The sequence below is a fragment of the Drosophila takahashii genome, chromosome 2L (assembly GCF_030179915.1).
Source record: "Drosophila takahashii strain IR98-3 E-12201 chromosome 2L, DtakHiC1v2, whole genome shotgun sequence".
NCBI classification, from domain to species: Eukaryota; Metazoa; Arthropoda; class Insecta; order Diptera; family Drosophilidae; genus Drosophila; species Drosophila takahashii.
The window spans coordinates 18,931,343-18,983,403 of NC_091678.1; the positions used below are offsets into that span (position 1 = coordinate 18,931,343).

General features: G+C 39.3%; 5 protein-coding genes and 2 long non-coding RNA genes across 14 annotated transcripts; 4 read left to right on the forward strand and 3 right to left on the reverse strand.

The window, feature by feature from the left end:
* Positions 1 to 11,890: 11,890 nt before the first annotated feature.
* Positions 11,891 to 16,663, reverse strand: LOC108067436 (uncharacterized). 2 transcript variants are annotated; one of them, XM_017156447.3, is made up of 7 exons: positions 15,274 to 16,659; positions 14,465 to 14,910; positions 14,076 to 14,407; positions 13,145 to 13,670; positions 12,824 to 13,090; positions 12,617 to 12,766; positions 11,891 to 12,561 (listed from the first exon to the last, which is right to left on the reverse strand). In XM_017156447.3, exons 1-7 carry the CDS (start codon positions 16,589 to 16,591, stop codon positions 12,427 to 12,429), a joined length of 3,174 nt encoding a protein of 1,057 aa, XP_017011936.2. In that variant the 5' UTR covers positions 16,592 to 16,659; the 3' UTR covers positions 11,891 to 12,426. The 2 variants fall into 2 exon arrangements, with proteins under 2 accessions (XP_017011936.2, XP_070075040.1); XM_070218939.1 differs by lacking the exons at positions 11,891 to 12,561; positions 12,617 to 12,766; positions 12,824 to 13,090 and having other exon boundaries at positions 13,494 to 13,675; positions 15,274 to 16,663.
* Positions 16,664 to 19,482: 2,819 nt separating this feature from the next.
* LOC108067442 (uncharacterized) lies at positions 19,483 to 20,200 on the reverse strand. Its single transcript, XM_017156454.3, has one exon. The coding sequence runs from the start codon at positions 20,105 to 20,107 to the stop codon at positions 19,565 to 19,567; it is 543 nt and encodes a 180-aa protein (XP_017011943.2). The 5' UTR covers positions 20,108 to 20,200; the 3' UTR covers positions 19,483 to 19,564.
* A 370-nt stretch (positions 20,201 to 20,570) lies between these two features.
* LOC108067431 (uncharacterized) lies at positions 20,571 to 21,997 on the forward strand. Its single transcript, XM_017156439.3, has 2 exons — positions 20,571 to 20,729; positions 20,780 to 21,997. Exon 2 carries the CDS (start codon positions 20,805 to 20,807, stop codon positions 21,885 to 21,887), a length of 1,083 nt encoding a protein of 360 aa, XP_017011928.2. The 5' UTR covers positions 20,571 to 20,729; positions 20,780 to 20,804; the 3' UTR covers positions 21,888 to 21,997.
* Positions 21,998 to 26,455: 4,458 nt separating this feature from the next.
* LOC108067449 (uncharacterized) lies at positions 26,456 to 27,089 on the forward strand. Its single transcript, XM_017156459.3, has one exon. The coding sequence runs from the start codon at positions 26,526 to 26,528 to the stop codon at positions 26,910 to 26,912; it is 387 nt and encodes a 128-aa protein (XP_017011948.2). The 5' UTR covers positions 26,456 to 26,525; the 3' UTR covers positions 26,913 to 27,089.
* A 2,239-nt stretch (positions 27,090 to 29,328) lies between these two features.
* On the reverse strand, positions 29,329 to 31,876 carry LOC138913323 (uncharacterized). Of its 7 annotated transcripts, none has more exons than XR_011418985.1 (4): positions 31,069 to 31,876; positions 30,507 to 30,965; positions 30,225 to 30,435; positions 29,329 to 29,848 (listed from the first exon to the last, which is right to left on the reverse strand). It is a non-coding gene; the product is annotated as an uncharacterized lncRNA (long non-coding RNA). The 7 variants fall into 7 exon arrangements; XR_011418989.1 differs by lacking the exon at positions 31,069 to 31,876 and having other exon boundaries at positions 29,329 to 29,581; positions 29,653 to 29,848; positions 30,507 to 30,761; XR_011418988.1 differs by lacking the exon at positions 31,069 to 31,876 and having other exon boundaries at positions 29,329 to 29,601; positions 29,653 to 29,848; positions 30,507 to 30,761.
* LOC138913325 (uncharacterized) lies at positions 30,576 to 31,055 on the forward strand. Its single transcript, XR_011418992.1, has 2 exons — positions 30,576 to 30,687; positions 30,760 to 31,055. It is a non-coding gene; the product is annotated as an uncharacterized lncRNA (long non-coding RNA).
* Positions 31,877 to 47,587: 15,711 nt separating the features above from the next.
* LOC138914831 (uncharacterized) lies at positions 47,588 to 50,457 on the forward strand. Its single transcript, XM_070219521.1, has 4 exons — positions 47,588 to 47,893; positions 48,002 to 48,173; positions 48,228 to 50,333; positions 50,422 to 50,457. Exons 3-4 carry the CDS (start codon positions 48,558 to 48,560, stop codon positions 50,455 to 50,457), a joined length of 1,812 nt encoding a protein of 603 aa, XP_070075622.1. The 5' UTR covers positions 47,588 to 47,893; positions 48,002 to 48,173; positions 48,228 to 48,557.
* Positions 50,458 to 52,061: the final 1,604 nt, after the last annotated feature.

Consider the following 52,061-nt stretch of genomic DNA (forward strand, 5'->3'; position numbering starts at 1 on the left):
GGTGGATTCAGGAGTTGTTTGGCTAGGCCACCGAATTAAAGTTAGATAAACCCACTATTTGCATATCATTTAGGAAAATAACGAGTATGACGCAGATCAAAAAATTCTCTTTCTGATTTTCGACACAGTTAACATTTACTGGCTAATATTTAAATTACACTAGAATAAAATTATATTTTAATTTTACAATTGCTTGTTTTAAAGCTTCTCTGTCGTAAAACCGAAAAAAAACTTATAAGAAAGATAAGTAATTGTCCTAATTTTTTGTACACACAAAAAAATAAACACGCCTGGATCAAATCGATATGCGCATGGTAAATTTGTGATATTTAGACGATTTTCGTTTTCATCATGCCATACTGGTAAAATTGATATTAAATAATATTTTTTTATTAAATTCTCTCTCTCTCGGAGAGAAACTAAGATTTAATCTAAATCCCCATGGCTGGCAGTTTTTGGACTTTAGTATCCCCCCTCGCATTGACTTCCGTTGGTGTTTCTGTGAGGCGGACATTAGGCCCGTCCGTTGCTGTTGTGGCGGTGGCAGTGGGTTTCGGGCGACGCCAGTTTCCAGTTGCCAACTCTGCACTCACTTGTTTGGCAATTAATTTGCCGGCGTCTGTTATTTCTTTTCGCCGGCATGAGTGTTTGCAATCTAAACACGGTTATTCGCTAATTAGCAAAACACAAGCACACAGATACAATTCCGGGGAGCGAGCGGGATGGCAACATTTCCCTGTGGTTCAGGTCCTGTGTTTGTTTTCGGAGGTGCTTGGCCTCGTTGCCATTTATTGGCGCTTCCCCAACCGCCGGGCTCCTTTTTTCGCACTCTCGCATAAAATTAGGTCGCCTTGTAATTAGCTGCTGTTGCTTTAATTTTAGCACTTCACGGTTTGTTTTGCCTTTTTATGTTTGCTTTAAATGACGTCGCAAAACGCGCTGCAATTGCAGGGAAGGCCGGTCGTATAAAATTCTAAATTAAGCTTGAAAAGAAGAGCTAATGCGAATGTCTTAATTAGTGTGAATATACGCTCCACTGACTAATTTCCTGACATTTTATTTTAGAAAAAAAAATCAAAAAACCTTTTCCCCCTCTAGAGACTCTAAAGCAATTTAAATATATTTTGTCGACGCTTCTGCAGGTTTAATTCCATTACGCATACGCCACATGGTACAAAACGTTTATAAACGAATATTTAAAACACTTGAAAACGCTTAGGTAGGTACTGGAAAACATATTAGAATAGTTGCCGGTGGCTTCTAGTTGTTTATTAAAATGCCAGAAATAATTTCTACTCGAAATTTCCTCAGACTTTCGGTAGTTGTCGCTTTGAGTTTTCAGCTGAGGTGTGGCCTTAGCCGAGAGTTTTCCTCCGCACACACGGATAATAAATATTTGCTTTGGTATTTTGATATGAACTTTTATGCAGTCGGGGATTTGAGGGTTTTGCAAAGTCAGCACACAAACATTCGGGGCTGGGGAGGCAAGATATCTAAACAAAGCGAATAGTTCATAAGTTGATGCCGGGCTGTGCCGGAAAAGCTGGTAGTTTTTCGCATGGCCGGGGTAAAATGCCAGAAATGCTTGAACTCCTGCCGGATGCCAGAAAAATAGATCAATTCGGCATGCATGTATAATTTATGCATACACAATTTATGCTGCCATTTTTAGCAACATTTCAAACGAGCAACGGGCAACGAGTCGCTTTTCAATTTGCTCGAATTGACTTTATCGCACATGACCATAAATCGCAAGGAGCAAAACGAACGTGGAAATCAATTTAATTATGTGCTGCCTGCCGAGCAGAGACCCTAAACTTAATGTATTCTTTATGGCAGTGAAATCTATTGAACTGCACTTTGAATATCTCGAGCGGTGGGTAAAACTTTCCATCCGTCGAGAGTCAATATCATGAATAACGATGTAATAAAATACGTGATATGAATCCGAAATTCCGTTGGCACACATGATGAACTGCGAGGTCTGTTGCTCTGTTTCTGTCTGCGGATAAGCCTGAGCCAGCACATAATTCTTGAGTATTTTCTGTGAATTAGCTGGCATTCTTCAGCCATAAACAGGCTCGCATCCAGCTCGACCTCTCGCCTTCCCAATGGCTATTTGCCTGGTCCGGTTCTGCTTTCTGTTCCTGGGGATCCCCACGAGCAGCAGCAGCAGGAAATTCTAGCAATTTTGCAGGCACTAACGCAGCGCAGAAATATGATGAGATAATGCCAGAAAATAATAGCTGTGACTACTCCAACGTCCAGTAGCAGCCGCAGCAGAGCCCGCTTCCCATAGGCACAACCTCAGCCGGTTCCGACTGAAAAACACCCAGGACCAAGTTCCAAAAGCCATTCCTCTGCTGTCCCCGACAATAACTGGGAAAAATAATGTGTTTAACACTTCTGATTTTGCTCGTATATAATAACATAAAAAGTTTTCAAAGATTAGTGGTTGTTAGAAGGTAAAATATATGTTAATAAATTTATTTATTTCTTCTATTAAACAAAGAAAATTACAGAATCATTTTATCCCTTTTTTATGAAATACAAATAAAAATTTCTGTTTTTTCTTAAATTGAGTGAAGTTAAACCCAATGAAATTTATAATTTCTTCACAAAAATAACCTTATATAACCTCTCTTTATAAATGGCTAAAGATACAAACAAATGTTTCAGTGCACGAATTCTCGCAACCCATATACCCCCGCAAAGACCACTGAAAAGTCCGAAGCTGGCTACAAATTCTGTGACAGGCAGCAGTTGAGAACGGACTTGGTCCTGGTATCCGAATCCCCATTCCCCGGGGGTCACTCAAGTCCAAAGCGTCTGTGTTTCTGCATATGCAAAATGCAAAATTTTCGCTTTGCTTGTATTTTTTGCCTTGGTTTTAGACTTGCAGATTTGCTTGCCATAAGGGTATTTGGTAAGATTCAGTGGGAACACAAACTAAATTGTTATTCTTGTCATAATAACTTTGCAATTGTCATTTAAAGTTAGGCAATGAGAAAGGAATAGGGATATGTGATTTATTTTAAAATAAATGTAATATCAAAAATAATTATCTTATTTACATATTTTAAAAATTATTCTATAAATTAGTGAATTAATTTAAAGGAGATTCTAGTGACAGTTTTATTAGGAGTTTGATAGTTCATGTATATTTTTTTCAGCTTAACAAATTTTAAAAGAAATTATTTACTTAGAGATTTTATTCTTTGCCCTATTTAGAGCATTAAATAGTCGTTTGCTCCTGACGTCGTAACTCTTATTTTGTTTTCTGTTTACGTTGCTATTTTCGTTTTCATGCAACGTCGCATTAGGCAAAATGCAAACCACTTTTCCCAGTTTTCCCAGTTAGCGAGGAAAAAATGAGGGGAATAAATGCGAAAAAAATAAAACAATCAGCTTTCAGGTTTATGGCAAGGAAAATGCTGCATAAATTCGTTGCAGGGCCTGCACGTTAAATGCGAACGCTGTCAACCTGGCTAATTTGTTTCGTTTGAGCGGCCGCTCTTAAGTTGCGGCGACGGTCGAACAAAAGTCTCCTTTAAACGCCATTAAATTGGCCTGGCCGTGACAGCTTGACACAAGGCCTCGATAATGCTGATACAAACACAATCGGATGTGTATGTATGCGAATCAATAAAGTGTAAATTGTAACATTAAATAGTCATTAGTGTCTAGAGCCATTTGACCGGAAATTAATCAAGCAATAACCGCACGGTTTGAACGCTTTATATTTGACCAGTCGGCTGGCCGTTGTTTTCCGCACTCTCGCGCCCCCGAAAAGGGTTAATGTTTGGCCGGCCTTTGTACATATCATTAAGCACACAAATACAAACACGAGTATGTAATCAGATTGCGCCTTGTAGATATGTCAAACAAGTGACGGAAACTGTTTATTATTGCCCCATTGCGGGACGCAAACGGAAAAGGATAAAGGATATGAAATGAAAGGGCGGTGCGGGTCGTGTTGGCCCAATAAATTCAAGTCCCGGGGCCGACAATTTAAATGCATACCTCTGGCTCGGGCCAGATGAACCCGAATTCCAGAACATCTCCCGATTCGCAGACTAAAATGGAAAATTGTCAACAATTTTCAAACTCTGTCTGGGCAACATAAAATAAATACCATAATGGCTTTTGCTGCCTCAAAGCCGGAACTGCTAACAACACCAAAATCCAGAGTCCAGGCACAAAGACAAGTCGGCAGGACGTTTGTCTTTTGCATTGTGATTGCCCCCGCCCACTCATCCCCCTTCACACTCACACATCCACACGGACAAGAGCCATTGTGCTCAAGGACCGACCACACACATATATATCCACATCCGGTGGCCAACTTCCGTGTGTCAAGAAGCGCTCAAGCATTCATTTATGAATTTTTATTATTTTTTATCTTTGCCACCATTCGCTCTCCACCATCCGAAATTCCCGCATCCCCCCTGGCCATGTAGTTTATATTGTTTTTGGGGGCAACTGACAGCTATTGCTGGGGAGTGTCTCTTCGGGGCCGGGGAACTCTAGATCAAAGACACAGGTTGAACGGCTTGCACACAATGTAAACAAAGTTTGCAGCCACACGCAATTAAATTTCCGGAAATCGTCTATGCTGAATCCGATTTTAATTAAAATCGTTTTGTGCAGGAAGGAAGGAAGCCCGATTTTCGGGGCAAGCAGGTAAATGGTAACCGCAGTCACCAAACGAGTCGCTCGCAAAGGCACTCTGAAAATAAACTCGTGGGTTATTTATGATTATTTATGCACATTAGTTATTCTCTTAACTTTTTTGTGGCTTTAATGCTTATATTTTTTGTGACCATTACTAAATAATCGATCGAATAAAGGTCAAGGTTGGCCATCATATTTAAATAGCACAAAATTTTATTAGCTTTGCCTCGAATGGTAAAAGTAATTAATATTTATTATTTATATACAAATCAAATGACGCATGAACTATATATGTACTATTTTCATGATTTATTTAGGTTTTTTGTATACCTACTAAAGAAACTCGGAAAAGAAAAAACAAAAATCTGTAAAATTCAATAAACTAGCTTTTTTTGTTAGAAGTTTTTCAGTGCTTACTTATGTAATATGTATTTAATTTAATTCTTACCTGAAAATAAATTAATATTAAATGTTCTCTTAACCGAACTTTTATTCCCATTTAAACTAGTTTTTTTCTTTCTGTGAAGATACGAAGCCCACGGAAAGCTTAGCCGCAGGACTCCTCTAGCCATAAAACCGCCGAAATCGCAGCGCTGGCTTTTAGCACCAGAAGTTAAACGCTGGCCGCTGATATTCATATATATGGGCCGTTCTTTTACAAACCGAACAGATTTGGCAAAAAAAAAAATTTCACATTTTTGATTTGCCTGAAACTTTTTTTACACGTACTATTCGGAAAATAAGTAAACACGTGTATCAGGATTTGACCGAAAAAAAATTATTTTCCTAGTTAGAATTTTTTTAAGTGTGCCAAAAATTGTCAAATTTGAAAAAGTACCCTCTCATTGAAAATCTGTATCTCCGGTTATATGAATTTAATTGACTTCATGTCTTTTGCATTAATTCCTCTAAAACCTCTCCTTTCAAAATAAAATTTCTTAAAAAATTTTTTTTTTTAATTTCTTAAAAATAAAAACAAATTAAGATTAAAAAAAATTTTTTAACTATTGCCCCCACAAAAAAAAAAAATTTTTTTTTATTTTAATACTTGCGTCATATTGTTAGTTACAATCGGTTTTTGTAAAAAGTTGGAGCCACTTTTAGTTTTTAAAATATCGAATTTGTTTTAGCAAGGCCTCGGCTTTTTTCTATGAAAAAACGTCGCAGCAAGTAGATCTACTCTCTCACTCTTATCGGATCCTAATGGAATTTATGTTTTCTCATTGTTTACTAGTCCTTTAACAATTGTTAATGATTAAAAGTTAAGTTTTAAGTTTTTTGACAATTTCTGAATGACAAAAAGTAAAAAGTCATTTTTTAATCAATTAAAAACTTACAACTATTTATTTAACCGTCTATTTAATAAACAATAATTTTAAATTTATTTTATTTATTATTTTTTTATATTATGTAATTTATTAAACATTTTTAAATATTTATTTTTAAATTTAAGAAAAAAATTAATTAAATTTTATAATTTTTTATTTTTATTAAATAAATTTTTTTAAAAACTTAAAAAAAAATATTTAAAAATGTTTAATAAATTACATAATATAAAAAAATAATAAATAAAATAAATTTAAAATTATTGTTTATTAAATAGACGGTTAAATAAATAGTTGTAAGTTTTTAATTGATTAAAAAATGACTTTTTACTTTTTGTCATTCAGAAATTGTCAAAAAACTTAAAACTTAACTTTTAATCATTAACAATTGTTAAAGGACTAATAAACAATGAGAAAACATAAATTCCATTAGGATCCGATAAGAGTGAGAGAGTAGATCTACTTGCTGCGACGTTTTTTCATAGAAAAAAGCCGAGGCCTTGCTGAAACAAATTCGATATTTTAAAAACTAAAAGTGGCTCCAACTTTTTACAAAAACCGATTGTAACTAACAATATGGCGCAAGTATTAAAATAAAAAAAAATTTTTTTTTTTTGTGGGGGCAATAGTTAAAAAATTTTTTTAAATCTTAATTTGTTTTTATTTTTAAGAAATTAAAAAAAAAATTTTTTTAATAAATTTTATTTTGAAAGGAGAGGTTTTAGAGGAATTAATGCAAAAGACATGAAGTCAATTGGATTCATATAACCGGAGATACAGATTTTCAATGAGAGGGTACTTTTTCAAATTTTACAATTTTTGGCACACTTAAAAAAATTCTAACTAGGAAAATAATTTTTTTTCGGTCAAATCCTGATACACGTGTTTACTTATTTTCCGAATAGTACGTGTAAAAAAAGTTTCAGGCAAATCAAAAATGTGAGCCAATAAAAGGTGTTCGGTTTGTAAAAGAACCGCCCATATGTGTGTAAACAGCAACCAGCTGAGTAGCGCTAAGCAAACACAAACACTCGAGCAAATATCGCACACCCACAGGACCGCACACACACACACTCGCATGCGCGTTGATTTCTCGAAACCAAAGTCATCCAGCCATGAGACCAACAACTAGCAACAAGCCAGGACCTAGGAGCACCAGGACATGGGCGGCAGAGGACGGGCGGAGGCGGTAGGCGGCAGTGGCTACAGTTTGTGGCAGGCGACGCATGGCCTTGTCAACGGAGCGGCGAAGGAGGGACAAGGGGGCAGGGGACGAGCCACAGATAGACAACCATAAATATGAATGCATGTCCTCAATGGGGAAGGGGGCTTGGGAAATTCGGGGGCGGAAGGAAGTGGGCGGGCGGGGTTGCTGCTGGTCCGGCTTGTTATTTACAGCCGGTTTTCAGATCTTGTGGCATAATTTAAGCACCTTGTTTAGCCACTGTTTATGGTCCCTCATGTCACTGGTCCATCTGCCTGTGCGTGCACAGGGGAAAATGCTCCTTCTCATTAATAATTTGCTTGCAATTTTCTTTTGAAAGTTTATAAAAATATAAATATAAAAATTGGGTTTTCCTTTTACTTTTTATTATAACTTTCTGGTTTATGGATCAAAAATCAAGTTTTTTATTAGCCTTGCCATTAAGGATTTATTATAAAGTATTACATATAACAATTCGAATGAAATAAAATTTTCGTTAATATCAATATTTTAAAAAGTTAAATCATTTTGTAATATTACTCCATACAATTATTACATTCTTACATGTTCATATAAATAAATAAATAATAAATATATTAAACACCATATTTTTATAGATTTTGTATCCTAATGAGGCTAATTCTTCTCGGTGTGCTTGGAAGTGCCTCGCGTTTCAATATGCAGTTGCTTTTGGGGTCACGGGGTCAATGATGGTCAGCGCACACATTCATCAAGCCAAGCTAAGCTGGCGCTTTGCCACTTTAAATAATTTATAAATGCGACAAATGTAAAAGCAACTTGGCCATAAAGATGCTCGAAAAGGATTTAGGGCCAGGCGACGCCCCTCAAACGTTACTTACGCAAATCAACAAACAAATCAACGGCACAAAAGTGGAAATCCTTTGCCGGAGCTCCTCGAACGATTTCTTGCTCCGACTTCTGTCAGCGGAAAATTCTTATTCGGCTATCAAATTGTAAAATGAAAACCGCTGACTTATTTTTCTCCACTGCCATATGTGTACGCGTGTGGGTGGGTGGATGGGTGTTGACTGCCTGGCATTATGCAAACAAGACAGATCCTGGGCAAAGCCCGAAAAACCCTTTACCCCTTCTCCATTTCGCATTTGCGTGCTGTGCGCACTCAACGTGTTTCGTTTTCGCGTTTTTTTTTTTTGAAAGTTGAGAATTTGCAAACATCGGAGGATAAGGGGCCAAAGGAAGGGGTTACCAAATGGAATCGCACCTCAGATGTTTGAGGAGTACGAAAAGGGGGCACCACGAACAGATGCCACTCCGTTTTGGCAGTTATGATTTTTAAGTGACGCCAACGATTTCATTTTGAGATTTTGAAGATTTTATCAAGAGTTATCGGTTAAGGTTAAAGTGTGTAAAAATCGAAATGTAAATGTACTTAGGGTTACACAAAATCTTTTGAGTATACTTTTAATGTATTCTATAGTAAGCAGTATATTAAAAATATTTGTGTTTAATTTTTTTTTAGAATTGAAAAATCTTAACGATCGGAATAGGAAAATGTTTTTTTTGGGAGTATTTTTAGAACTTACTAGCATTTTTTTCATTATAATTATGACCAGATATTTTTACCTTAATAGGCATAAATTCTGTAAATAAATAATGTAAATGAAATTTACTAGACTGCAACATTTATAAATTCCCCTTTCATCTCTAAACAATTTCGCAAACTAAATCCTTTAGCCGCCTTAAATTGCATTAATCGGCGACGCGAAATGCGAGGGGTCGCGTTCGCCCCACCACATATCATATTGATCGCAAGCCCATTAAATATGCATTTGCTGATATCGCCTAAATCCGCAACGAAAACAGCTTATGCGGCATTCGCCGTGTGGGCCACACTCACACTCACACACTCCGTGGCTTCGGGACGTCCGTGTGCGTGGGGTTGCGTGTGTGGTTGACAGTCGTAAAGAAATACATAGAAATCCGGAGATCCAAGGACAAAAAGAAAAAAGCTAACAAAACAATAGAATTTAAATGATTTTAATGCGACCATTGAATTTTATTGAAGCCGACGGATGTCGAGGCATTTTGGGCGCTTGGTTATGAGCTACACGGGTGTCATATGAATACCAACCACGCCCCCCTCCGCCCTTATTCGCACTGACAATAATAATAATTGTCAATTGCAGCAGCTGTCGCACAAGCGGCGCACACGAGGCTTCCCATTTTTTTCATATTCAATTTCAAATGAAATTTTCATGTCACACCACGGCAAACATTCATGCAGACCCCCTCCCCTCGTTGTGTAACCATTCTGGTGTAAATTTCACGTTAGCTCTTTGCCAACTTAATTCCGGGCGAAATCTTTGCATACTTTTCAGCAGGGTACGCAGCTGTTGTAGTTTTACCCACCGGTTTTTTTATTCTTATTTTTTTTTGATTTTTTTTCTCTGCGGTTGTGTTATTAGCCGAAGAGCTGAAGATATGTGTGGTGGCTGCTGGAGCTGAGCTATTTTGGTATTAAGCTGAGCTCCTTTGCGTCTGAGCTGCTTACATGGTATTTGCATATTAGCCTGTCCATCGCATATTTTGATTAGAAATTGCTTAAGGTTGCCACACACCACCACAAGTCGCATCCTGCCACATCCTCAAGGTTGAGCCGGGCTTGGCACTCGGCCTTGTTTCGGAATTTCGGCATATGAAATTCATCCGGATTAATATTTCGGGAGTGTAGGGCAGTCATGTGCGGCATTTAATATTATGTTTCGGCCAACTTGCATATTGGGAGCATAAACGAAATGTTCAGGTTGTAAGTGAGATTCACTTTGTTTGGCAGACAAAATAAAATAAGCTGTAGTACTCCTTTTTAAAAGAAGCTTTAATTGTAGATATAACCAAAAAAAAATTGATATGAAACGAGGATCAATTTGATATTATGTGAGATCAATTTTTACTTTATATGCTCGAAATGTAAACCACATGTTCCAGTAGTCTTCCTTCCAAACAAACATTTTTCACAGCTCTATAAGGATATCAGAACCCACATCATTACTGCTTTGGTATCAGTTTCCTCAACGCGTTTGCCGTTGTTTCCAATCAATTTTGGTCTCATTTGGGTTCAGCTTTAATTTCATTTGGTGTTTTCGGGCGGATGCCCACGGGTGCAGGCGCCTAACTGCATCACTTTGAGTGTTGTCAGACAGCAAAGTTCGCATAATGCAAATGCTAATGACATGTGTTCGCAGCCAGGCTCGAAGCAGACCACCCAGACCACCCCCCAGATACCGGAGACCCCATAGACCCCACAAACAACAGGCATAATAGGCACATAACAACATTATCATTAGCAGGCGCAGGCAGCACATTAAATTGCAATTGTTGTTTCGCCGACCAGTGGAGTGCGGGTATTTCGGATGGCATCTGCAATCGGAGTATGTAAATGCATGTGTCTAATTGATTTTGTTACGTTGGGGGCGACAACAGCATCCTTTCGCCAGGGCCCACGCGTCGTATGCGTGATGTTGATGGAGCCAGTGAAGTGCCGTGTCTACTAAAACGCATTTTAAAGCCGTCTTAAAACATTAGCAGCATGTGTCCCGGCTACCTGGCTTGCTTACTTGATTCACTTTATGTGTTTGCTCACAAATTTCATTTTGATGAAGCCAATGTGTACGGTCCCCGTTTCCCATCCCCTTCCTTTTCCCTATCGCCCCGTGTGTACCAATGTGTGTGCTCAGCAGCCGAGAGTTGTTGGCCTTAAACTAGCTCAAAAGCCCGAGCTGAGTGGCTACCCCGCCTCCACCGCAACCCCCCTTCCCCCTTCTTGGCTACCTCGTCATTAGCATATGTAGTTGAGGGCCTGGCCCAAACAAGAGACAGGCAAAAAAAGTGTACAGCTCCCACACCCCGAACAGCAGGACAACACCACCTCCTGGCTTGGTTTGAGTTGAGCTGACAGGCGAGCTGTCAAAGCGGATTTTAGAGCACTCGCTGCCAGGTAAACAACAACAGCCGAGCAGAATAGTCAGGCCCACGAAATGGGGATGCCCTTAGAATTAGCCTGATAATGTTGGCGAATTTCTATTAACTGCCAAGAAATTTATGGAAATACTCCATTGGCAAAATAGTTATTTTGATATATGGGAACTAATTGTGCGTTAAGTTTATGATAGACAACTTTTAAATTAGAAAATAACTAATTAAAAACGGGTTAAGTTAAGAACTAAATCATCCAAACATATATTTTGTTTTTATTGTAAAGGTAAATATTACAAAAGAATTCCCATAAATTAAGCACTATATTTAATAAGATTAGCTATTAGAACACTGCTCATGTATACTTATGGGATTATCGAGTAAGCAAGTAACAGCTCCAAGCAAGCTCATGTTCCTAACGGATGCCTTTAAAACAGTTTAGTTCAAACTACTTAGAATATTCGGACATCTCGAACAACTTAAAAAATTCCCATTAAATATTTCAAAATCATTAATTTATAATAAGAGAACAAATATATTGTTTATCCTTCAATGTTAAATTCTTTAGACGAATTTATTGTAATATTCTTTTAAGGATAGACAATGATGGTTATAAGTCGCGAAAATATGATCCTTATTAAGTTACTGCAAGCAATTGCCAAAAAAGTTGTTAAAAATAATTGTTATTTTATTAAATAACTTTTAAGACAAAGGTTCACAAAAAAAATAGATCTGAAAGTCACAACATTTTTAATATCTATGTTAACTAAATCGATTATCTTAAATAAACCAGAATATCGCTGAAGCCAGGCAAGTTACTTGCCAAACTCACTGTACCCCTCAAACGTTTTGCAGAGCAAACACCTGTCATGGGTTGAGTGTTGGCCAAAAGGGTTTAACTACGTATCTCACTTGTTTCTGTTTTGTCGTTGTTGCTGCTGTCGGTTTTGTTTTTGCTATTGCTGTGGCGGTTTGCCCTTGGCCAAAAATGCATTGTGTTGGCATATTCACGTTTGTGCTGCCGCTCTGCGGCTGAAATTTTGACAAGAGCCAGCCCGACGAGGCAGGCGAAGGACATCGAGGGACCGAAATACCTTGTAAACATATGCGTGTGCGTATACTTAATTTCACCCAAATGTGGGGCACTAAATTTAAGTGATAAACGTTGCTTAAACTTGATGAAAGGCGTTACTCTGTATGTGTTTGCTTAGGACCATTTTACCAGGTGAAGAAAATCATATTTTCTTGGGTTGTTTTCAAGGGCTTTAATTACAAGGGAAGGAAGTCCAGTTTCGACATCTTTTCAGCCGGATTTCCATCGTCATCTACTATTAGATGGATATCTGAGTACTGAATCTTGTCCAGTTCAGCATACACGTTCTTGCTGATGCTCAGTTCGGGGTACTTTAAAGGGGAGTTTTAGATAAAGATAATACGGCTGTCCCATATTAATACTAACCTGTTTAGCCACTTTCCAGCACTCCAAGGCAGTTTTATTTCGGTTCAGTCTCAGGTTAATGGCGGCCAAATATCCCCAGACATCGGGAATCAAGATGTCGACTTCAGTGCAGCGAGAAAGAAAGGGAATGGCTTCTTCCAGACGATTTTGCTATGGTTGTTAGTGTGAAGTAATTATAGACAGCACACCTTATCAATCAAAACTCACATGGTAGAGTGACAGCCCCTTTCCATAATTGGCTATAAAGTTCTTGCGTCTGTGGCTGCAAGGCAAACAGATGTCAAAGGCCTTTTCGGCCAGTTCAAATTGTCCCCTTTCAAAGGCCAAGTGACCGAGACGCAGGAAACTCAGCCTGAACAATGTCTTGTCACCGGGATCCACCACTAGCAATAGTTCCTGAAAATATTTCAAGGCCTCGTCACAGCGTCCACGGGAATATTCCACACTGCCATTGATGTGAAGTTGGTAACAGCGCTATAATATGATTTACAAATTTAATTTTCTTTTATTAAAATAAACTAATCTTACTTTCAGCTTTCCTGGCACACTGTTATCCGTAGGCATCTTAACGATCTTAAACTTTTCATCGATCTGCCTCTGAAGTATCTTTAAAGTGGTCCTTATAAGATAAACTTCAGCTTCCGTAAAGCACTGCTCTATGTCGGCAAACACAATTTCGGCAAAGGCGTAGGCTCCCAGGCGAGCAAACAGCTTAAAAACTGGATAAAACTTAGTATTCATCGGGGTGCACGAGGTCCTTAGTTCAAAGTCGACTGGCAGGTACATTTCATAAAGTGAGCAGGGCGTAAAAGACAGAGTCTTGGAGGAAATTTCAAAGAGATTCTGGAATTTCCATCGCGTGAACTCCATGCCTGGCAAGTAATTAACTTCCTTGTAATAGCAATACAACAGAATCCAAATCTCCGATTCCAGTCTGTTCTTATCGGCGAACTGGCGCAAACTCTCGATCATATTCGATTTCGCCGAGCTTACGACCTCTTCGTCTGGGGATCTCAGATCCATCATGTAGTTGATATAGAGCTGCATGAGCAACCTGCGCTATAAAAAAAACTTATATTTGATATAGAAGCCTTAGAGTTAGTGAAAAATATTTCAAAAGGGGCACCAATATACGATTTATTATCTTTAATGTGAATTCCTCGAATTGTCAGATTTTTAAGAGATCGAAGCAATAGCTAATAATTATCGAATCGTAGAATTTAAACATTTATAAGAAAAATAATCACTTGTCATTCATTAAACTGTGAAAATAAATCAAAAGTTATAGAGAAAATCGGGTTAAAGAAGTTGCGAAGAAATTGAGTCGATAAAAGCTACTCCTTTAGAGCTTATTTCAAGTTACGGAAGTTTGAGTTATAAAAGTTTGACAGGGGTAATTAATGAACTTCTTAATATGCGTGTATTTAACTTTAAATTATTCTAATCCAATTAAACTCACGTAAAATAATGTCCGCTCCAATCGCTGGTCCGGGTCTTCGTGAAATATTTAGCCGCCTGCTGGAACTGCAGAGTTTCGACGCTATTCAGCAGGGTTACAAAGTCGAATATAATGCGGTTTGAGGTGCTACTGTCGATCTCCTCGTAGATTTGCATTGCCAGATCCCTCTGGCCACAGTTGCTGACCAGACGCATCTCATTCATCAGCCGCGACAAGCTGTGTTCTCCATTTTCCTGATTTGTCGTACAATCATAACTATTTTTCCAGCTGCAGGCGGCTAAAATACCCTCAATGCGCTCCATCAACTCTTTATACATGTGGGTTAGCATTTCCTAATTAAACAGTAAATTATTTATGCTTTCAACATATTTGGTTTTTAGTACACCCACCCTGAATTCTATGTTCGTTTTCGTTGGCATGCGTACGTTAAAATCGCACCCGCAGATTTTCAACACCAGATTACTGAGGTTGGCCAACTGGCAGCAGAAAAAGTCTTTCTTATCGTTGATGTCCTGCACACCACGCTTGACTATGAAGCCGATTGTATCGGAGATGAGATCATCGAAGGAACGATAAAGCTCCAGACATACATCTTCATCGTCCTCGTCCTCCTTGAGGAACTCCATATCGAAGCATCGCCGCAGCTTTGCCCTTTTGAGGAGGCTCTCATTGTACTTGTCAAGAGGTTCGTTGCGCTCGCAAATTGGCTGAAAGAAGCAGATTTTGAAGGTGCAGAACATCGGGCCCATTACCAGGGAATCTCCTTTCGTTGTGCTTAGTTTGACTTGAGGTTCGAAAACGGGCTTTAGGTGGATGGCAAACCGACAATAGTTAACTAGGGGAGGTCAGGGAATTAAATTCAAACATAAGTAAGCAAATAAGACTACCAAATCGCTTGATTTTACTATCGATGGTTTCGCAATAATATCGATGGTTTGGGCTTATTATCGATAGAATCGCTCTGGCAATTTAGATCGAGCTTTTTTCCCTAAACTTTTATGATTAGTATCAATTTTCAATGATTTTTTCACTTTTCTTAGTTTTTGTAATTTGTTGATTCTTTCTCTAGCTTTCGATATTATCGAAAATATCGATGGCGTCCACTATCGGTAGCGAAAAATATCGATTGTACACACTAGCGATATTCAAAACAATCAATTGAGCACACTTTCGATGATTTCACAACCCCATCGCTTACCGCCTGGATAGCCAAAGATGCTCGGGTTGAGGACTCCCTCGTACATGACATTACTCGGCGTCTCCTGGTACAGTTGCAGCAACAGCTCGTATTCATTGTGAACGACAGCCTGCTCAAGGATCTTTCGCATGTCCTCGGTGAGCACGAAACGGTGAAGCGAGTTGTTGATCAGGGCCAAGTCGGTCACAGCATCGATCTTCTCCATCTGAAAGTCAACGTCCTGCTGCCAAAGCAACAGGCGAAACAGCTTGGGCAGCTTTATCCTAGAACTGGTCTCCATTTGGTTAAAACTAAAGTTCATATTGGGATGCAGGTCCCGCTTGATGCTCTCCCACACGATGCTCGTGTTTTGGTCGCTGATGATCTGCGATATGAATCCCGAGTAGGTGCAAAGGAGAATTACCTTGAAGGCGCCGTCGGAACCCTCAGGCTCTTTTCCACGAAAGGAAACACTTAGTCCCAGTTCGGCGGACAGAGAGTGCAGTTCCTCAGGAACGTTGTAAATTGATTCCAGGGTCAAAAAGGCGAGGTTAGTAAAGTTAAAGTTCTTCAGGATGGGCAATATGGAGTACATGTGCCAAACGCTGCACGAGGTGATTTGTTGATTGCTCTTGGCCTGCTTGTTAGTCTGGTACTCCGGGTACAGGAAGATGGTAATATCGCTTATAAAGCGGCGTCGCTGGAAGAGCTGCAATAGATCACAATGACCGCGGGACAAAAGTTCCAGTCGCTCCTCCGAAAAGTTACCACCCTCTCCTTCCTCGCCAGCTTCCTCGCTGCATTGTTCGTATTTAATTTTCACGTTTTCACTATTCCCCAAAGCCTCTGCACTCGATTGACTGGCTTCCTGGGAAGCGGGTGTGCCACCAGTTTTGGCCTTTGTTTTTCCTCCCTTGCGACGGCGGGGAATCCTTTGGTAGAGGGAAATCACCAGCGGCTGATCGCTGAACGTGTTCATGTCCTCGATATCGTCCTGCATCACACCCAAGGCGAATACCGGTTTCTTCAGGTTGAACTCGTGCTGGTAGATGGTGGTGTCCGTGGTGTAGCGTTCCTGCAACTTCTGCAGCGTGTTCTTCGGATGGTAGAGGTGTAGCTCCAGAGGATTGTCCGTCTTCGGCAGCTTGGTCAGCTCGTTCAGCTGGATGTAGAGGAAGACGCGCTGCTGTAATGTCCTGTTCTCCAGTGGTTTCTCCACCTTTTGCACCAAGGAGGTCTTGCTCACGTGGCCCTCCAACCCTCCGGTTGACCTCCTCCGCCGGGTCTGTCGGGCAGTTCGACGGTGAGTATTGCGGACGCCAACGATGCTTCCCTCCATTGTGATTTAAAATATAGGCAGGTGTGCTGGTATAAACTAGGAATATCTATGGATTGAATTCAGCACAGATTGACACCCAAAACCAGGATTTCTTATTTTTATCAGTTTTACTATTTCGTTATAAAAGTCAGTAGAGTTGTTTGAGATGTAAGGAATCATCATTACTAATGATTGAAATTATTTTTAGTTAACTAAATCTAAGTTCTAACAACGTAAATGAAAAGTATCCTAGAAAAAAAAATTCTGGATCAATCGATATGCACATGATAAATCACTGATATTTATAGGCATGTAAAATTTATATTTAATAATTTAATTTTTCCGAATTCTCTCTCTCGGAGCCTATGACTTCGAAAAAGAGCATTGCATTTTAATGCCACCCACTTCCACACAGATCACACAAATTCCTTACGCCCAAACTAATTTCAAAAAGATGGAACGAGTTTACACATCTCAGACCCACCAAAGCCGTCTGAGATACCTCCTTCAGACTTGAAATGCGTATCCGATTCGCAGACAGAAGTTGAAAAGGTTACTTACTCGCCCTCCAAGACTCTCATCTGCGTATCTTTTATTTAAAACGAAAAAATGTTTTATGTATTCCGATGCCGACGCCGCGGGATTCTAAACAATAAACACTTCAACAAGTTGGCTGCTCCGCTTTCGTGGGCCCTCGCAAATTCCGAACGGTCTGGCCTTAAAATCGTATGCCATTTGGCCTGGCATTGGGTTGCTGCTGTGTGGGTTTTATGACTCCCAGACATATAAGTTTTATTAGACACGGTGGGGTCGTAAACCATATTTCGGCAGAAGTGCTAAGAAGCAGCTCGAATACTATATGACAGGTTGAGAATTAAATTCGCCAAGTGCTGCAGCCACAGATCTAATTTAATCAAACATCGCCGTCGGATTAGGGAATTCTTTGAATTTATCCAATGATAAAAACATTGCCACAAAAGCCAAAACAATTAAACACGAAGCTGTTGGCTGGCAATTAATTAAGGCGGCTGAGACAAAGCGGAGCGTAAATTGATTTAAATGCAAAAACACCAAACTAAAGGCAAAAGAAAGTGAATTTATTTAATTTAATTCTCGGTCTGCCTGCATCTGTGACCTTACAGTTAATAGCTGTTGGCTTGGTGGCTCTTTTTTATTTGTTCCTATTTTTACTGTTTTTTTAGTCGGACGGTCAAAGTCAGTGCAAATGCATTTTTTAAATTAAACTTTTGCGAAAACTTTTCGCATAAATGTGCGCACACGTAAAGGCAAGGACAAGAACAATGAAAATGAAATAAAATAAAATAAGAGAAGAGAAATTAACACTTGACCTGTGACTGGCAGGAAAAAAAAACCACAGCGACTGCAACTATATAAAAATATTGCAAATTTATACAGGCCAGGGGGTTTTTTTCGTGAGCGCCGAACTTATGCCATATATTGCATTTATAACGGGCTCGACGGGCTCCGAATATTATTATTACTTAAATGTGGGTCAGCTGAAATTTGCATAGTGCAATTTTTTGGTCCCTCTTACACTTAAGATCGTGTGTGCGAGCTCCTTGGCTTTGGCTTCACTGCAATTTCTGCCATCGTCAAAGGAGGAGAACTTCAAATGCAGCGCTCACAACTTAAATATAACTTAATCCTTTTTGCGGCGCCTGTGTGTGTGTAACTTACGAATTATGGCGTTAATACCACTGTGTGCTTATGAGTCCGCTGTATGTGTGCATGTTTGAGCTCGTGTTACTTTAGCAAGTTGACTTTAGGGATCATCATTAGGAAGAGAGGAGAGTGTGTGAGTGTTTGCCAACATGCAGCTTGCGGTTTGAGTTTTCCCTAGCAAAATCCCGATGACGTCAGAAGCTAAGCTTCGAAGGCTCGCCACAAAGAAAGTTATTTATGGAAATAATGTTAATTATCACAGTAAGCAGGAAAGTTGATCCCTAACAAAGCGGAGGGAAAATTTTGGGAACCCCATGCTTCGGTTGTATTCATTTGCGGCTTTTAAAACTGCAAGGCAGCGTACTTCCTTAAAGCAAAAGTGTTGTGTTTTATTATTATATTTTTAACGTTTAATATAGTCGATAACGAGAAACGACAGTTCAGAAAATATGTTTTACTATACATTTTCCTTAACGAATATTCATATTTTCTTATTTATTATTTTACACTGCTGGGATAACCGTTGCGACGTGTGGTATCAAAAATTGTTGTAATAAATACACAAAACGACAGTTATAATTGACTTTGCTATGCTTCGTACGTAACCAAATTAAATTTAAATAAAATCTGGCACAGAAACGTTAGCACTGTACATGAAAATGCTTCTTAATAAATAAGAAAATAAATTCCTATAAATTTTAATAATAATCTGGAAAGTTCTAATAAAGCTTTCCCAGCTTATTTTTTTGACTCAAAAATAAGCCTTGTAGCGCTTTAAGGTAGGGTATCATCACATGAGCTGGTAAAAGCCAGTAAAAAATCGGAAGCCACTACGAAACCAGTTACGACCCCTTTGCCAACACACATGCTGCTCCAATCCTGCAATCCAACCTGAGTGAGTGTCACCAGCAGCACCGCATCGGGAGCAAAGTGGGTGGTGCAGGGAGTGGGAATCCACTTTCAGGGGCTCACGTATGCTGGAACGATTACAAAATGCTGAAAACGGAATTTGCAAAATGTCACGTCTGACGTTCGTTGGCAACTAAGACGGAAATTTACCACTAAATGACGACCAACCCCCGAAACGAGGTGGCTCCTGCCACTAAAAAGGCATCCTCGGAGCCCGATGAAGTGCAAAAAGGGAACCCAGACTGCGAGTTATGGCCAAGTTATCGCAAAGGAAAAATGCCACAAGTGAGCTGAATGCCAAAGGATTGCAAAGCAGAGACTTACAATACCAACTATTCATTAATTATTATCTACAAGTTCACATTTAATTTAATAGTTTTTCCCAACACATCTACAGATCTCTTAATCCGTGAGGCTCCAGCCAAAGGAATACGGTCTATTGGCATCCGCTGGCTGCATCATGGCATATCCGTTCCAGCTTCCGGAGTCGCCACCCGCATTCGCTTGCAAATTGTAGTTGCCGTAATGGCCGAAAGCCTGCATTTCTTGCTGCTGCAGAATCTGAGCCTGCAGCTGTTGCATCGTCGCGAGATTGGTGTTTTGGGAACCAGGACAACTCCCTAAGTTCTGCTGGTTCGGCTTGCAGATGAAAGAAGGAGCGGGACTAGGGGTCCCTGTTCGGACGCCACTCCGCTGATATGGCGGCTGTGGAGCAATGAGTTTGTGGCACTGGGTCGGTTGTGGCGCCTGCGGCCGAATCTGCTGCATCTGCATGCGCTGATGCACCGCCGCATGATGAGCGGCCACCGGCGGCTGCATGGGCACTCCGTCCACCAACACCGGATACACATTCCCGCCGAAAACGAGACCGCTGCCATAGTTCACCATGCCATTGTGGAGCATTTGCCCCCGCTGACTGCTAGCGGATTTTTGCAGACTAGCCATTCCAAAAAGGGTTTCTCTGTTTTTGTAACTAGAATTTCTCTACTGGAATTTCAACATCCGGTCACCGAAAAGTTGATCGAAATACTGACTAGCGGGAGTTAAGGATCTTGACAGCAAATTCTGTGCCACTTTGCAACAAACCTTTCGGACTGTTAATTAGATTGCTTTCATGTATGAAAAAGCCAAAGGATTTTACACCTTATCAGCACGTACACTCGGAATTGATACACAGAGTTCTTGGGGCCATAAAGGAGCATGAGGCATTTTTAATTAAGCCAAGAGTAGAACTTGAAGTAGGCAAACCAGACGGCCAGAGTAAAAAAACAAAGGCAGAGATGAAAGGGTACGATTACTCTCAAAGATATAGACAAGATAACCAAGGGAATTCATGTGGCATTCCAATTACGCGAGACTGTACTTTCCTCACAAAAGGTGAGCAATATAAAACAACTAAACTTTTTTTGTATGCCCAGCATAAACTGAATTTTATGTCAGTTTGATCTAGATGTTTTAAATCCACAGCCATTCAAAAATCACACAAAAACGCGTTTTGGCTGAGCAAAATAAAGACTGGAAAATATCACATCCAGGCCTTTACCTTCTAAAATTAAACCTCTAACAAGTGAGTGATTTCTGAGTGCACGACTTACTAATAACCCGCATGGCCCACAGGCAATTGCCAACTTCAGTGGCCAACATGTTTCCCGATGACTACGACGTTGAACCCTTCAATCCGTTCAATGTGGGACCTGCGAATAGTGGAGCCCGTTCCGAATTCAAGATCCCGACCTGTGTTACGTATCCGCCACCGGTTTTCGTAGCCAAGCCCGAGTATTCGCAGTCGTCGGCGGAGGAGCAGTCTGAATCGCTGGCCCGGGAGAGCAGGTCAAGGTTGGGCCAGACGACAAAGCTCGGTGAGGTGGCCATTTCCAAGGCCATTAAAGAGGAGATGACCGTGGCCAAGAAGCAGGCCGCAGCTATCCATGAGAAGGACCGCATTGATGCGGGCGGAGTATCAAAGATGAAGCTCACCGAGGATTCGGTGGCCAAGGAGTCGTTACGCACTTTAATGCCAGTGAGGTCGAGCCGTCAGGCCAGCGGAGAGGGTGGTGCCCAAATATCCGCATCAGATTTAAGTGTGGCTTCCAAAACGAACAGTGTTACCAAGCGAAGTCAAGCCAGCATCGAGGCCAAAGCTTCGAAAACTTCCCGGGGAAAATCTGAGGTCACCAACAAGAGTTTTTCTAACACTACGCTCACTCCAAAATCCATTTTGAAGTCACCAAAAAACTCGGAGTTAGAAAATGTTTCCACTAGCACAATTAAATCAAAAGTGTCGGAAACGGGAACTCATAGCTCCAACAATTCAAAGACTGAGAGATCTCCATCTAAACTCTCCCAAAAATCAAAAAAGGCTGATTCCGTCTCCCAACAATCCATCAAGATCGAAGTGAAGAACCAGGAACAACCCGCCTCTGATCCCATCTCCAAAAATGTCAAGGAAACCGCTTCGAATGCTCAGATTAAATCAAGGAGCAACATGTCCAGTGTTCTGCCTGAATCAAAAGATGGGCCAAGCTATATTCTGTCTGAAACTGCCCTCTCCTACCGGCAATCCCTGAACCAGCAGGCTGCCGAGATGGCGGATCGCTTGAATGCCGGTAATGAAAACTTCAGGCGCTACAACTCGGTGGCTCGAAATCACTCGATCGCAGTGCCTCAAAAACTTTCTCAAGGGGATCGCATGACTTTCTGGTTCAGCGATGCTGTACTTTCCTAGAAAACTTAAATACTTAAACGTAATAGTTATGGAAAAATCCTTCGACAAAGGCTGCTGACAATTGCTGTTGAGTCAGACAGATAAATAAAAATTAAAATTAGCAGTTTTTACATCCCATTTAAAGTTGGCTAACGAGGCAGGGAAGAGAAAACTAACCTGATTTGCGGTTCAACGTTTTTAAACTGATGTTCGGTGTCATTAATTCAAATGCGCTAAAAATTTGCGGTCACTTGTTCAGTTTGAATGCGTTGTTGACCCATAAAATATGCAAAAAAGGTAAACTTATTTTTGCAAAATAAATGCGCATATAAATAAAGTATTGAACGGGCGAGTCAACCTTGCCACTGTTAATTAAACAAATATATATGTGCATTTCTGATCATTAAAAATATAAAAAATGCAGATGAATAAACAATCAATGGCTGTTTCAGGCGTGATATCGATGCGATTATGTTTTACACAAAAAAAAAACAAGTCGGGATCGAATTGATATGCGCATAGTAAATTACGGTTACTTATACGCATATCGTTTTTACTATGCACTAATGCCATTTTGCCGATATCTCTCTCGCGGAGATTCTCTGACATCAAAAAAGAGATGAAGAAGCAATATGGCGACTTAAATTTAGTGAGCGGGGGCGAGTAAAACCAGTTCTCTCAATTCAAAATTGATATCAGATAATATCAAATTGATCATCGTTTAAAATCAAGCTATTTTTGGGTGTGTTATTTATCCTAAAACTTTGGATGCTATTTAGTATAAAACCGCTTTCATTTTAAGCCAGCCAAAAATAGCGCACAAACTTTCGGCTGACTTTTTGTTTGAAAATTAAATTAATGGGGACAATTTGGTCGAGCGTTTTGTTTGGGGTATTGTGGTTAATTGTACTTTATTTATTACAGCGCAGAATGCTAATTGCAGCTGCCAAAGGGGGTCGACAGCAATGTTAGTTTGTTGCTGGTGGCCGCCTAATCAGCGTCAGCTTTTGGCCAGCGGCTGAATCGGAATTGTGGGTGCGGAAAACCGGGCAGGGAAAACCAAACAAAACTATAGCAGCGGTGGGAGGAGGAGGGTCTGTGAAGGGTGTAACAATTATAATAAATGCCTGTGGCTTACATTTAATTGCATGTCAATTTGTAAGCCGCTGGCCCGACGAGCACACTCGTCCGTAAGTAGGCCACAATAAATGAGGCGAAGGCGAGGCGAGTGCGCAAAATATTTATATGGAAATGCGGGGATTTTTATGCTCGTACTTGTACAATAAAGGAAACAACTGCAATAATGGCCGGAGCGCATAAAGTACCAGAAATAACGGCAACAAACAACTTTGCTAGAGTGCAAAAACCAAAACGACAACAACTACAGCAAAGGGCTTCGAAATGAAACAAAACGCTGAGAGAAAAATATATTTAATACGAAAAGTTTTGCAATAACGGAAATGAAATGGAAATGGACGCGCGCCAATAGACATAAATGCGAGTGAACGTAAGTATATGTGGGTATCTGTATTTGTATCTGTATCTGCATCTGTGTCTGTGTGCCAACAGGATACAAATAGGACACGGCAGCCGGAGCGGCAACTGAAGCAACAACAACACAAAAACCACAGTCTCAATGCTGGGCCGTGTAAAACAAAAGCGCCATCGCACAATGCAAAAACAAGCAGCGAAAACCAACACGGATCTCAAAAGTAAAACTAACAACAATATCCGCAAAAAGCAATTGCACAAAGGCAAAAGTGGCAACGCCATCAGATGCAGCCCACATTGCGCCTATAAAAAGCATAAAATATTAAAAAAGGTGGAAATATGCAGGCGGCGGTTTCTTTACAAATATTTCCAAAGTAATTTGCGCTCAGATAAAAGGGCGAACGAATTAGATTGAAAGTTGCGGACCGAAAGCGTTGCCTCACTTACTAAGAATCATTACAATTTTAACCCGCCTTAACGGATTTTGTAAAATTTTGTTGATTTTGTTGTGATTATTAATACCTATTAAAATGTAGAAGAAATTTTTTAAATCGTACCATTCATTAAAAAGTTATAAGCCAATAATAAAATGCAAGCAGTCGGTTTGCTAAAGTCTCTTTGCTGCTTTCATATCTCCATCTCCCTCGCACTTCCTGTAGCTGAATAACGGGTATCTGATAGTCGAGGTAAACGACTATAGGGTTCTGTTTTGTTTGGATTATTTTTGGTGTAAAATAAGTTAAAACACATTTTGTTAATTGATTTTTTATCATTTTCCGGCCAGTATTTCCTAAAATTAAATCAGTTTTTACTCCAACTTTTAATCCATTGTCTTTGAATATTAGGCAGATTATTTCTTAAGCGATACCAGTTAGTGTAAATTTATGAGCATCCTGCCTGTGCAAATCCAATATGTTCGTTTAGATGGGTAAACAAAGGCATGCTAATTAATTGTTGCTCTGGAAAGGAGTAAATCAACAGACACACTCTTGTTAACCACACTTCAAACTGTCGCAGTGCAGATATTACACACTATCGCTTTTGTGTGGGGAAACTTAAAGGGCCGAAACGTCTTTTTGTGCTCGGCCCACACGGCGTATGCGTAATAAAATTGAATTAACGCATCCTGTGGCCCAAGGTCGCCCCAGGCAAGGGTACTGTAAATAATGCTGCCCCGTTTTCGAGTGTGTGAGCTAAGGCGAATGTTTCCTATTAATATAGACATAAATTCGGGGACAGATTGCGACACTAGCTGCAGCCCCGAGCCGATTTACCTTTGCCCCAATTATCAACTCAAATTTGATGTGAAGCACATTTCACATTGACAGGAAATCACTCCAGCACAAGGCTTAATATTATACGGCCAACAATTCGTAATGCAATTTTCATTTCATGTTTGTTTAACAGCTTCAAAGGGAAATGAGTCCTTGGCCTGCAGCTCAAAATTAGTTGGCTGCATTTAATAACCAGTGTGAAGTGCCCTGGATTGAATATAATTTGGCCATGTTATTGGTCGGATATATATGTGTATATATAATTTGCCTTTGCCCCATTAAACCCAAGGCGAGCTCTAATGAGGTATTTACAATTATGGAGAGCTGAAAGGGAATATTTAAGAGCCACATACATATTCCGAAATATGTTTCAAGCCGAATGCTACTTTGTAATTGTGGTGCCTGATTATGTCATTTGCCCCCGAGACACGTGCACAATTTGCCACACAAATCCGGCTTTTATTTATTAAATTTAACATTAAAGCTCCGCGCGTTTTTATCGCCACTATACGCACTTTCAATTAAGCCTAAATGCAGTTGATTAACAAATTCAATTTGCACGCCGCGACGGCGACTGCGGTCGAGCGTGAATTTTTCGCCGATGCAGCAAGACTTGCATAATTATCAGCGAGGCATTAAAACATTTACATTATTATCTGCGGGGCACTGCGTTAAAATTTAATTTATAATTTGCATAATGATAAATGAAGAGCGCTCTTGGCGGCGACTACAAATCAAGGCGGCCAAATGGCAAAAGTGAATTCACAATTCAGAAGCGGAGTCAAGTCAACGGGAAATGATTCATGGTCCCATTGTGGAGCGCCGGCTCTGATTTCGTAGTGAAAGTCAACCGAGTCATTTGTCGTCATAACTTTTGTCATTAAAAGCGGGGGGCGGCTCCTGCGCCGAGGAGACAGGGCGTGGCCGGTTACGTGCCGGGTGGACAAAGGCGGTCCTTTCAGTCGCAGTCCCTCAGCCCTCCGTCTCCCGTCTGTGTATACATTTTTCATAACATGCTAAACATATATACATTATATGTGGTTGTCTCGGGACAGCCGAGTCACGTTCCTTAATATGTCTGTGCATGCGACCGCCTGGATAAGTGTCCAAGTCCTTGTGTGGGTGCGAGTCTAACACATTTTTAATTTATTTTCATCCTTGGCAGCGTGGTGTGGATTTAGCCACAGCCTCAAGCAGCGGGTTAAGAGCCTTCGTGAACCCTCGAGTGCCGGTCAGGCACAGGCACAGGCTCAGTCTTAGTGCCAGTCCAAAACTGAGAGCTGTCCTCCCAAAAAGTGAACAATGCACACTTTTGTGTCCTTTGACTTTGTTTCAATTCTATAAAAATGCGATTTTAGTCCTCAAAAAACATTAAAAAAGTATGATACAATTTTAACAGATTTTCGATTTTAAGAACTCTATTAGTTATATTACTAAGAATCGAAGAATTGGAAGTTAATAGTTATTTCTTTATATTATACAAAGTCATGGCAACCTAAACATAATTTAATTTGCAAATTCATAAAATGTTCTTAAGGTTAAAAAAAAACCTTTCCCAAAAAAATTAATTTCTAGCTGATAGCATTTATTGTGGTTTTAAAAAACGTTTCTCTTTTTTTTCAAGGTTGCTAAAAAAAGTCATAATTATTACGTTATACATACTATTTAAATTATTTTAAATTTAGTAACCTACAAATTTGTATTATAATACAATATATTATATATTATATATTATAATTATAATTGTTTTTAGTTTTTATATAAAGTAATAAAGTAGGCAGTGCTTTTCAACTTCAAGAAATGACATATTTAAAATACATATCTTAATACAGTTCAAGCTACGAACTGAACCAGTCGAGTTGCACAAATTTATTTCAACAAAATAATCAGAATAATGGATAAATTTATCAAAAAGCTCGTTCGGTTGGTCTCCATGGAGTCTTCTTTTATAAGCAAGAACTATATAATCTCTGGATTGGTCTTGATCTTGTGGATTGCAATCTGTATTCGATTTTCTATGCTTGAACGCCTTCACCGTTTAAAAACTGCCATCTTGAGAAGCCTTTACAATTATGATGAGGAGGATGAAGGCCCCGACGATGAAGGATTTATAGAGGATGATGATCTGTTCAGGGACCTGAACCCGGAGCAGAGCGTTGAGCTACACCGTCGCCAGCGATTTGAGGCAGCTGCTGCGGTGTTGGAAAATGCGGAAAATAAAGAACGTAATGAAAGACCCAAAAAACGCGCACCAGCCAGGCGAAGGAAAACTATCAGTTAAACGTGCAGATAACGCAAAATAATATCAAATGCCTAGGAAACGTATCCAGTTAATTTTCATGTAACAAGAAATGTTAAAAATAGGACACCCTTGAAGCCCTTGACTTCCGTACCATGTCCAAATATCCAAACGAAATCAACTAAATACAATTCCAGGCCCAGTTGTAATCCTTTGAAATTAATTTGCTGCCATTGCCTTCGTGTCTGGGGTCTTACAATTCCGTTGGCCATTTTAATTGGTTTGCGAGCACATAAGCCGGCCATAAGTCGCCAGGTGGATCTCTGTGGGGCATGGGTAGAAATGGTTATATATATTTGTTCAGCTGGCTGGAGCCAAGAACCAGAAAGGGGCAGTTGGCCCACGGCCTGCACAATTGTGGCGAATGGAAGGCGCTTAAGATTAAAAAGCGTCACGGGAACTGAATGCGATGGCAAAACCACAAAGCAAACACAAACACAAATAGAGAGATGAGAGGGTATGAGGAGGTTTAAAGGACTTCTGTGGGTGCAAAAAAGTATGTATAGTAATAACTAACAGGGTATTCGAGGCTGAGCCTGAAAAAACATTGACAGTTTGCTGAAAAAATCAATATTGTGAGAATATCGAATATTATTATTATGTTATTATTTTATTTTTATTTTAATTTTCATAATTCATTATTTTTTTGTTATTATTTTAATTTTAAATGTAATTAAAAAATAAGCACAATGTAAAACGCCTAAAAAAAATGTTTTTCATTATAAAAACTTTTAAACTTATTTAATCTGTAAAAGGTATCATTTAGTCGACTTTGCTCTAGCTTTGCTGCCGTCCACATGTCCAAAAGCAAACATTTTAAAGTTCAAAAGAAGGTCCTTAACCTGCAGCCGAGGGCGGATTGCACTTGCACTCACGTACATCACTCGCAGCTGATGTTGCTGTTGATGTTGCTGGTGGCTGGTTGCTGGTGTTGCCTTTGTGCAGTTGCAACTGCAGCTGCTGTGGGCTGCTAAATGAAGTGAGTGTCAACGCAAATGCAAACAAATGGGAGGAGCGCATAAAGCGAAAAGTAAAAGGCGTCGCAAATCAACAGAGGACTTCCATCAAGTGAGGCGACAGGAGCTGCCACGCCCCTTTTGCCCCCTTTGCCCCCGGCGACTCTCCATTTCGACTCCAATTCCCCGGCCAGACAAATGAGGTCAGTGCTCCAGGCTAGCATTCCCATTGTAGTTTAGTTTTAATAATATTAATGTACACTAATGTGCAAAAAAATACATTTAAATATTTCTCGTTGAGTTGGGATGCCACAAAAGGTGTTTTAATAAAAGTTCTAAAGAAAGCAAAGTGTTATTACTATTCAAATAATATATTTTTAACCATTTTTAGAAAATGCATTTCCTTTTAAGTTTACTTCACGTGAATTAAAATAATAAAGTAGTGCTGGGCCGATTAAGAAACAGGGCAAAGAATAAAGTTATAAGTTATTCAAAATAATTAAAACTTTAAAATGCTTTTTAGCGATGATTTAGCCACTTAAGGATTTTTTTAAAAGCTCCTTGAAAGTTATACGGCGCTCTTACTCTTTGTTGTGCCATCTTCAGACTCTCCTACACCCCCTAAAAACAAACTTCGCCATTTGCATTTGGCTTATATGCATGGGTAATTATTTCTTGCCTTGCATTTTCCATTTCATTAGTTTGCCAGGACCCGTTGAGTTTTTCATTGTTTGCTGCTAGAATGAAATTTTTAATTAAGAAAGCAAGCAGAATGGAGCGAAGACTTCGAAGTTCGATGAGTGGCCGAGGCGAGTGTACGTATTTTATGAGCCACCAAAAACTTGGTCAATCGAGCTGCGAGCCATTTGTTGGTTTTTCATAAACTTTATGCATTTGAGCTCCTCGAAGCGAGAGTTCGCATTTTGTTTTAATTTATTTCCTCTTTTTAAAGCTCATTAAGCGCATTTGCACGCTGCTGTGCATCGATTAACAATGGAAATAATATAAATTAATCTTATAATGAATTTGTATTGAATTAATATTAAATTTAGTTGGCATTATCATGTACGCGCCAAAGTCAAACAACAGCGAGAACAAAAATGATTAATTCCATCAGGACTTCATGCTGCAACGCTTTGGTGGATTAAAACATTGGGCCATTGTTCGATAAACATCATAAATAAATACGAAAGGCCAAATGCAAATAAAGGGGAATATCCACATTTGCAAATTGACAGGCTAAATAATTGCTATGTGACCCGAGCTCTTTAACAAAAGCAACTTATCCTTTTCTACCTTAGCTCGAATAATCACTACATATCCTTTTCCACTTTCCGTTTTTTTCATTTAATATAACATTTAAAACAAATATTGCAAATATTTATCTTAACGTAAGGCTCTTAAACATTTCACTTTGGCAAGTTATTTCAGAAACAATACCATAATTGCACGATAGATATAAAAAAGCCTTTCCTCTCGGCTTGCCTTTTTGCATACAAATTAAATATAATTGATTTTCATGGCATTCTGCTATTTACATAATAATAAAAATATTTATTTCATTTTCCGATACGTTGACTTTTGTTCAATTTCACTCTACTGCGCATTATTATATTATTTTGTGTCCTTTGTCCTCTGCCTCGGCTTATTATGCCATCTATGCGGTGTCTAGCTCGGGTATTCCATCGCAGATATCTGTGAACGTCGCGAGCTCGCTTTACACAATGGTGTGAATTTTTAAATTGAATAAATGGCAAATTGCATACCGAAAAGGGTGTGCCAATGGGTGGGGCTCACGTGTCGCCTGGTATTTGCATTTGGTTCGGTTCCACGACTCTTTTCGCGCCAGCAGACGGCTCCTTACTAACCCATTTCAAATCCCTGCTCCGGTTGCTCCGGCTTACACTGCATACATCTGTCTTGTGTTCCTTCGCAGCGTATTATTTCGTTGCATTCTCTGCTCTGAAAGGACCATTCGTGTGGGAGCATAAATGAAAGGATATTCTTGGTGTTCCGGGGAAGTTTATAATATTTTGGGTATAAAAAAAGAGTCTTTGCTTACTGCCCTTTCTCAAAAGATATGTTCTACCGTAGGGGCTTTATCGGAGATTTTCTTTAAATACAACTTCCTTTTAAACTAAAACATAATAGCATTTCGAATATATTTGAAAATAACTTCCATATTAATTTAATTAATTAATCTGTATTTTAAATTTATAATTTAGAATATTTTATTTTGTATTATTTTCCGAATATTTTGTGTTCTTTGTGTCTTATTTTTCTTTTTATTTGATATCTTGAATTTTTTAGTAAAAACTTTTGTGGCGACCCTATATACCTGTGTCGTATTCGTTTTCGTTTTCGCATTTGTGCCAAGCAAACTCATTCAAGTGGCATTATAAACTAAGTTAAAGCGACAATTTCACCCGTACCTTATTGCTTGTTTGTTTGCATTCGCTTGTCGCTGCAAATCGAAGTTCTGTCGTTGCCATGTGCAAACCGTTTCACATTCCAAGCCCTTTTTTCCGCCCCCTTTCTGATTGTGTTTCCTGAATGGACCGTATCAAACATATATTTGTTTCAAGGGCTAAAAAAAAACAGTTTAAAATTGACTACTTACTAATGTAAAGCTGCTAAAATATCGACTGAAGTCGACTTTGGGTTTATACTATCGATTTTTAATCGACTACCACTATTTGAGAAAATGGCGAACCTTTTACGGCACATTTAAATAGTTTTGTGCTGATATTCGTTCCAAAAAACATTAGGTCGTTTTTCTAACCTTATTTTGCATTTAAAATGTACATGTATTGCAATTTCGAGTGCTAATTTTAATTGGTGGAAAATAAAATGTTGGATTTTTTTCCTCTTAGGTTTTACAAGCGAAAACTCTTGACTTGCCTTAAAGGTTGAGCAATGTCTGAGTGGAAAATACACATGTTTAGAAAAGATCGCTGGCACTTCACTTTGTCTCAGTCGGCAATTAGGAGGCACATTAATCATCCGCCACGCTGCCAATAAACTTGTTGAGGGCATGAATCAGCGACAGTTCAACGACATTAGTCTTTTGTTTCTTCCACTGAAAAAAGAGTTGAAAATTGACATTTAAATTTTCTTTCCCCTAGTTTAAAAAGAAATAAATGGGGTTTATACATAAAATCATTTAAAATCATTTGTTTTACTTTTTAAACCCAGAAAATAACTACTAAAAATGTTTTAAATCTGAGAATCTGACAAATATTAGTCCTTTTTTGTAAATGCTACCACAGTGAACCCTCATTATTCAAAGACCATACATAACAGTGAACATTTTCTGCTAGTGTTTCGCTTTAGCTCCCTCTCGGGAGGAGGTCCTTGTCTTGTTGACTCTGCATTATCTTAATTGTGGTCCGTGTAGGTTGCGGCACGTGTGGCGAACGCATGTGCGCTGCCATTTTCGTGTGCTCCGGCTGAAGTGCAGCTAATGACATTGTTTGCGCGCGATGATGGATCGTCATCGCCAGCTGCCGTGGCAAATCGCCTAATGCCGCAGCTCGTTCAGTTCGGCAAGGTTCCACCTGCTGGCCGGTTGTCAATCTGGTTTGCTTGTCCAAGAATGACACTTCGCTGCCTGCAGCCTCCTTCTTGGCTGCCCAGGCTCCTGCTGCTCCTCGCGATACTCCTCTGTCTGTTTGCAGGAACTGCGGACAGCTGTTGCCGATGCTGTCTGGGCGAGAGGTGCTCGAATCTAGCCTGCTGTGCCTGGTGCCCGAGGAGCGGAGTCCCGGCGAAGGGATGGAGTTTTCCACCTATTGACGGCTAGAAAAAATATCTTAAACAATCTAAAAAAAAACTTAATAACACTAGAAAATGAATAATAAGTTATTATTCAATTTAAACAATATAAAATTTTTCTTACATAAATATACAAATAGTTAAATTGGATTTTTATTTTAAAAAATTGCAGAATACATTTTTGAAATGTAAGCAAATATATCTGAGTAATACCTATTACTTTTGGACGCTATTTCTTTTAATTTTGAAACTTCTGTATAAAACAGTCAGTAAAATAGATTTCAAGAGGCTACATTTAAATACCTTAAGTTGTTTTGCCCTGCCGGACAAATCGTTCGAATTTTGAGCCATTTAAACTACACACAGTGTTCGCTTTACTTATGAAACACATTCTCACATTGCGACTGTGAGCTTCATAATTCGCATGCAAGACACATCAATTCATTGCCCGAAAAGCAGAAGGCTGACAGAGTGCTTTACCAGTGACCCACTCCGCCCTTCCAGTTTCCCAGTTTCCCAGTTCTCCGACTGTCGACTGGCTGAGTGACGGACTGAGGGACTTCCTGACAGCCAATAAATGTCACTTTGGCCAGGCTGATGCATGAATACATCCGTCGCCCGGTTTGTCCCCAAACAGGACCTGGGAACTCTCCGAAGTGGCAGCTTATAAAGTCCTGCTGTGTCGCCCAGATAATTGACAGCGATGTGACGAAGAAATTGGAGCAGACAGTTGCCTAGATGCGAATTTAAAGGTAAGCAGCTGCAAATGACTCAGTTTCCATGTCAGGAGCAGGCAGAAGTATCATATGAATGGCATGGCTATTAGGGAGGACACTTGCCAGACAATGCATGGTCGCCAGAAAGTTGGTCAAGTCATCGACATGTGGATGAGCCATGACAAATAGTCAAATAGCCTCTTCACTTGCTCTCTAATTGCCAAAAAAAAATAAAGAATCGGCAGTTAACAGTCAAAGAGCAGAGGTCAGCGAAAGTCAAAAGTCTAGACAGCCGACAAATGTTACTTGCGACTCCCCCCATTAAGCTGCTCCAACTGCTGCCATAATCTGCTCCATTGGTTCGGGGATAATGTGAAAACGAATGGGGATATGGATATGGATGTGGATATGGTAAACCGTTTAAGGGGTCCCGTAAATCCGATTAACTATGGATGCGAATGGCATGGGAGAATATGAGATATGAAATTAATTCGGTGTACCATAAAACACACGTCAGAAACTCATTTGGACAGCAGAGCTCCGTGAAACACGGAGATCCGCGTAAGCGTTAAAGCGCCGACATGACTGCGGACAGGACTCTCGCACGAGGACATCCTCGGAACAGGACCTGCGCTGAGGATGCGATGGCTTGGCCATGCGGCAAACCAAATATTAGCTCTACAGCTGCACAGTTTTTCAATTAAATTCGCCGAATGCTTCTTCAATCGTGCATTAAAATGAAAATTTAATCACGGCAACGGCTATGGTTGCGAAATGAATCGCATTCGCTGAACTGACCGACCCCACGACACAAGATGGCGAAGGAGAAATGTGAGGCAGCCGCCAATGGGGGCGCATACGTATTGTGAGGAAATATGTAATTAAATTCCTCCTCGCTTGTCATGGCCTCGCCCGGTCACGATGATGGTTTTTATTAAGGCATCAAGGGGTAGTAGAGGTACTGCTCCCTGCCACTGGCCACTAAGCAACTGGAATGTAAATTACTAAAGCATTAACTGGGGATAAGCTCTCGCTAGAAAGACCCTTGTTTAGTTAGGATACTATATGTTTTGAAAAAAATGTAAGAAAGGAGTGAGTCCTTGTGCGGAATACAAATGTCATCTTGTTAGCTAATAGTTAGAAAAATCAACACATTAGTATAGTACAAAATGTTATTCATTATTAATACTAATGTTATTATTATCTCTAGGACTTTGAAACTTCTTAAATTTGATTTCAACCCCATTAAAATTTATTTCCTTAACAACATCGAATAATAATAATATTAATACAATAAATAATATAATAATAAATATATTATTATTTTTTGTATAATTTTAATTAACTTTGTAAGATCCCATATTATACAAGATTTTGGAAGTACAATTTTCTTAAATTAAATGTCAATAAAAAAATTAACAAAACTTATTTTAAATGATGAATAAAATGCTCAGCTACATTTAAGAGAACTTATTAAACAAACTTTTTAAGAAGCTTATTTAAATATAATATTATGTAAACTTTTATAAATTAAATGTGGATTAAAAATGAACAAAACTGATTTTAAATAATAAAATACTCCCAGAAAACTTAACGAGACTGTTACAGCTTTTCACACGTTTGTTATCCCCCTTGCTAATGGGTAACAATTAATCGCTACCATGTGCTATTTTCCTCACGTGCTCGTTCATTATTTTAAAATGCGCATCACAAGTGTTGGATATATATTTGTTTATCGCTGGCTCCGACTTGCAGCCCGTTTAAAATGGCTGTGGCAAGACTTTGACCACACGCCCACACATTCAAGCTGGGAAAAGCGGGAAAAGCGCGCGCACACACGATTTTCCACGCTGATAGAATGAATGGAAATAAATGAATGAGGAATTTCACTTACCCCCATCCACATTCACATCCACATAAACATCCGCATTCATGTCCATGGCTGCAGCTTTCTTATCGCTGCGCTGGGCTGCGCGCTGCATTTATATTTAAATGTATTTAAACGACCGACAATTTGAGAGCATCGTCGTTGTCAGTGGCAGAGCTCCGTGGTCCGGACTGCGGACTACGGAATACGGACTCCGGAGTCCCCTCATTTGTAGTCCGGCCAAGGAGCCAAGGAGAAGCCCGACCCAGGACGAAGAAGGATCCGCCTCCAGCTGCAGTCCCATTTGTTTGTGCCCTCCCCGGCTTTGGCTTTGGCTTTCTCTGGCGTTTTTGGCTCCGGCTGCTCGGGCTGAGATAAAAGTAAATATGTGGCATTGGTTGCGGCCTGGCGGTTTCATTTTGGCTCCGCTTCGGTTTTCGGACTCGCTTGTTTTCCGCCGGAAATGCGTTCTAGCGTAATTTTTAATTTATTCGCGCTCAGCCCGGACCGGGCGCACTTAATTAATATTTCGAAAATATTTACATTTGCTATGGAAACCTAATTTTAGAGTTCGAGTTTCAATAGGCCCGGCAGATTATGCTTTCGCTTGAATAACATTCAAATAAATATTTTTTTACTGCAAGAAAAATCTACATCGGGCATTGAAAGGTAAAACAGCTTTGATGTTATGTGACATAATTTTTGCCTTGATATGCGGGCACCTCAATTTGATATGCTCGTAATGTAAGCAACAGGCCAGTTTGAATTTCTAATGTGTCTATCTCCCTCCCACTCACGTAATTTGAGAGATTTCGGTAAAAACGATATGCGTATGCAATACCAGAAGTTTACCATGCGCATAGCGCATAACACTACATAAGTTGCTCAGCTATTGCTTAGTTGGGTTCGACTCTTTCAAAATCCAGCTCATTTTGTCGAAAAGTTTGGCACATTGGAAACTAATTTGAGCTCTGCAATGGAAAACAAGTTTCTGGCAACTTTCGACACATCCTTGAACGCTCCCGCTGCATTTGAAATGTGAATTTAATAATTTCGGGGTTTGGCAGCCAGCGCCAAACTAATTGCAGAATAAATACGAAAAATAGTAAATGCCAAACGCTTCAGCGAATATAATTAACTTTCTAAAAAGTAAATAGAATCCTGACGGCAAACTAAAGACAACAGCTGTTAATGAGTGGAGTTTCTGGCAACTTTGTGCCCCGGCAGCCGCAACTTTCAACAAGAAGTCATTGTTCCCTGGCCAAGTGCAACTACTCGTAATTTACGCAGCTGGCGGCACTCCCCCGCAATCGCTGCTGCCGCCCGTTTATGGCAAGTGGAAAAGTTGAGCTGAGTGAATCACCCAGTTCGCAAGTGGCTGCCAGTGATATGGCTAAGAAGTATTGATTCACCGTAGCACAAAGCCAAGTCGGGACTAGACCCGCTGACGCTAGAAGCCCGCCAAAGAAGCAGACGTCGCGCCGATGTCGCTGTCGCTGGCCATTCCCATTCCCCTTCCCCTTCCCTGTCGCACTTGCTGTCGCTTCCGTGGCCGTCGCCATGTCTGCTGCCACCAGCAAAAGCGGAAACGGAAGCCGCAGCAAGTGAAGCGGACTCCCAGGACACTCGCGAATCGATGCGACAATGCCCTGTCCCAAAACATGCATTTTACTTTAGGATAACAAAATAATAAATCCTCCAAAATGGTACATCGTTGTGATAAATCGTGTAAGTCCTTACCATTACTTTAAAATTTTTAAGAAAATTCCAAATATGTTAGGACTTTAACATTATTTTATTTCAAATTATTAGGTCCTAACTTAAACATTATTGACAGTATCCAATGAAACTCGATGTAACGATGATCAATTTGATATTATGTGGAATTAATTTTGACTTGCTATGCGGCATCTCATTTTGATATGCTCGAAATGTAAGCGACTGGCCAGTTCGAATTTCGAATGTGTCTTTCTCCCACCCACTCCTGTAACTTCGGGCGCTATCTCCCTCTATTTCGAATTCGAAGCCAGAAAATCTCCGAAAGAGAAAATAATATTATTTAATACCCATATTACCAGAATTGCATGATAACAACGATATGCGTAATTTGTTGTGAGTGGTTATATGGCCGAAATGTTAATTTGAAACCTCTCGCATAGCTAATATTCCTGGTTCCCTCGAGTAAGAGTACTTCGACCACAACAGCAGCAATCGGGGTACATAACTCGCAGTTTTTAGCCCTCGTCACTGTTGTTTTCCTGCCGCTCGCTACTCGCAGGCAAATGTTGGACATTTTTACGGTTTGGGAAGTGTCAACAGTGCTGTTGCTTGAAAAGAAAGGGGGGAAACGCTGTCAGTCCGCTCTAAGACAAACGCTTTATTTATCGTTTCCTAGGGGAGAAAACGAATACGAACATTCTCTAGACTATTGCCAAGCTGCCCGGAATTTTATAGCCAGTACAGGCAATTAGTAGTTTCAGTGAAAAAGACATCATCATCATTGGGTATTATTTCAACAGAAATACAATGTTGTATCGAATTTCTCTCATTGGGTTGGACATCTAAATGGAGTCGGAAACATTGCACTTTTCTTGGTCACGCTTCAACCAATTTCATTTCGCTCCCTGATATTTCAGCAATTTTGCACTGCTGCGGTGGAAAAATATGCTGTCAGCAATTGATGCTACGGCCACTGCTGCTTTTATTATCATCATCGGGCGAATGACAAACAAAATGCCGCAAAATTGTGTGAAATGCTTCTGAAATGGGCAATAATGGCATTAGGCAGCGCACAGCAAAAATGTTCAAAAAATACAGACCAAATGAAAATAATCGCAAATCGAATGGAAATATCAGACATATTTCGGATTAGTGTTCTGGTTGGGAAAATTTCAATCAGCTCTAAATGGTTATCAGTGTCCGAAAGCCTTCAACAAAATTATGGAATATGCAACATTTGAAACCACCAATCATGAAAATTGGCAATTTCGAGAAGCTCTCTCGACCAGATTGAGCGACTTGAGAGCTCTGTGGCAAGCATTTAAAAATTAAATCGAGAAAATACTAGCAGTCTTAAGCCGGCATTTGGCAGGAAAACAATGAAACTCGAGGCTCAAGTGCAGCAAAGCTCTTATCGGAAAAGCAGACAGTGGAAAATGGAGGGAAGGGAAAGTGCGGCGAAAGTTTTAAGCGTCTTTGCACGCATACAATTTCTCATGAGCAGCAAATACAATTGCACAATAAAAATTCACAGGACGAAGACAGGACTAAGAACGAAAAGCGGGCTGAGACAGGCAAAAGGCTTAAACGAAAGGGATTTTAAGAGCTTCCCGGCGGCAGCCAAAGGTTTATTTTTTGTTTCCTTGCATTAAGAGCAGAAAACTGTTATCCTCGCGCCGCCAAAAATGAAAAGGAGCCGTTGAAATTGAGGGGCTGTCGCATTCTCATAATGTCTGACGCGTTTTTCCAACTCCAGCAGCAGCTGTCATTCCATTAATGTTTTTATGGAGCTTCAAACTGTTGCCGAAATGAGTCCAACAAAATTAAAGGTAAAACGCCGAAACTTTGGCCATTAAACTGGAGGGCTTTCGAGTGGAAACAATGGAATTGACATTCATTTGATTAACTCTTTCAATTGCCAATTAAAAAGAAGATACTACAGAGGATATTTTATAATGAAAATCAAGAAAAATACTGGGCTGCTTTTGCTGACCCTTCGCTTGAATCTACTTCTATGTATCTCATTTTTTATTGAGTCAACTATAAAACACAGAATGGTAAATAAATTTTAATTTTAGTACTCGCAAATACATTATTTAAAGGATCTGGACAAAAGGAGGGGCGTAAGAGAAACGAAACGAAGGACAAAGCCAGGCTAAGCCATAAAAATGTGTATGGCAAATAAATTTTAAGTGAAATACTTGTAAATGAAAACAAATGTAGCACACATAAAACACAACAAAAGTGAAAAGAAGCAGTGAGGAAGAGGGAGGGGGGGGGGGCAGCCAATGGCTATGGGCCACAAAATTCTATATTACGTATACGCCATGTTCGTGTGCAACTGTGTGTAATAAATATTGCAAGGACACACAAATAAGATCGCCAAGGACATTGGGAAATGTTTGTCTTTCCCTGAAAAATTCGCCATAAATTCGAGGTTGGCATAGGCCCAGCAAAAGCGATATATATCGAAAATCAACTAAAAATGCCCAACAATGCTTTATTCAATTGCGAACAAAAGTGAGGGAAGGACCCATGCTTTTAATTGATATGCGCTCTCTGCGCGCCAAACATAAATTTTCCGCTTGTATAATTTATGCTAAAATAAACAGAAATTAATTTCATATTATTTTTGCCTTGTTTGCCGCCGGGCCAATCTAATTCCCATGGACAAACAGAAAATAAAAGAAAAATGCTGAGTAGAGAGCAAAAATCATATACATATTATCACAATTGCCGTGAAGCTTAAATAACACGTTTTTCAATAATTTGTTTTCTATTCACGCGAGCCCATAATATCGCTAAACATTTTATGTGCACTGTAATTGATATTAATTAAGCTCCAGCACGCTTCAATGTATCTTTACAACACTTAATTCTTTCGTCTAGTTGCCCAATTGGCCCACTTGATGCACACTTAATTTAAACGCACTTATTCCTAAATTCGCCATTGACTATCAATTTCATGAACTATTTATCGCTCAACCATCGGCCCGAACAAATTGCAAATTTACATTTCTAATTACGACCACAAACAATATCTGGCTGGCGAACTATTAGAAATGTAAATTTGACAAATAAATCCAAAGACAATAAATTGCGAAAAATAATATGTAGGTATATAAATACATAAATAAATATTTCATATGCTACGTTGGCATTAACAGCTGTCGTCTTTTATGCTCCCGCCACTGCCAATGAATATTCAAATAACAAACTTTAATCAATGCAATTTTTACCCAATCCTCCCAGATATCCAGATATAAATGAATATATCCCCGCTGCTGCTGCGGCCAACCGCAGTGGGACATAAATTCCATTTGTGTGACAGGTGAGCTGAGCCAGGCAAGCCGACCACAAAAGCGACAAAAGCAAACGTTTATCACGACTGTTTTGCAAATGATTTAGAAAAATAAAAAATACGCAGCTATAGCAACTATTGCAAACCGCAACGCAAGTGATATCAAAAAACTTTGAATTTATCATGGCCACAACCGAAAATGTTTTACCATTTTACGTTAAATTATTTTCAATTAGAGCATGTCATGAGTTTCATGCAAAAGTTGTCGTTCGCACAACATTGTTAAACTTTTTCATGTTGACAAGTGAACTGGGATCTCTCTTCAATTTTTTAGCCACATTTAAACTATGAGCAAAATAATATCTTTTTCACAGGCTTTGTCATAGATTTTGAGAAGTAAATAAATTTTGCACACAAAATTAAACACGCCGTTATTAAACCAATATGCGCATGGTAGTATGTCGTTTTTACCATGCAATGCTGGTAAAATTGATATTAAATAATATAATTTGCCGATTTCTCTGTCTTGATGCCGCATATTAAGTCAAAATTGATACAACATAATATCAAATAGAGCATCGTTTCATATCAAGTTTTTTTGGGTGTGGAAAAGTAATAGCTCACCTTCAAACTGAATTTGACCTCCATTTTAGTGGAGTACAAAACAGTAAGAAATATCGAGGCCAGACGGAAAATCCCTAGCCACAGCCAACTGCTCAGATGCCAAATTATAATGGGGCGCACATTAAGCGACACGTTCTCTTTATCATTTGCATGCTGGTGGCGTAATCACCAGAGAAAGCAAAGGGGAAGCCCACTCCGGTGGAAGTGGGAAAATCACAGGACATGGAGAAGGACTACGACCAGGAGCAGTAGCTGTGCGGCTGGAGCAGCAGCAGCAGGATATCCTGTCACGTTTTTAGTTGACTTGACTGCTCCGCGCCGTGGGAGTGTGTGCCGAGTACTTAACCGTTCAAGTTGCTCCGGCTTCGACTCCTCCGACTTTTACTCCGACTCCGGCTTACTCGCCTCTGGGCCACTGTCGTCAATGTCTGCGGTTGTTACTATGCCTGCACAGGGCAAAATAATATGAATTGGCAGATGCATTTGTTGTTACTTTGCAACTAACAACAAGAAATGAACTGGAGCAGAAGACGAAATTTGTTATTTGATGAAATTCTTATTTTATTATAAAGTCCTAAGAATACCAAACGCATTTGATGATTTCACTTTTGTGTAAGGATAACTATATCAGAACACCGATTTATCGCAAATGCAACAATGTCATTTTACATAAAAAAATCAAATTTTGTTTAATCGATGCTGTATCGATATTTTACGCATATCGATAAATTGATTAAATAGATTTTACCAGGGAACGTAACTGTTGTAAGTTTTATTTTAAAAATCACACTTTAACAGTTATTTTCTGATTTGTAAAGTAAAACTCAAAGAATAACTGTTATTTTTTGAGTTTTATAATAAAAGTTGACAAATAACAGTTATTCGTCGTGATCAAAATAAAACTCAAACTTGATTTATGGCGATTTTGTGGGTAAACAAAATTGTATAAAATATGCGCGGTTGCCTTTTTTAACAAATTTTTAGTAAGTTATAAAAAGCACGGGTATTATGTTTTTTTTTAATTATTTCATTTATTCAAAAATGTCAAGGGAATAACTGTTATTCATAAAAATCAACAAATAACAGTTATTTTTTGAGTTTTATTATAAAAATCAAAAAATAAAAATCATTACGGATTTGTAAACTACAATGGCTAATAAAAATTGTGGTGTATTTAAAAAATTTTTAGGAACCTTTTAAGTGCGTGATTTTTTTGTATGAAAAATTTACAATAACAGTTATTTTCGTTCCCTGGATTTTACTCAATCTCAATTTATTGATTTTTTTCTATATCTTGTTAGATTTTAAATATTTGGGACACATACATTTTTAAAAACTAATTATTTTTATGAAAAAATTTCAAAATATTGATGACAGAAATATTTAAATATTGTTACTTTAAAAATATTGATTTAATATCGAAATATATTTTGATATGACTTTCTTTCTTGATATCTTATTATAAAAGTTGTTAAGGCTCCTTCTTAAAAATATATGTCTACCTAATATTTAAAAACTAAGTAGATAAATTATGAATGAGTATGGTTTTCTGTTTCGGTGTAACTCCGGCTGGTTGGCTTGGCACCTTGCCTTGTAGTGGTGTGAAAATTAAAGGAATTCCGTTATTATTTTGCCTTTTTCCATTTTCCATTTTTGCCAGCCCCATTGCATGTGCATATTTTGTAGAGCACTTCGTCGCAAATTATGTCGGCGCAGCGCAGCAAATGCTGCATATGCATGTGGCATGGGGCCATGTCACAAGTGCTTAGTAGACTCATGACAGTTTCTTCTGCATAAACAACAACAGCCACCCTGTTCGCATCCACCCTCACTGGCTGTGGATGTAAATGTGGATGTGGATGCAACGTGCAACGTGCAAGTAATTTGCAAAGTAGAAGCTGCAAACGCCGTGTCCTGGTGCAACTTGCAGCTCGGTGGTGCAGCTTGCTGCGCGATGTCTTTTGCTGGCAGCTCATTATGAGGCGGCTTTTGTGCGGCTTTGATATATGATTATGACGCGCTGGCCTGGGAAAACATGAAAGAAGGAGTGGTTCCGCTACGCGTATAAAAGATTTGAATAAGCTTTCGGTTCTAAGACTTCTGTGGAAACATCGTGGCACAAGTTTCTAATGTCAACAACAAGAAGAGTGAAACAATACGTAGGTAAACATTGTTTAAACATATACGAAAGAGATTTTGTTAGTCGTAAAATATTTGGTATATATTGATTTATTAATTGTATTTATATATCATGTATAAATAAATGATTTCTTTGAGCGATAGTATCGATTGTGGGCTCAAACCATCGATGTATCCTAAATTTTGAAAACATCGATAGTGTCGTCGGTTTTTTTTTTACCAACCCTAGTAGATAGAAGGAATATTTTTTTAAATATATTTATTATTTTTATTGAAAGCAATAAATATTTTGAAAGCAATGAATATTTAGTACATCACATTAAAATATCGATTAAAGCTTACTTTTTTGATTTTTAATAAATCCACTTATGAATGATGCATCAACTGCTCCTGACTTAGACCAGCATCATCAAGCATTTATAGACAGAATACAGAGTGATTTGTGGGCATGAAAAAAGCTTTTCTATGGGAAGGTAAACGATAAAAACCGATGAGAGAAGGAAGAGCAGCAGACGAAGCATTTGCTGCAGGTTGCAGCCAATCGAAAAATGTCACCAAAAAATTGGAGGGACTGAGCTGCGCTAAGCTCTCGAATTTTCCCCGCTTTTTTTTACCCATTCCCTTAGGGTTCTCTGCCGTCTAGACGGCATTTGTCATGCAGCCAAAGATACATTTGTTTGACTGCGGCCAGGCGACAAATACGGCCAGAAATATTTATGCCGGGCCGCAAACTGGCAAACTTTAAAGTCCCTAATCGAAATCACCTTTGACTTCTGGCCAAACATTATTTGCACACGCTTCTCGGCTAATTACAGGGCAGCCGTGACTCAGCTCATTAGCGGTGGCCCTTTGGGTATTGGTAGTTAATTTAAAATCAAAATGGCAGGCCTCTAAGCGTAATTACGGGGGAACGGGTTAAAGTGCAGGTGGCAATAATTGAAAAACTTTCGGCCAGCCTACTAATTAAAAGTTTTTCGGCCCAGTCATAATCAGGAGCTGAAGGAGGAACAGGAACTGGAACTGGAACAGGAACCGAAATGGGATTGGCACTGGGAATTGAAGTTTATTAAGATGGCGATGGGCATTGTGCCGCTGATGTTCATGACTGGCGCTTATTAAATTAAAACTTTGGGGCTGGCTGTTAACACGATTAGGCCAAGGACATCGAGAGTGGGAGTGGGGCTGTGGGTGTTGATGGCTGACTTATGGCCACCATTTGCGGCAGGACGAGTATTGATGGCCACCTCTGTTTTGCAACTAAAACCGCTGGCAACCGAGCATTTCATTGTCTCTGATGACATTGGATAACTGCAGTTCAATGCCTAAGCGGCTGGCTGGGAAAGGGACTAAGGACGAAGGACTCCTCCCTTTAATCTCCCGGGGAGAAGTTCTTCTGCTGCTTGTGGCATGACTGCTAATGAAATTGTGCATTCAATCGAGTGGAACGATGGGAAAAGTCAATAAAATTGATGTAGCATAGAGAGCAAGGCGTTGCCAGAAAATGCACTCAAAGCGGCAGGGAAAAGAGGACTGAATATCTGGATATATATATATATCTTTTTAGAGGGGCAGGGGTCGAGGTCCACTGCCAAATGAACTTGCCGGCACAAAATGGAAATTGTTGATGGGGGAATTCGAAATGCAAAAAGCGCACAAAGCCCAACTAGTTCGGAATTTCAGCAGTTCAGCAATGCAATTGCAATCAGCAAAAAGTGGAGCAAAATTAGACTAATATTAAGTATGCGACCCGTTTGCCAACGACATTTAAAACGGGATGAAAATATCTAAATTTAACAAGATATATAGAAAATATATAGAATGATTTTCAACAAAAGAAATATTTTCAATTATTAATGCCAAACTTGAGCCCCGCTTTGTTTCATTAAATATTTAAAGGCTTTTGAGCTCAGACCTCACAATACATTTTTTCCTTTCTTTTTTTTCCGAATATTTTTGCGTCTTTTCATATCTGGATATTTTTTCTGTAATTTGAAGGATGGCCAAATAGAAGGCGCCGCGGTGACCCAACTCAACCATGGCTTACACAATCGGCAACGGGAAAACGGCAAGTGCACTTAGCTAATAAATCTTTAATGCTGCCAACATTTTCTGCAATGGCGGGCATTCGTTTCAAGGTTGTCCTTTCAAGTGCCAGTGGATGGTGGATGCTGGATGGAGGATTTCCCCGACGAGGAGGAGGCGATGGATAGGAGGAGCACTGGGAACCAGAAGGAAAGCGCGAGTGCTGTCAAAAATCTTTCTTGAATAATTTGTGTGCGATTCGGTGGCAGTTATTTTCATTTTTCCACTCCTCATGCCGCCTCGCGCTGCTAACCTTCGTCAGTAAGCCAATTATGGTATTAAAAAAAGCGTAAAGATGGAAGGCATTAAGAATGTGCACGGGTCCAGGGAAATGGCAAGATGGCAAGGTCGGGTCACAAGTTGGCCGCCTGTCGCCAGTCGACGGACTGCATTTAAATGTAAATTGAAATTAATTTCCCTGGCAGAAGCAGAAGAAGCATAAAATGGCCATCCAGCCAGCCTCACCTGACCTGGTTAGTTTGATGTGGGTTTCCGTTCCTCCTCCTCATGCCAAACTGGGGCGGGTACAATGTACATATCTCAAGTGGGGGTCAAACTATTGACGATTCTGACACTTGACAGCCATCAAATTGAATTTACACACAAAAAAAATCGATATGCGCATGGTAAATTTCTGTCAGTTTCAAGGTAATTTCGAATTACCTAATTTCGTAGATTTTCTGATTTCGAAAAAGGGAGGAGAAAGACATATTCGAAATTCGAACTGGCCTATTGCCTAAATTTCGAGCACATCAAGTCAAAATTGATACCGCATAACGTAAAATCGATCATCGTTTCATGTCAAGTTTTTTTGGGTGTAATTTAAATTTAATGCACTCGACATTCGTACAGTCAGCTGGAAAAAGGCGCTTTTACTTCGCTCAAACCAACAGGCAGTGACAGAAAATCCCCCGGCTTCAAAAGGCTACTTGAAGTTAACTCCAGGATTCCCATTCTAATAACCCTAAGTGCTTTCAACTTTCAAATTGAAAAGTCAACAGAGGGCATTGCAAAATAGCACACAAAAGTGGGAGGGGCTGGGGATCTAAGAGGCTGTATAGCGCGACTTAAAATTACAAAAGATTAAAAAGCGAAATATAAATATTTATCTGCGGTGCGAGCTTGAAGTCGACAGGCTGGAATCGGCATGCAAAATAGTGCCGGGATATGGCCAGACCAAAGAAAGGCAAAGGTGTCCTTTGTGGCCGGCGCTCTGGACACTCTGAGCTCATGTAAATCCATTTTAATTAATTCGAGACAAAGGTTATTTCCCAGCATAATAATGAAGAGGGAAAAGGAAGAGGAAGGAGAATGGGAGGGTGAGGAGATCCCAGGACGAGAGTCCCTAAACCCTTAGGTGCGGCCGGATTTCGTAGAGGATTTGCATTTCATTTCAAGTGGATGAATGAATCTGAATTGTCGCTGCTTTCCTGTCGACTGTCTCAGCCGAGGAGGCTACAAATTAAAACTGAGCGATTAGAATAAATAGTGGCCGAGTCAAATTCGAGTCGCTGCTCGATCAAAAATGGCAAATTTTATTACATCAAATTGAAATGGCAAATGGGATTTGAATATTGATTGCAGCTTAGTTCCGTTGAAATCGGTCTATTTGCATATTGCTTTCAGCACGACACGAACTTTTCGAGCTTGACTTTTCCAGACGCCTTATCCGCTTTGCCCCGACAATGCTGCCAAATCAGCTTACCGAAATTACAGGCCACTCGGGCGTATGCTCGATGCGGCCCGGCCCGGCCCCGAAATCTGCACTTGCTTAACTACATTACGCTCGTTGCGCAAATAAAATAAAATTTGAGGCCCGACAAAAAGATACTGCAAAGTCAGGAAGGCTGCCAGGCTGAGGTCCGTAAAAGTTTTTGCTTTTGGCAGATAGAAACTGACTAAACCGATTCGGGCTCCTCCTTCACTGAACCACCGGGCAGCAATTTGGCCGGGCTCATAACAGTTGGGCCGGATCGGGCCATCATTTATGCCTTTGAGCGCATAATTGCCTTTAATTAAGGTGTATTGCCGACTCCTGCCGACCAAAGGGTCCAAACAAAAATTCGATATCGGGGCAGGACTTGCAAATTGCCAACTGCTGCTGCTGCTGCTTTTGCTGCATCGGCAGAAATTCCCCCAATTCGGGGCAAGTGTCTTTGAGCTATCATTAAACGCCAATCTGCAAATTGACAGCCTGCTAGTTATCCGAAATGAGCTGCATTGGCAGCCGACCAAAAGGGCTTGCCAAATGTAGCTGCTGCCATGGCTTTAATTTACTTGCGCCCGGGGGGCCGCCTTAAAATATTCAGCGATTAATGCTCAAAGGAAGATTGAATTAATTATTCGTTTCGGGCCTTTTATTCAACGGTATTCCGATGCACATTTTAAATTCATTCGCCATTTGCTGCAGGTTACATTTCGGCGGGGGGAACTTTTGCCAAGACAGCTGCGCCATGTGCATATGTAAATGCCTGTCTCCGGGCTAAACACGAGCAGGATAATCAAACACACACATACACAGGCAGCTCAGCCAGGAGCTTTGTTTGTTAATTAAGAGCCAGAAACAAAGTCATAAAGAAGACAGGAACATCACAAGTGGAACAAGGTGGGGGGAACAAAGGCGAAGAAGAAACAAAAAACCAGCAAACGTTTACATCTTCCGCCGCCGAAGGATCTAACACACTTTTAGGCTGTAAAATTAATTGAAAAGGATAACAAAATTAATTATGCAGATATATAACACATAAATAATTCATAAAAGATAAGAAAATATTTTAAATTTGACTCCTTGTTGAATTAATTGTTTTTATAGAATTTCTATTTATTTTTTAATAAATGGTACACCCAAAGAAAACTTAATACGAAACGATGATCGATTTGATGTTATGTGGTATCAATTTGACTTGTTATGCTCGAAATTTAAACAAAATGTTCTATGTAACTTTAGGCGCTACCCAGCTCTATTTCGAAATGAAAATTTACTTAAAAATGCACATGAAAATTCACTTAAGTTAAGATGGCGACTAATTACTTATTGCTTTCTATTTCGAAGTCAGAGAATCTTCGAGAGGGAGAAATTGCTGTTACATGGTAAAAACGATATGCTTATAAATACTTTTTTTATTTTGAAAGTATGTAAAATGTATTTATTTATATTCCACGTTTTTAGCCATGTTAACTAACCCTTGGTAAGTGTACGAGAGAAAACAAATGGTAATCAAAGCCATGTGTGCTGCATGAAAGTCCTTTCCTGCCAGCCCTGAATATGTAAACACGAAAGGACCTGCTGGAAATAAAAACTTTCTTGCGCTGTCGCCGCTGTTTTGATTTATTTAGTAATTTCTGAAAATATTGAAACCATCACTGTTTTGCGTTTAAAGCGATGCTGCGAATGTCGACGCACAGCGAATGTCACGTTATAATGAGGAAATTCGATTTCATTGTCACGCATTTCCAGTTGCAACGCATTCGCCTCGCTTTCCCCAATCGCAATCGCAAAAATTACACATACGCCCCGTGTGCGGCAAACGTGTCTGGGAATCCATTCTGGAGCACATCACTTAAAGTAAAACCGGGCCAGGAACACACGGCTGAATTTATTAATATATGCGCAGCGCGTTTTCCGTGGCCATTGGAGCGAAATGCCGTTCCTGATGGTCTCTGGACATGGACTCGAACCCCGCAGCAGAGTGTATAATTATGGATGTGCGTGTGTGCGTAGTTGTGGCTGCCAAAGGAGCGATTCCTTTGCGGAGAGCACAGTGCAAAAAGTTGTTTAATAAAATGTGGGTATTTAATATTTGCTTCTCAATGTTGATGTTTAATAAGCACTTCGAATATTATTTTACTTTATTTTGGTTTTTATTAATAAAATTATATTTTATAAAAAATAGGTTTTTACATGGAAAATATAAATCTAAGCAAGAGAGAACGCTATACCCGTTACTCACCTAAACGGAGTGCGAGGGAGATGAAGATATGCCGTAATCAAAGCTACTGGCTCCATCTGGCGTCTGTTTTAATTTTTTCTCATAGCTTTGTAGCAGGATGGCTACGTAGTAGTATGTATGTATGTATAAGTTATTGTATTCCTTCTAGAACATTCCTGAATATTCTTAGAGTACGTTGTTGTTGTTGTAGAGCTTACTCTCTCTCTTGCGATCTCACCACACTCACTCTCTCAGAGAGTCGGGGGTTGGTTCGAGTCGTGAGCTGAGAGCGAAGTTAGTTGAATGCCAGCAGTGATCCTGACCAGATAAAACTTGTGAAATAAAATAATAATAAAACTATAAACTATTTTGTGTAAACATATATTCTACTGTGTGGTATTTCATTAATAGGGACATATATCATACCCCTACAAAATCAGAAGTGGGCCGATCACGTGCCAAACAAATTAAAAACTACAAGTTTAAAAACTAAGAAAGTGAAACAATTTAATAAAACAAAATGGATTTGAACAAAGTATCGATAAAACAATTAAAAATATGGTTAAGTGTATTAAAATGTTCAACGACTGGTTCAAAACAGGAGTTGATTTTACGTTTAAACAAATTACCGAGCGAAAAACGCAATAAGTTTAACGAAATGAAGGAGAACCGAGACGGCGAAAGAAGTAAAGGAGAAGACGGAGGCAAAGAGAAATTCCAAGAACGAGACGGCGATAGAAGTAACTGCAAAGACGGCGGCATCGAGAATTTCGAGGAAGAAGACGGCGGCAAAAGTAACAACGAAGACGGCGGTAAAGAGGATTACGAAGTAGAAGAAGGCGACGAAATTAATAGCGAAGATGGAGAAGGCAAGAACAAAGTTGGCGAAAAGAACGACAAAGGCGAAGACGGTGAAAAAGTTCGGGAATATATACGCGAAGATGGAGAAAACGAAAGCGAAGCTGGCGAGGAAACAAGAGGTGAAAGAAGCTACGAAAGAGACGGCAAACAGAACAAAGGTGGAGGCAGAAATCGAAACTGTGCAGAAGTGAACATGCAGAACCAAGCTGGCGAAAAAGAAAAGATGGAGAACAATTTTAATCAAAGTATAGACATTTCTTTGAGAATGGCTACGCAAGTGTTGTGTGAGTTTGCGGGCGAATCATGTGCGCGCAAATGGATCACTCGGATATATAATATCGCAAGCATCTACGGTATAACCGGAAATTATATAAAAATGTTGATGATTAGCAAAATTAAAGGCAAAGCTAATGTTTGGTTGCACGCAAATGCTGGGCGTGTTTTGTTACCATTGGAGGAATTAACGGCTGAGCTGATCGCAATGTTTGGCGAAAAATCATCAAAGCTGGAGATAAGGCGCAAATTTGAGCATCGCAAATGGAGTGCAGGCGAGACGTTCGGGAGTTATGTTGACGACAAAATAATGCTTGCTCAGGGCATTAATATTGATGGAGATGAAATGTTGAGCTGCATCATCGAAGGTATTACAAATCAAGGGCTGCGCAATCTGGCGCACATTCAAAGCTTTGTGGATGTTGGGCACATAAAGCGAGCATTTGCCGATGTTAGATTGCCGAAATCTGTTGGAAAACCGATGACATCATTGGACTTCAAGGACAAGAAGGAGACACGATGTTTCAATTGCAATGCCAAAGGGCATTGGGCGAACGAGTGCAGAAAGTCAAAACGGGAGAAAGGATCGTGCTATGCGTGCGGCGAGATGGGACATTTTGTGGCGACGTGTTTGAAGAGCAAAAATAAGAACACAGGCAATAATAATTATGTAAGATACGTTGAAATCAATTTTATGAATGATATTAATACCAAGTTAACTACAGAATGTCTCATAGATACAGGGAGCCCGATTTCATTTATTAAAATATCAAAAGTACCAGAAAATGTTTGCAAATTACCAGTTTTAAGTTTATATCATGGATTAAATAAGAGTTACTTAGAAACCTATGGCAAAATATTGTGTTATGTTATGAAGAATTTAAATAAAATTCATTTTCATTTAGTTATTGTGGCAAACAAATCTATGAGTCATGATGTAGTCCTTGGAAGAGATTTTATGGAAGCATGCAATATTAATTTAAACCTCGACACTTTGAAAATGGTTACGGTTGAGAACATTGAAAACCCTCCAAATGTTAGTGATATTGTTAGAAATGTTAGAGAAGAAAATCAGATTGTTAGTGATATTGTTAGTCATGAAAACCAGATAGTTAGCAATGTTAGAGATAAAATTAGCGACAATAGGCAGATGATCAGAAATGTTAGTAAAGTTACAGATAAAGAAATAGTTAGGAATAGCAATGAAATAGATCTAGTGGCAAGGGAATTGTTTAATATTAATATTACAGATGAAAGTCCAGATTACAAAATTGGCAATGAAGTGAATTATAATGTTAGGCGTCATTTTATTAAAATGGTAGAAAGCTGTTATGTAAATAAACAAAGACCAAAGGAACCCGAAGTTAGATGTGTAATAAAATTAAGATTAGAGGATTCTAAACCTTTTAGTTGTTCGCCCAGACGTTTAGCTTATACAGAAAAAGAAAAGTTACAGGTTATATTAGATGAATACTTAAACGAGGGAATTATAAGACCAAGTCAATCGGAGTACGCATCTCCAATAGTGTTAGTAAAAAAGAAAACAGGCGACTTACGACTATGTGTGGATTATCGAAAACTTAATAAGACAATGGTTAAAGATAACTATCCTTTACCTTTAATTGACGATTTGTTAGACACTTTAGTAAATAAAACAATATTTTCGAAATTAGATTTAAAACATGGCTACTTTCATGTATTTGTGGATAAGGACTCAATAAAATATACTTCATTTATGACGCCATTAGGACAATTTGAATTTATGCGAATGCCAATGGGGCTTAAAAACGCTCCTGCGGTGTTTCAGAGATTTATTAATACAATTTTTGCGGACATGATTAGGGATGGTAAGGTAGTAATATATATGGACGACATTATGATCGCCAGTAAAGAGATACAGGAACATTTAAATGTACTTAGGGAAGTTTTTGATCGTTTAGCAAGAAACAAACTAGAATTGAGAATGGACAAATGTGAGTTTTTACAAGCAAGTGTACAATATTTAGGTTTTTTAGTAACCAGCAAGGGAATACAAGCTAATGATAAAGGAATAGAAGCTGTTAGAGATTTCCCTGTTCCAGATAAAGTACATGGTGTTAGAAGCTTTTTAGGTTTATGTTCGTATTTTAGGAGATTCATTAAGAATTTTTCGATGATCGCAAAACCATTATATGACCTGTTAAAGAAAGATAAAGAGTTTGCATTTGAAGAAAGGGAACTACAATGTTTTGAGATGCTTAAGAAAATGTTAGTTGAAGCGCCAGTGTTAGGATTATATTATTATAAAGACGAGATAGAATTGCATACAGATGCAAGCGCACAAGGTTTTGGAGCGGTCTTACTACAAAGGAAAGAGGATAAAAAGTTGCACCCTATTTTTTATTTTTCAAAGGCCACAACAAAAGACGAGGCAAAATATCACAGTTTTGAACTTGAAACGTTAGCAATAATTTATGCTCTACGAAGATTTAGAATTTATGTGCAGGGTAGACGATTTAGAATAGTTACTGATTGTAACTCACTGACGTTAACATTAAATAGGATTGAGTTAAACCCTCGAATTGCACGATGGGCATTAGAATTGCTTGAGTATGACTTTGAGTTAGTTCATAAATCGGGAAAACTTATGCAACACGTAGACGCGTTAAGTAGGAATACGAATATACTGGTAGTAGAAACGAATAGTTTTGAAGACAATTTAATTATTTGTCAAGCGAAAGATGAAAAGTTGAAAGATGTTAGGAAAAAGTTAGAAAAAGAGGAAGATAAAATGTTTGAGATGAGAAATGGAGTTATTTATAGAAAATCAAATGATGGGAAATTGTTATTCTGTGTGCCAGGAGAAATGGAGGACAAGATATTATACAAATATCACAATGAATTAGGTCAT

Excerpts from the sequence above, each read along its gene's own strand:
- LOC108067431 (XM_017156439.3), top strand. The coding sequence starts at position 20,805 with ATGTTTCCCGATGACTACGACGTTGAACCCTTCAATCCGTTCAATGTG.
- LOC108067436 (XM_017156447.3), bottom strand. The coding sequence starts at position 16,591 with ATGGAGGGAAGCATCGTTGGCGTCCGCAATACTCACCGTCGAACTGCC. Across the intron at positions 14,911-15,273 it reads CATCTTTGGCTATCCAGGCG|TTAACTATTGTCGGTTTGCC; the intron begins GTAAGCGATGGG and ends GACCTCCCCTAG. Across the intron at positions 12,767-12,823 it reads AGGGGCTGTCACTCTACCAT|CAAAATCGTCTGGAAGAAGC; the intron begins GTGAGTTTTGAT and ends TAACAACCATAG.
- LOC108067449 (XM_017156459.3), top strand. The coding sequence starts at position 26,526 with ATGGATAAATTTATCAAAAAGCTCGTTCGGTTGGTCTCCATGGAGTCT.
- LOC138914831 (XM_070219521.1), top strand. The coding sequence starts at position 48,558 with ATGGATTTGAACAAAGTATCGATAAAACAATTAAAAATATGGTTAAGT. Across the intron at positions 50,334-50,421 it reads ATAGGCAGATGATCAGAAAT|ATGAAAGTCCAGATTACAAA; the intron begins GTTAGTAAAGTT and ends TTAATATTACAG.
- LOC108067442 (XM_017156454.3), bottom strand. The coding sequence starts at position 20,107 with ATGGCTAGTCTGCAAAAATCCGCTAGCAGTCAGCGGGGGCAAATGCTC.